The 71,280-nt window shown below is 33.0% G+C and overlaps 6 protein-coding genes across 8 annotated transcripts in view; 4 read left to right on the top strand and 2 right to left on the bottom strand.

Moving 5' to 3' along the window:
- LOC130656640 (SNW domain-containing protein 1-like) overlaps nucleotides 1–2,525 on the top strand; it is a 10,341-nt gene extending 7,816 nt beyond the window's left edge. The window contains exons 6-12 of the mRNA XM_057459544.1: nucleotides 1–7; nucleotides 383–629; nucleotides 727–826; nucleotides 1,172–1,289; nucleotides 1,408–1,565; nucleotides 1,655–1,807; nucleotides 1,995–2,525. The exon at nucleotides 1–7 is cut by the window's left edge and continues 234 nt beyond it. Of these exons, the coding sequence (XP_057315527.1) occupies nucleotides 1–7; nucleotides 383–629; nucleotides 727–826; nucleotides 1,172–1,289; nucleotides 1,408–1,565; nucleotides 1,655–1,807; nucleotides 1,995–2,031 (820 nt within the window). The 3' untranslated portion in view covers nucleotides 2,032–2,525. The remainder of the gene's footprint in view (nucleotides 8–382; nucleotides 630–726; nucleotides 827–1,171; nucleotides 1,290–1,407; nucleotides 1,566–1,654; nucleotides 1,808–1,994) is intronic.
- Nucleotides 2,526–2,670: 145 nt separating this feature from the next.
- Nucleotides 2,671–4,156, top strand: LOC130656641 (DNA-directed RNA polymerase II subunit RPB9-like). Its single transcript, XM_057459545.1, has 6 exons — nucleotides 2,671–2,931; nucleotides 3,108–3,162; nucleotides 3,248–3,321; nucleotides 3,545–3,619; nucleotides 3,877–3,928; nucleotides 4,014–4,156. The coding sequence occupies exons 1-6, from the start codon at nucleotides 2,831–2,833 to the stop codon at nucleotides 4,071–4,073; spliced, it is 417 nt and encodes a 138-aa protein (XP_057315528.1). The 5' UTR covers nucleotides 2,671–2,830; the 3' UTR covers nucleotides 4,074–4,156.
- A 14,525-nt stretch (nucleotides 4,157–18,681) lies between these two features.
- On the top strand, nucleotides 18,682–19,827 carry LOC130656222 (glutathione-specific gamma-glutamylcyclotransferase 1-like). Its single transcript, XM_057459051.1, has 2 exons — nucleotides 18,682–18,958; nucleotides 19,094–19,827. The coding sequence occupies exons 1-2, from the start codon at nucleotides 18,749–18,751 to the stop codon at nucleotides 19,610–19,612; spliced, it is 729 nt and encodes a 242-aa protein (XP_057315034.1). The 5' UTR covers nucleotides 18,682–18,748; the 3' UTR covers nucleotides 19,613–19,827.
- A 1,020-nt stretch (nucleotides 19,828–20,847) lies between these two features.
- On the bottom strand, nucleotides 20,848–40,157 carry LOC130656221 (actin-related protein 2). Its single transcript, XM_057459050.1, has 10 exons — nucleotides 39,983–40,157; nucleotides 36,723–36,833; nucleotides 36,397–36,555; nucleotides 36,207–36,263; nucleotides 34,477–34,549; nucleotides 34,110–34,246; nucleotides 33,244–33,329; nucleotides 33,055–33,118; nucleotides 21,812–22,090; nucleotides 20,848–21,485 (listed from the first exon to the last, which is right to left on the bottom strand). Exons 1-10 carry the CDS (start codon nucleotides 40,028–40,030, stop codon nucleotides 21,315–21,317), a joined length of 1,185 nt encoding a protein of 394 aa, XP_057315033.1. The 5' UTR covers nucleotides 40,031–40,157; the 3' UTR covers nucleotides 20,848–21,314.
- Nucleotides 40,158–41,318: 1,161 nt separating this feature from the next.
- LOC130656495 (arf-GAP with coiled-coil, ANK repeat and PH domain-containing protein 2-like) lies at nucleotides 41,319–63,366 on the bottom strand. Its single transcript, XM_057459358.1, has 22 exons — nucleotides 63,222–63,366; nucleotides 58,374–58,491; nucleotides 56,974–57,129; nucleotides 56,732–56,845; nucleotides 53,771–53,863; nucleotides 53,093–53,203; nucleotides 52,773–52,841; nucleotides 52,250–52,321; nucleotides 50,019–50,119; nucleotides 49,731–49,842; nucleotides 49,384–49,504; nucleotides 48,845–48,971; nucleotides 48,147–48,231; nucleotides 45,388–45,528; nucleotides 44,672–44,749; nucleotides 44,269–44,313; nucleotides 44,008–44,137; nucleotides 43,674–43,807; nucleotides 43,208–43,296; nucleotides 42,848–42,986; nucleotides 42,604–42,663; nucleotides 41,319–42,272 (listed from the first exon to the last, which is right to left on the bottom strand). The coding sequence occupies exons 2-22, from the start codon at nucleotides 58,473–58,475 to the stop codon at nucleotides 42,129–42,131; spliced, it is 2,223 nt and encodes a 740-aa protein (XP_057315341.1). The 5' UTR covers nucleotides 58,476–58,491; nucleotides 63,222–63,366; the 3' UTR covers nucleotides 41,319–42,128.
- A 122-nt stretch (nucleotides 63,367–63,488) lies between these two features.
- On the top strand, nucleotides 63,489–70,786 carry LOC130656501 (adipocyte plasma membrane-associated protein-like). 3 transcript variants are annotated; one of them, XM_057459366.1, is made up of 8 exons: nucleotides 63,489–63,785; nucleotides 65,920–66,039; nucleotides 66,938–67,036; nucleotides 67,878–67,999; nucleotides 68,206–68,307; nucleotides 68,585–69,011; nucleotides 69,570–69,759; nucleotides 70,008–70,786. In XM_057459366.1, the coding sequence occupies exons 1-8, from the start codon at nucleotides 63,745–63,747 to the stop codon at nucleotides 70,221–70,223; spliced, it is 1,317 nt and encodes a 438-aa protein (XP_057315349.1). In that variant the 5' UTR covers nucleotides 63,489–63,744; the 3' UTR covers nucleotides 70,224–70,786. The 3 variants fall into 3 exon arrangements, with proteins under 3 accessions (XP_057315349.1, XP_057315350.1, XP_057315351.1); XM_057459367.1 differs by lacking the exons at nucleotides 65,920–66,039; nucleotides 66,938–67,036 and having other exon boundaries at nucleotides 63,492–63,785; XM_057459368.1 differs by lacking the exons at nucleotides 63,489–63,785; nucleotides 65,920–66,039; nucleotides 66,938–67,036 and adding an exon at nucleotides 67,066–67,438.
- Nucleotides 70,787–71,280: the final 494 nt, after the last annotated feature.

The following is a 71,280-nucleotide window of genomic DNA, read 5'->3' as shown; positions in this document are numbered from 1 at the left end:
TCCAAAGGTAAGATTATTAACGCTAGCCTGCCCTTTATATTTTCGTTTCTATAATTATACTTTTACTAACTAGACTATTGACAATTTTTTTTCTCTTTCCAAATGTGGTAAAATAACGATGCATTTTAACTTGTCATTGTTTGCAGGTGTCATCCACCACTATAATATTTAATATAACTAGTGAGATTACAAGAATAAGCATTTGTTTTCAAATTGCAAAAGTTGTAGTGAAATGCATATCCATGGTATTACATCTGAAGTCTATTCTTTAATTTGATCTTAACGTAATTTTGCTAACGTGTGTAAGGGGTGTTATTTTGCAATATATGTGTTTGATTACACACTGTATTCTTTTTTCATTTTTTGTTTGTACTAAATTCAGGGTTACACAATACCTCTTGACAAAAGGCTTGCAGCTGATGGGCGTGGATTGCAAGATCCACATATCAACGACAAATTTGCTAAACTAGCAGAATCACTATATATTGCAGACAGAAAAGCTAGAGAGGCAGTTGAAACAAGGGCAACACTAGAAAAGAAATTGGCACAGAAAGAAAAAGAAAAGAAGGAGTCAAAACTGCGTGAATTAGCTGAGAAATCGAGACAAGAACGTAGTGGTTTGCATTCAGGTAATTAGGGCGAAGGCTTTTAAAAATCCTCTAGTTTTTTCTTCCGTTGTCATAAGGAGTATACTTTCTTCATTGCATTATTTCTTCTTTTTTATAGCCCCTAAAAGTAAAGCCGAAGCTGAGCGAGATCTTATCAGAAAAGACAGACACAGGGATCGCGACAGAGAAAAGAAACTGTCAAAGAATGCGGAAAAAAAGTATATACTTTATTTGTTCCTTTTCATGACAATGGACTCACTTTATCTCAAACCCTCATCTCGTACATCTCGCTTTTCCGCACACCTTTTCTCTATTTTGAACAAACTTCTGATATCTTGCGATAAAGAAAGCCAACTGCACCTGATATACTTCTGCTTACGCGACTTTTCTAACACCGGCTCAGTTAGCTGCCCCAAAAGAATTTTACAGATTTTACCAACTCCATTTAAAGCTTTCAATGCCGTTAATAATTATCACGGTGTGATATCATGGAAAAGTGCTAACTTAAAAACGTAAAAATAAGGTTATAAGCTTAAAGAGAGAGATGAAAAAATTTTTTATAGATCGAAGGCTAATCGAGACAAAGAACGTGATGTTAGTGAACAGATTGCTCTTGGTTTGCCAAACGCTGCGTCATCTCAAGAAGCTTTGTATGACCAGCGACTATTTAATAAATCAGAGGTGAATTTACTGTTAATCATTTCCTGGTATAGTTTTAAAATCAAAGTATCGCATAATGTGCCCAGTTTTGGTAATTAGCCGTCACGTAGTTCTGTATAATACCATACATTTAATTCAGGGATTTGATAGTGGGTTTGGAAATGACGATGCTTATAACGTTTACGATCAACCCTGGCGAAAGTCAGACACAGTTTCGGCTATCTATCGTCCGTCGAAGAATATGGACAAAGACTTATATGGGGATGATTTGGAAAATTTAATTAAGTCCACGAAAAGGTATGCGTAAAGTCTTTTTTAAATATCGTGTTTATCGTCAATGCTTTAGCCTTAAAAATTTGAAGCTAAAAACGTTCCTCTGATTTTAGGTTTGCACCGGACAAAGAATTCGCTGGCGCTGATCGTTCGCAAACTCGAGATGGTCCTGTTCAATTTGAAAAGGAGGAAGAAGATCCCTTTCAGCTCGATAAGTTTTTGCAGGAGGCTAAACGGGGTGGAAAACGAACCGACAAGTCCGATAAGTAAGCGTTTTATCTTATACCGCTGCAAGTGCTTCTTTTAATCATACCAAGCGAAGTCTGGAAAAGTTTTTTTTTTTTTTTGAATAAAACCTGTTTTTATGTGTAAGGCTTCTTTTTTAAAAAAGAAATTTGCCGTTACTTACGTGATTATTATGTGCAGTAAAACATATGAAATGTCTTTTTTTAGTGATTACGACAAAACTTCAAAAAGAAGCAAGCGATAACCACACTTACAGAATTATTTACTAATTATTAACTGATACGATGTTTTGTCGGCGAAATTAATGCTGGTACAAAGGACAGTTTTTTATCACTTCCCAGAAAACAATTTTTACCGCAACAAATATCTTTTTTATAGTGGAGAAATTACCAGGGTTGATCATTTGAGCATTTTATAAAATAGCGTCATCTCTACTTCTCTAAAACCACGAAAAGCGTTCAAATGTAAGTGAAAATCTATGTCAGAAATAAGCGGACGTGCTCATTTACAATTTTAATTTTAAATTCTTTTTATAAGCGCTGCGGGTTGTTCTTGGCGCTCATTTGTATATTAGGGTTGCAGAGTACATTTTTTAAACCACCTTTTAACCAACGTCAGCTTTTTCGTCTTTTTATTAGGATTTGTTCTGACAATGATTTGTTGTATCAGTTGTGACCACTTCAAAGCATTGCTAATAACAAACCGAACAAGATAAATAATTCTGATAGTTTTCCGCAATGTGAATGATTGTTTTCATACCCTTTAAATGGTTTAGTAACCTTTCAAGTCGATGTATAGGGGGTTTTAATTGCACAGGATACCCTAGGAAAACTCCGGAAAAGTTGCCAAAAAATAGAAAAAACTTTTGAAAACCTAGACAATTATGTGGGATTCGTTTATTCATACATTGTAGAGTGTCAGTTTGATATATCCTGTCCACAATAAGTCACTGTTAGAAAACTTTATAACTGTACACCAAATCGGTGCTTAATTTTGTAGATAATAAAAAAAATACACTTCCACATTAACCACAATTCATATGCATGATGATGCTTGAAGATGATGATGACGATGTCGAAGAAATTCAACCGGAAACAAGTCAGCGAGGACCTGGTTTTGTGGGAATAAAGTTTTGTCAAGAATGGTAATGTACTGTCTTGTGCTTGCGATTTGAGAACTTGAGAAGAAAAAGCTTTAGGTTTTTAACCTTTGAAAAACTTTAAAAAAATTAGATTTGAAAGACCTCTTTTTACAACACCAGGAGCACTAGGGGTACTTTATCATGGCATGAAATAGTATCAATATTTTTTGCATCTTTAGCAACAACATGTTGTATCCCAAAGAAGACAAAGAAAGAAAAATCTTAAAATATTCGGTAACTTCTCACTAATTGATTTGAGCACCACCCATGCCATGTTTTAATGTTATGCTTTGTTAAAATATTATACTCTGCTTTGTAGTGTCGTAACTGCGAATATCAAGAGCGATCGAAAAACTCGTGTATATATGTCAATATGATAGTTCATGATGTCAAGTAAGTTTGCAAATATTTTTAAAAAAATGTACGACACCTTTTTATGGTATGTAAAATTTTTTTTTTGATATATGGCTTGTGATTCATTAACGTTTGTTGGCCATTGATTGGAAAGGAGACCGTTTATTTTTTAAAAACATTAATAAACAAAAACAAGCAAAAAAGCTAGGGAAAAATGACCTGTTTGTTGGTTTTTGTTTTTCATTTTTTCACATCTTTTTAGTGAGATGACACAAATTGTTGCAGACGTGGTTGCTGATCCAACCTTACCAAGAACAAACGATCATCCATGTCCAAAGTAAACATCCCCATCAGTTTTTTATCCACTTGTTCTTCCGCTAAAAATTTTCGTGAGTTTTTAATTCTAGAAGGGGCAAAAAATCATTTTAGGTGTATTTTAATCTCACGTACCATCCTTACGCGATAACACTTTATTCTGACTAGGAAAGGATATCTTAGACAAATATAATAGAATTCATCAAGATCATAAATATTTTGTTGAAGCACTGCCTTTGCTCTTTTTTGTAATTTATTTTATTTTTTTATTTATGGCAGATGTAATCAAACCGAGGCTGTCTTTTTTCAATCGCAATCCAGAAAAGCAGATGTAAGTTTTGGCTTTTTAACTGCATTTTTGTTTCTTTGTTTTTCTTGCTGTCATTGTAATTTGTCACTTTTTGTTTTATTTATAGCACATGAGACTCTATTACGTATGCTGCGCACCTGAATGCAACCACAAATGGTCTGAATAAACAAGACCACCACGAATATACAGAAACCACTACCAACGATAATAATGGAATGTAGAATAACGAGCAAAAAATGTGATTTTAAATAGCGTGTGTTTTTTGATACTTGTAAGCAGATCCCGTGCAAAAAGTTTTTTAACCTTTCATATGAGCAATACATTACATATTCTCTGTACTGCGCTTAAGTTAACAATTCGGAATCCCACTTTTTCCAAAAATTTAGTTAACATTTCGGAAGTAGCACACGACGATACATAACAGGAGTTCAACTCTGACCTTCAACACTTTATCAACGATTAATTTGTGGAACTAGGGAATTGCTTTGACACATTGTTTGCATCTAAGCTTCGTATAAGAGAAACTGAGGTTTAATATCCTAAAAGAAAGCCTAGTTAACTAGGCTAGTGATAATTCTAATATAACCAATTACAGACCTATTTCTGTCCGTCCATGTTTTCGAAAGTTTTAGAAAGAATTATGTATAATAGACTATATCGATATTTTATTGGAAAATGTTATTCCCTATTCTTTTTACTGAGCATGCAGTTTTAGAATTAGTAAATAACGTATGCGCCGGCTTTAACAATAACCTGTACGCACTTGGAGTATTCATAAACCTATCGAAAGCCTTTGACACCGTAAACCATGATATATTACTTGCAAAACCTTTGTAAGTACGGAATACGGGAAAACAGCTTAAGCTGGTTAACAACAGCAATGTGTTTCGTTTGAAACAGGCGTAACTGGATTCATAACCTCCTCCTTTCCTTATTTACATAAATGACCTTCTTGTGTTCTAAAACTCTAAACTATCTTGTTTGCGGCACTTTTTTTTCATTATAATAAAGAACTCTTTTTCTAACAGTTAATAAATAGATTAAATTTGTAGCAGAATGGTGACGACATACCGCTTCCATTATTAAGATAATAGCATAGAAATCAAAAGGGAAACTACACTGAAATTTTTTAGGTGCTATTTTTAACGAAATATAATCATAAGAACAGCTAAAATTTTTGGATTCTTATAAAAAGAAGGGCTAAATTTAAATGCTTAAAAAGTCAATAATAAATATATGGTAAACAAAAACACGCCAGCAGAGTGATATAACACCCACCAAGTATCATTATTACAAGCTCGTGAGCTTGTATTAAAACGCAACTGTGTCCTACAAGAATGGAAATTTTTGCCTCTCTGAGCACCGACACGGGAGTCGTCGTGTGTTCGAATCTCATCTTGGTAACTATTTTTACTTTTTTTTTTTTTTCTTTTTTAAAAAGATAAGACAAGTGTTCAAAACACTTGTTTAACTAACTAGTAAATAAAGGTGTTTCCACCAAACTTTTTAAAAGTTAATGTAGGCAGAATTAACTGAATTAATGAATTTCGCAATTTTGGGGGTTTGTGGGTTTGTGGTCTTTCTTCTTTCTGTCAGTCGGTTCACCCAAGACGGACCCATCGAAAATTAAAAGTTCGAGGAATTTTCCGTTCAGGAAGGTCTCACAAATCAATTTTGAAAAATAAGTGTGTAACAAATATTATTGCGTATCTGAATAGTAAAATATTTCGTGTCTAACTTCGTAACAAAAATCCCAATTTGATGGACAGCTTTTTGTAAACTTTATTCGCGAGGTTGTTTGCGTATATCATACGTCTTGTTTATGTGTTAAACGAAACATGGCATGTCATTAACAAAATTTTTTAATCCATTCTCAGCTCAACAATTGAACACAAACACACAACAGGGTATTCACAAAACAATTTTATCACACCGCGAAAATATCTAAAAAAAATAGTGCCGCAAAGAAGATAAAGTTAAGAGTTTTAGAACACGTATGAAGGTCATTTATGTAAATAAGGAAAGGAAGAGGGTATAAGTCCAGTTACATATCTCGCATGGTTCAAGAACTACCTCTTCGAAAGAAAACAATATATTTCTTATGATGAAGGAAATACTAACTACAGGATTATAACATGTTGAGTACCTCAAGTGTCAATTTTAGGACCACTGTTGTTTCTTATTTATGTCAATGATATATTTAGAGCTTCTAGTCTCTTAAATTCAATTTTATTTGCTGGTAATTTATTCTTTACTTTACTTTCATAAAGATATAAACGTACTTTTTGAAACTACTAACATAGAGTTGGCTAAATTGGCTGATTGGTTTAAAGCGAATAAATTATCCCTTAACACTTAAAAAACTAGATTACCTTTTTTCGCAAACTTAGTAAAAAAGATGAAATACCTCTTAGGTTACCTGGATTAGTTATTGATCATGTAAACATAAGAAGAAAATATTCAATGAAATTTTGTGGAGTTCTCCTGGACGAAAATTTAACTTGGAGAGAACATATTAAATTAGTGGAAAACAGAGTTTCCAAAAGCTGAGGAATCTTATATAAAGCCAGTTTCGCTTTGAACCTGCACATTCAGCAAAAACATGCCAGTAGAACTATATTACGACAGAACAAATGTTCCCATTCTAGACCATTGCTAAAAGAACTGGGTATTCTTAATGTATGTCAGCTAAACATTTTTCAGGTCCTTACTTTCATGTATAAGATTAAAAATTTAATAGCACCAAATATATTCATTACATTATTTAAGAAAGTTCAACATAAATATCCAACTAGATTTTCAGGTAATAATTTCCTTTGGCCAAAAATCATATCTAATGTAACAAAATTTTCAATATCAAACCGAGGCCCAAAACTCTAAACGATGAGATAAAAAGCATTCCTTCTACAAAACAATTTAAGATTGCACTAAGAAATCAGCTGTTACGAAGTAATAACGAACAAGTCTTCCTGAAACAACACTACGTGTGATGATTAAACGCTTTCTTTTATTTAACATAACATCTCTATAATAATAACCGTCGTCTGTCTGTCTCTGCACGGACCCTCCGCTGAGTCAAAAATGAAGTTACGGAAACACGAATATCAAATGCGATATATTTTTATCCACTTTGTTGCGACGGGTAAATAAAACGGACGGGCGAACCCGTGGATTTTCCACGGGCTAACGACTAGTTTAATATTATATTAAGTTTGTAATTATCAATTTTTATTTGACGCTCTTTTTAATGACGGCTATGTAAGGTGTGAGATGATAAGACTGCATAGTCTTCTACTTACTCCTGCCATTTTATTCTACGTACGTGATGCATTTGATACTGTACGTTTTCAATTAGTCACAGAGGACCCCTTCTATGGAATGCTTTTTCAAGTGAAAGAACAAAAACTATAATTTCATTAATTATTTCAAAGTTGTAAGAAAATTGGAATATCGAGATGTCGCTATTGACAATGTGATATTTTTTAGTAACTAGTCAGTGAGCCGTGGAGAAATCCACAGGTTCGCCCGTCCTTGTTTTACCGTATTTCGTGTATCACTACTTGAGGTACCATTATACGCAGAGAAAAACACAACCTCGTCCCCAGGGTCTTGTGGCCCCTGAGCCGTTATTACAGAGTGGCTGACAATGACTTTGAAGCAGGCTAGTCACGTTCATACAAAAATGCCCAGATATACTGGGCATTTCTGAAATTCCAAAGATAGCGAGATGCCAATTTGAAGCTCGCCTTAAGCAAGTTTTGAGATGGCGGGCGAAAAAAGACACAAAATCAAAGAAACTTTTTCGGCTATTAAAGAAAAATTGTCAGAATATTACTGACTTTACTCTTTTGATCTGGCTTAGCTTGATTGTTTAATATTGGCAAAAGGCCTTTAATTTAGAAAATGTTTTGGAAGTGTGTTTTCAATAAAATTCATGGGCTGTAGGTAGCTGCGCTGTGTACTACATAAGTACCTACCTAAAGTGACATCCCTGACCAGTTTACTTAACCACATATTTATAAACAACATAATCAATGGCTATTATTATCCAGGTGGGTGATTTTGTTGAAAACATGTTAGAAATTGTAATGAGAGGAGCTTGCGGCAGTTTTACACCTGAAAAAGCTGCAGATTGCATACGCTTAGTCGGGGACTCCAAATTGAAACAATTGAACTTTTAATTTGAAAAATATATAGGAACTAATCGGCAGCCCGTGGATAAATTCACGGTTTTGCCCGTCCTATATATATCACATTTCATGTGTCCCTAGCACGATGTTTTTCTTGCGGACAGACAGAGGTTAAAATAACGCTGTTAAACATTGTATAAAAAGTAGAATCCTAGTATAAAGAAGTCATCTTTTGCAACGTAATATTATTTTGATCGGTAGTCTGACTACTGAACATCGTGTCACTTGAGTAGTGTTAGAATATTTCATCCATAACTACACGTTGTCGGTGAGCGTGTCATGGCAAGCCGCCATATTGAACTATTTATGTTACGTTTTATTAAGAAACCTCAAGTCTACTATACTTGAAATTATAAGCGGGAAAAACCTTCTCCGTAAATTAAGAGTTAATAATTCCCACAGAATTTTCTACAACGCATAGGTGGAAACAAATTCGAATATATTCTATTCTATACCGATTTGATAAAATGATAACCCATAAATACTACGGGTTATAATTTCGCCCCTTTTACCTCGTCATCAGACCTTTTTTCTCTTTTTGATTTGGTCTCGCCATCCCCTTGTCAAAAAAGAGACAAAAGAGCTCTGAATTCAAGGTTTTTATTCTCCAAAAGTTGACATAATTTCTTTTTTTACAATTGGTATTTTGTGAATTTTCTTAAGAAATTGACCTAGCTATATCTCCTTAATTCTGAAAATATTTAAAATTAAAAAGCTAGGCCAGCCATAATAAACCCCAAAATTTACCTAAATATTTTATAATTTTGATTTCCATTTTTTCCTTCACAAGAAGTTAGACCGAGGCAAACCAGTCCAATATTTCATCCAACACGCGTTTTCCATGTTGGATATAATGTTGGATGAAAAACTTCAAAAATTTTAAGTTTGAGCACTTCTTTCATTTAACATTTGAAGTTTGAAAGTTTGATCGTTTATTCGTTCTTTAAAAGCGAAATGACGGATGACAAGAGGTATGTCGTGCTTGTTGTGTTACTGAATGAGCTTCATTCAAGAGAGTGGATAAAGAGTAGAGGGCAATATAGATATTTTAATAATTTTCATAATATCATAAATCATCAGGGGCGGATTTAGCTATGGTTTACTGGTGTAAATACACCAGCAAAAATTCAGCTCAAAAATTTAGGTGTATCTCTGTGAGCCTTTTGCTCTTTGATTTTTACGCCCATTATTAAAATGAACTAGAATAACGGCCGCCCAACGTCCATTATAATTATAATTTTGAAACTTTTCTTCAGGGTCAATTTAATGGCTTGGTTAAATATCCACAACGAGATGAAAATAAATTTAGATGACATAATCGATATGCTGGCAAAAAATATCCAAAAAGACCAACCTCGTCCCCAGGCCCATTTTTCTCTTTCTGACAATCTCGGACGGCGAGAAGAAATGACCCTGGGCCACGCTGGTCAGTTCCGAGATCTGATTAGTTTCTCAAGTTTCCGTTAATTATGAAGGGTCATTTCTTCTCGCCGTCCGAGATTGTCAGAAAGAGAAAAATGGGCCTGGGGACGAGGTTGGTCTTTTTGGATATTTTTTGCCAGCATATCGATTATGTCATCTAAATTTATTTTCATAGATTAACAGATGTTAAAAAAGACTTAGACGAAAAACAATTACGATTAAACGACATATGCAGTGAGAAAGGTTGCTCCAACTGGTTGACAGTATTGCCATATGCTGAACACGGATTTGATCTCAACAAGCAGCAGTTTTGGGATGGAATAAAGCTCCGTTATAACTGGCCTGTTGAAGGATTACCGACGCATTGTGTTTGTGGGTCGACATTTGACATTCAACATTGTTTGAGTTGTAAGAAAGGTGGGTTTGTCACGCTTCGACACAACAACATACGTGACATAACGGCATCCATGTTAGGTGAGGTTTGTAAGGATGTGGCAATTGAGCCTTCGCTAATTGGGTTGACTGGCGAAACTTTTGATTTAGAATCTGTGAAAAAGGGGGATGATGTAAGAACGGATGTACGTGCTCGGGAATTTTGGACGAAGGGTCAACAAGCATTTTTCGACGTAAGGGTTTTGATCCCAACGCTTCGAGACACCTTCAGCATACTCTCCAACAATGCTATGCAAAGAATGAGGCGGAGAAGAAAAGGCAATACAACACTCGCATCAACAAAGTTGATAACGGGACATTCACGCCACTGGTATTTTCTCTTTACGGAGGAATAGGAAGAGAGTGTGCGACTTTTTACAAGCGTCTCTCAGAAATGATCGCCGAAAAACGTAAAATAAATATTTCTGTTGCATCATCTTGGGTCAGAACTAAGATTTGTTTTGCTTTAATTCATGCTTGTTTGCTTTGTTTGAGAGGTTCGAGAGGGATTTATAAAAGAATCGAAATGGGGGATGATATTGTTTTGAGTGAGTTGTCAAGTTGTATCAAGTAGTTCGGTTGTACCAAGTTAATGAACTGTTAAATCTATATCTAATTTATTTTGTTTATTATGTTTGTTAAACGCTTTTGTATTGAAGTAACAATTTTTAGATTGTATTTATTTATTTAAAAAAATATTATTTCGAGGAAAAAAAAAAAAAAAAAAAAAAATAATAACAGAAAAACAATAATGGCGGCTAAGTTTATGTGCGAAAGGGACGCTGGAATGTTTATGTTCTGCTGGACTAAATTTATTTTAGTGAAAAATAAAATATTTGGCCTTGTTAGTATAGCTTAACGTTCAAACAAAATTAAATAGCTTTTAGTTGTACCCAGAGGCTGTTAAAGTAAGCTTCTGTTTTTTTTTTGCAGTGCAGTTGAGGAGGCAGCTACTAGACTAGTAGAAAGCTAGCTATGCTAGCTAGCTAGCTTTTGTGCACAGTGTGTAGGAAAAAACACAATAAAGGTTTCTTTGAAGACATGTTTAGCAGCTATCTCAAATACAACACAAGATATATACAGATATACACAACTAATCCTATTTCTCCTGAACAGACCTTCTTTTACACTCTAGCTAATATTCTTTCGAGGCAGAATACATAAACAAATATAAAAAAAATTATATGCTGTTGATTTGGTTGAATAAGATTAAAAAACTGGTTTAAGAAGTTCATACCATTTAATTAACTAAATAGTTATACGCTTAATTAAATCGATTTTACAGATTAAATAGCAATTTTCTCTGACTGCATGAAATGCAACATCCTATGTTTTTAGACTTTTAATCTCTTAGTAAAGCACCAAAAGCAAAAAAAGTCAATTGGTTTGACCATAGTGGCCATTTAGTTGTAAATGAGTTTCCAGGGACTCGTTTCGTGAAAACCGAAAATGTTACTATGTTTGATTGAGCTGAGGCAGTCGAAGATTTATCATTTTTTGTTTCTTTTTTGTTCTAGTGGCCCCCAGTGGAAACAATCCACTAACTATAGGTTTTTGTGATTTTCTGGGCTAGCCACTAAATATTTATTATTATTATTATTACCGAAACTGTAATATGATAAAAAAGAAGGATGAAAAAGAAAGATAATATTAGCATAAAAAATGATTCTGTAATAGCAAGCAGGGCAATAAGATTTTTTTTAAAGACAATTATAAATTTTGACCTAACAATTGTAAAAATCTTTAGACAATACAATTTTATTTAGGTGTATATGCACGTTACGACGATAACAGACAAAAGGAGCCAGTCATTATATACGTCAAAACGTATATATCTGATCTGTATCTGACACATGGTTACGTTGATGACTCAGTACTAGTATAATATATAGCTACACCACGCCATAATGCCGGCGTAATAAAGCCTCAACTTAGGTTTATAGAGGTTCACGTCAGCAATGGGTCGCCCGCAAGACAAAAATGGAATTAGAAAGACTGCATGTGTCTAAAAAAATACGAAAAACTTAACTAGCTAGCGTGGTAGAGCGTTCGCTTGCAGTGCGGAAGGTTCAAACCCCAGCCGAGTCATGTCAGATATCCTTTTTGCTTAGCGTTCAGCATGAGAATAGGATTGATATCTTACGCGGGTGTCTAGTTGAGTGATTGCTGTGCTTGCAAGACTTTCGTAGCTCAAATGGCTTTAAATGCACTAGGACCCCCTTCGCAGGACCCTTGTTGATAGCAGTACCAACAGGAACTGAAGAGGCTATCCTGGGTAAATAATTTCAATAATAAAATAATAATAGGCATCTTCAGTAATTCTAATCACAAAACCCTCTGAGAATTCTGTGGCTTGGAAGCTAGCTAAAAGTACTTTCACTTTTAACTATAATATGAAATAAAGATAGCTAAAAATCATGATTAAAAAAGGGTATAGCTAGCTACCTTGGTTTGCACAACCTTTTTGTAGCTACAAAAGTACGTCTTGGACCTTTGCTAGTTAGCTAGCTATAGATGGCTGAAAACTTTAAAATAAATATATATTTAAAATTTGTGTGTAGCCAAAAAAAGCGAAGGCAACACTGCAATGATGTTTTCTCGAAGCAAAAACTCAAAACACTTTAACTAACTTGTTTCTGATTAAAAATAAAACTCTATCCAAGATTTTGATTCAAGATTGGTTTGCATAAATTATAGCAATACGGTGTTCTCGGCGGTCCGCATCCAATTCTTAACAAAATGACCAAATTTTGAATAAATTAAAAATCAGCACGAATCGTGCTGATTTTAACCAGCCTGGCCCAGGGTCATTTCTTCGCGCCGTCTCGGATATCAAAAAAGCGAAAAATTGTTCTGGGAACGAGGTTGCCAAAAAGACTTAAGATGTTAAATATCTTGAACGACGATTAAAAGTGTAGCAGTCTTGATAAAAAAGGAATAAATCTTGTATATTATTATCTGTTGCTTAAATGTCCCCCATATATAAATTCCCTAGAAGTAATAAGGCATGGCACCAAAATGCAAAAAAAAACATTATAATTACTCAAGTTGTACAAAAAACATTCAACAATATAATCTTCGTCAGCTAAAAAAACATTCAAAAATATAATCTTCGTCAGCTAAAAAAGTAAAACAAAACACGGTATACCTACTTATCAAAGATAAGTCTGAGAGATAATTTTAAGCTATTTTAGCCGTTTAAGGGCGTTGGCTTCCAGGGCGCTGGACCCGTTGGGGGCCTCACAACGCCCCCCAAGCCGCAGTTGTAAAATTACCGCCCTGGCGGGCGGTGAAGCTTCTTTGAGGCTTTTTTACACCTTATAAAAAAAATCCTAGATCCGCCCCTGATTACCGCTAGAAGACATTTTTGTTTAGCCCTGCTCTGCCCGTAATTGCAAATACAGTAGACTCCCGGTTATTCGCAGCTCCACGGGGGATAGGAATTTACTTCGAATAACCGAAATTTCGAATAACTGAAAATTTTCTTATTTTGGTCCAATTTTCACTCTGACGAGCTTTTTGGAGGGATTTGAATAAAAAAGTAGTCATATCAAGTTTCTACTCTACAGTTTTAAACGCAACGTGTGTTTCAAACGTTAAAATATACAAATATAATGTTTACTTAAAACAAATATCAACAATAACCATTCTCCATATCTATATTCTTATGAAGTGTTTGTGAAATAGTTTTCAATAAAAGTTTGCTTTTTGCCCTCAGTAAAGTGCTGGTTACATTTGTTGGTTATCGCGTGTAGTTTTTTCCTTATTTCATCACCATCTTTATCAAAAAGCGATCAGCGATCGATCAACTCCAGGGCGTCCTCTATCTCCGATAATGTTGGTTTTTGTGGAGGCACATCGTTTACTTCGATTTCTTCATCATTTTCGTCTTCCTCCTCTACGCTCTTGCCGTCAGTATAATTAACAATGGATTCAACTATTCTTCATCGGTCAAAATAGTTTTATTGTTTGTAGAAATCTCAAAATCTATGTCGATGAATTCATCAGCATCAAATCTATCGTCTACTAAACCACGCTTTTTCAGCTCATTGATGTTTTCTGCAAGTGATTTAAATGGGTCTTGCTCATCATTAATACCTGCAGTTTGTGTTTTTTTCGAGATACCTGCTTTCCTAAAGCAATTAATTACGGTATTTATGATACAGCTTCCCAAGATTTCACCAAAACTCGCATTGCTTGAATTTTCTGGAGATGGTGAAAGCATTCAACTTTTAAAAAAATTGCTTTGTACATAGTTTTATTTTTAGGAATAAAGACTATTTTTCTTTTATAAAAAGTGTTTGGAGTTGAAAATTCTCACTTTTACTCCAGCTATTGTCAAGAATTTTGAATAGCTGGGAGAATATTGAGCAAAGGGGGTTAGAAAACCACTTCGAATAAACGAATTTTCGAATAACTGAAGTTTGAATAATGAGAGAGATTTACTCTAAAACGAGTTAGAAAATTTAAGGGAATGAAAATCGCTTCGAATAACCGAGAATTTCGAATAACTTCAGGTTTGAATAACCGGGAGTCTACTGTAATAATGTTTTATATTGACGCACTGTAAACATTCCATTGACAAATTGAAATGCTTTAGAACGACATAACGTTCGGAATTTACAGAGTGTGTTGATGTTGGACATAACATACAACCAAACCAATCCAACATGAGAAATGACGCATTTCAATCAGAGAGTTTCTTTGATCCTGCCGAAATTGTTGGATGTAATGTTTGACAGCGATCAAACTTCATCCAACATCATCCAAGACAATTTCACGTGTTTTTTATATAAAAAACCTGGCGAAGGGCCTAGTTCTAAAAGTTTCTTATTTGTAGGCTGAAATTCCATGTTTTTAGTTCCAAAAGTTTCTTATTTAGTTTCTTAATTTTCCAAGTAAAATAAGGGTTTCTTATATCAAATAAGTAGCTAGTTCTAAAGGTTTCTTTAATCTTTGGACTAGTTGGTTTTAAAATAAAACAAGAAGCCCTGGGGGCTCCAAGAATTTCCGCTCGCTACCAAAATATTTGATGACAACCTGCTAATTCGTTGTGTTATCGTGCCAAACATTCGAAGAGGTTTGGTGCATGAAGCTCTGAAGATAAAGCACACATGTGACATTATATCTTACAACAAACGCAAACAAAACGAAACGTGTCATAATAAACTCACATTTTAAAAGAAATTGCTAACACAAAATACAGCCTTCATTCATGGTTGAAAGTCTTGCGATTGAAACGTTTATGGTCTTAAACGGCATTTAGTTGACAAAAAATCAAAATTTTGTGTGAGCATCATGTTCAGCATACTTTATTTTTTAACTGTGCTAAATTTTGTTGAAAATAAAGTAGTTTTAATTTTTGGATCAATTTTGGCCTAAAATGACATTTAGGTGACAAAAATCAAAAATATGATGTCACCATTGTGTTCAACATACTTTTTTTGTTAACTGTGCCAAATTTTGTCGAAAACAAATACCAATTTTGGCCTGAAACGTCATTTAGAGGACTTCCTAGTACTTAGGGAGCTTGGGTACGAAGTTTAAATCTGTGACGTTTCAATTGACTATTTGGACAGGGTTAGTTAGTTAGTCAGTTATACCAATACTATCCTCCTCTCAGAGGAACGTGAATTCCCAGGGTCGAGTTTTTCTCAAAAAATGCTCCGAAAGAAAAAAACGACGGTTTTAAAGAATTTCCTACGCCTCGGGCGCGGTAATTCTTTAAATTCAAAAATAAAGCATTTTTTGTTTCAAAGCCCCTCCCTAGTGATGATTGTAACATCTTGAATTAATTGTAAGAATTAGTTGGAAACAAGTTTTTTATTTCAGAAATAGACATAGAATGTAGTAGTAAAAGTTTCTTATTTTTGAAGATTCTACATTCTTATAAACATGTTTCTTATAAAAAAAACGTGTTTTTTCCTTTTTTCTTGAAATTTTCAAAATTTTTAAAATGCATCATTTTCATCCAAAATCACAAAAATTGAATGTTGGATGAAAGTTGGAATAGTTTGCCCGGCCTTTAGCTACAGTGGACTCTCTATCTCGACTACTCTCTATCTTGACTTTCTCTTTATCTCGAACAAGTCTCAGTCCCTTGAACATTTGTGTATGTTCTAAGCTATTTTCCTTTCTTTATCTCAAACTCACTATCTTGATTTTTTCTCTATCTCGAACAAAAATCCTGGTCCTTGAAACTTTTCCTCTCTACTTATCTCCACTTTTTTGTATCTAAGAACTCATCTACACAGCAAATGGAACAAAAAGGTTCGCAAAATGAAAATTCGCATGCACCCCAAAATTTGAAATTTAAAATTTCTAGTTCAAAAGTACGAAATAATTCGAAGAAATATGTGATCCTGTTGTAAAAAAGCTGTCAAAATCAGAACATGACGGGCAGATGAAAAGGCTTATTTTAGCTTGGAACAGCTAGCTAACTGTGTGAAAACGAGAGACGGAAATCTCTCAAGCAAAGAGATATTACAGAATTTTCTAAACATGTTTAACTCTATCTAATGTATAATACTCCATAAATATAAGAAAAAAGTCTGAAATACAACCTTAGGAGGCCTGTGCACGTAGTTGGCCGTATTTTAAGGGCCTGGCGTTAAGGAGAACGACTTGAGAAGTCGTATTTCGTTAACACTGGGAGGACTAGACAAATGGCCACGTGCCTGGGCGCGTAGAGCCATGTGATTGACGTGTAGGGCCCTTATTAGTCTGCAAAAAACACATCACGGTCTTCGGAGTTCTGTGAACATAATTGGCCGTGCTCTAAAGCCCAGGCGCAAAGTTTTTATTTTTTATGAGATTTTTTTCTGTATTGAACTTTCTCCATCTTGAACAAATGTGAGTTCGAGATAAAGAGAGTCACTAGATGATCTTTGTGCATAGCAAATGCGTTTTTGTAATTTATTATCTCAAAAGGGCAAAAATTATGTTACCTTATTGGTATAAATTTGGCGCGTATAAATTTTAGGGTTTTTTCGCGCAAAATTCTAAAAATGCGGCTAAATTTATACCATTACTACACCCAAATGGTATGTGCGCCAAAATTATTAAACGCGAAATCGCGATGAAAGTAGGGTGCGCCAAAATTAGTACGCGCCAAATTTTATACCAATAAGATATGTCCTTTCTACCTTAGCGATTCGACAATCAAAACTGACGCGATAAAACGCGGCGATAATTTATATAAATCGAATCAGCAGAGTTAACTTGCGGCGAAAAAATTTGTAAGATTTTAAGAAAACCTTGACGGAGAAGTATTTCGTATTAATCTCAAAAGCACAAGCGAAAATTTTGTTTGAGATTCTACCTTTGTAGTACACATCAACATCGTCATCGTTAAGCATCACCTTTTGACAGGTATTAAAAATTAGCAGTGTCATTTCCTTCCCACGAGTTCTTCTGCACAGGTAATTATTCACAATAACGAGTGAGTGAGTGAGTGAGTGAGTTTTTTGCTAAGTAATAATTTTATATTTTCTGCCAATAAGTCTCTTTATCACTGCATGAAAATCGATGTTATCCACTGCAGGCTATCTCACTAAATAATGCGATTTTTTATGCAGTGACGCATACCAATGTAACCAGTGCGTAACAAGCAGGGCCAAAATAGCAGTTTTACGTGTTTTAGAACTCCAAAAATGCGTTTGCTTCCAGAGGTTTCGCCCCCGGACTCCACCAGGGGTCTTACAGCGCCCCCTGGATCCCTGCTGTTTCAGCAACTCGCTTCGCTCGTTGATTGTCACTAAAATCTCAAAATCTCTCATCATGCCTAAGCCCCCTCACTTTGGAAATTGTGACGCCGCCCCTGATGATAGAGACATTCAACGGTTTTACACAACTTGTAGTTTAAAGCAAAAGCAAGAAATGAAAAACAAAATACACCCAAAACCAAAAAAAGACTGACAATAACGAACTTTTAAAAGCTGGACATATCCTGGATGCATTTCAGAAGTAATTCAACAACTAATGGTCGACTAGAAAGTGTTAAAAGTACCTCCCACAATTAACGGAAAACATCGCGCTGCGCGAAACATGGGTCCCTGGTGGTCCCTGTATTTATTACCAATATGGTGCCGAGATCTGCAAAAAGACAGTTCGAGAAAAAATTAAAGAGTTTTGTGAGAATAAAATCAGCATAGGTTTTTATGTAATAGTTTTTTTTATTTTTATTATTATTATGAATTGGATGAAGTATTTTAATATAAAAATAATGCTATTACAATACGTTTTAATAAAATAGAAATATTACATATTTACATGCAAGGATGCAAGTATGGTGTTTATATTTTTAGAAGAAAAATCATGAGAAAAAGAGTAATTTTTTCCTGAACATCCAAAATATTAGATCTTTGCTTTTTTCATTTACCTGTTTACTAGCAAAAATTAAACAAGACATTTCCTTTTCGGCAAAAACAACAACAAAAAGAAATTGTTTCCCACGCTTTTGTAAATTACTTTTTTAATCATTGTTATGTAATAAACATACTATTCCATAAAAACGTATTGTTTCATCAGAATATACATCTTGAAGAAAAAAAATACGTGAATTACATCAGATATATGTATGGTACAGATTACTTAACCAATCAAAATAGTTGTTATTATTATGTTAGCCAATCAGCGAACAGATGCTAAGATTTAACGCACCAATGATTTTTGAGTTCATAACTTTTTCACTTGTTACATCAGAACATATGTTATAGGGCCGCTGTTTTTTCGAACGACATTTAGCCGGCCAATTAGTGATAGAGACGGTCGTTTAACAGCCGTAGAGAAAAGCAAAATGGTTAATATAGAAGATTTGTTAAAAACACAAGGACGTATCCACGTCTTTGGTTATGGTTCCCTTACATGGAAACCAGACTTTGAATACGACAATTTATTTCTTGGATATATAAAAGGCTATGAAAGAAGATTTTGGCAGGGTAGCACTCATCATCGCGGAACAGTTGAAAAACCTGGACGCGTTTTAACTCTAACGAAGGTAGATGAGGTAAATGATTGTTTACATTATTAGGTACCCTAGAATTGGTATAAGCCAAAAGCAGCTATTAAAAATTATCCTGGGAGGATAGGAATTCTCCTACCTAGCTAAAAACTTGCATCAAAGTCAGGTTTTATCTTTTAGGGCCGTTGTTGGGGAATTGTTTTTGAAATAATCGGTAGGGATAAAATCCGAAAGGCGATCGATTATTTACAACTTCGAGAACAGAGTCTTGGATGCTATGATATCAGCATAATGCCGGTATATCCACAGAAAAATGGCGATAAAAAAGAACCCGTCTACTCAATTGTTTACTATGCTACGCCGAAAAACGTACTTTACCTTGGCCAAAACTCACTGGATGTGCTAGCTGATGATATAGCCACATCATGTGGCGTCGTTGGACATAACATCGAATATTTATTTCGCCTTTCTGATTTTATGAGGGAATGTCTCCCCGATGAGAAAGATGATCATCTTTTTACTCTTGACAAGTTGGTCCGCGCAAGGATCGGACTTTGTACAAGCAATACGTTACCTTGGAAGACATTAATGGAATGCAAGAACTTCCGAGAACTGATTCTGAACAACAAAACTAAGGAATTCGAACTCGAAGTAAACGAAGGACAGACTTCCTCAACTGCACTGACTGCTTTAGTGTAGTTTGCACACGTATTATAATTTTCTTTACTTGGGGACATCTATACAGCAAATCCGAATACCCACGAAAGGAAAAACTCTTTTATATTTAAATAGTTATCGTTGTAGATGGAATGTATAGTTTTGTATGTGAATTATTTATTAACTTATTTTTTGCAAGCGGAAGAGATTCCCATGACATTAATTATGCTATTGTTTAACATTTTTTGTTCGTTATAGTCATTGTTGGTAATTAATTACCCGACCATTTGGTGTTTTATTTATTTGCAATAAACTCCTTTTAGCATTCTCGTTATATCCAAGATCAAACGCCTTTACTGTTTGAGTTCTCGCAAACGGAAAGAAAAAACGTAAAAAAAATCCACCCCCAGCAATTAAATACTAGACGAAAAATTATGGATATGGCTTTGTTCACAATTACATAAGTGTCAAAAAATTCGAGCGTAGCGGACGAAATGTAAAAAATCAATTGTAGTGAAAAATGTCCCGAGAAAAATGCTCCAGGTGTTCAATTAATATGAATATCCTCAGCTTTCAACATTCCTCTTATTTTTGGATTTAAATTCCTGACATTTTTTTCATATAAGAATTTTTTTCACTGTACAGATTATCCTAAAATAATCGTACAGGCAGATTGATAGAGTAAAATGAAAAGTTAAAATTAACTAATTAAGCCCAAACTTCATCACATTCTGGACTTCCTTCTGGCAATTTGAGGGCCTTATCCCATGCGCCCGGTTAGCCGGGCTGGAACTAGCTCGCTCACGTTAAAAAATAGTTACATGAAAAGTTGTAATTTTCAATAAGTATTGTATATATATTTATTGCTCTTAATAAACTATTATTTTCATCAAAAGATTTGCATAAAAAATTTGTCGGAATCTCGTAAAGTAAGTAAGTAAACCAACAAGCCCGTTTTTCTTTTATGATAGCCCCCTAAGAACTATCTGACTTTCCTGACACCGTTAAATCGCGGTAAATTCATCGACGGATCAACATGAGCCGGCCACGAATAAAAAAAATAACAATGATAAAATACTTTTTTTTTGTATATCCCTGTGTATAAAAAACTGATTAATACAAGGATGAAATTAGCAAAATACATCTTTACACGTTCTATTGTTCAATTTTCTTATACAAAAAAAATTCATCCTTCGAATTTTGATGCAATCGAGTTGTCAAATTTGTTTAACTTTTCTTCGCGCAACTAAAGCTGATTTTTTTTTTTGATTTTTACATTAAACAAGAAACAGTAAAAAATGTGAAGTACATTTGAGTAATACAAACACATCACGTGATGTCCCTCTTGATTGATTGGCAGAAGAACAATACCACAGTTATATAATTACAACAACAAAAAATAACACTATAAAAATTATCTCATCAAAAAACTGCAACGATGTAAAACCTGTTAAATTTTTCATTTTCCAATTAGCTTTTTTTTCTCGTTTCTCCTCAAATAAGACGCATTTCGGAATTTTCAGGGAGGGAAAATATTTTGCTCTAGTTATGTCGCGGAATTAAATTCAATGGATAGCAAAAAAAACAACCGAAGAAAACAAAAAAACGAAGAAAGGAAAAATTATACTTCAACATGTTGAGGTGAATTTCTTTTATTTAAATTAATCACTGGTCTCCGATACCAGAAAATGTATTTTATTTTGATTCGATTTTAAGTTGTGCATGAATATTGAACAAATTTCTTCTACTTTGGTGCGACACCTAATTTCTGCAACACTTGAATCCCCTTCTCTTCGTATTCTTTTCTCGTCATCCAAAAGTCATCCTTGTTCTTCATAATATCAGCTAACACGGCTCCGCCCAAGTACACCATGTGCTTACGTCGTGGAGGATCTTCGATACGAATCTTAAATTTCTGTCAGAAAAAAGAGCTGTGATGAACAAACCACCGGGTGATAGTGAAAATATTGCTCACTAAAATCTTTATTATTAAAAAGGTTTCTTATAAGAAAAGAAAAATGGTGCGAAAGGTGCACAACAGGGATTGGAAGGGGTTCAAGTTGGGTGGTAAGGAACTTAAAACAAGGTAAAAATTATTTTATTTGTCCTAATTTTTGCGCAGGGAAAAAACTATTTCACGCGTCAACTATTTGCGCGTGAAATTATCTACTAAATTTTACGCACTAACAAACTTTCTTGTGCAAAATGATTAAAATTAGTTCGAATAAGGTATTCACTCACAGAAAGTTTGGAAGTATCTCCTTTCAAAACTCTTTCCAAGTATAACTGCTTAATTTCACGCTCGAGTCGGCTTGGTAATCCAGGATACATAGTGGAACCTCCAGATAGGACGATGTGTTTGTAAAATTCCGACCTTGTGTCGATGTCAGCCGCTTGGATAGTGTTGAACAACAGCTCGGCTACACCGACACCTTCCACGTTAATGAGATGAGGTTGGAAAAGGGCTTCTGGTGCTTCGAAACGTTCACCACTCATGCGAACGGTTCGGCCATCAGGCAGCTAAGAACAGATAAAACGTTTTTAGATTTGCTACTACAATTAATTTTATGATACAGCACTCGCGAATATTCTAATTTATTACACTCGTCCGTTTACAAAGGAGTGTGTTGGTTTAGTTGTTTTCCGTTTCCGTTTCCGTCGTGGAACAAAAAAAAAATTTTTTTCGTCTACTGTGTAGTCTTCCGTATAATATTTTTCTTAATGTGGTGCCTTCGTGCTTAGCAATGTCTGTTTTATTTGGCGTTTAAATTTACGCTAATACAACCACGCACAGCAATATCGCAGTGTATCCTCGAACACCCTCTAAAACAGGTTCCCACAACATTTTGAAAGTCACAATCAAGGAGATTCAAGGAGAAATTTAGTAAAATTCCGAGGACAATTTCGAAAATAAGCGAGGAGTATCGAGGAGATTATTTTTACTTTTTCAAACAAATTTTTAAATTTCGTTTTTTATAACACAACAGTATGTTCATATACAGTATAAGATAAATTTTATACAAACAAACAAAAAACGCTCATCCATAGTTCTTATAACAGTGCTCAATATTTAAACCGCAGGGAAGTTAATCATTTAAAAAGGCAAACACAATATCTAGAATATCTACATAATATTAAACTTATGATGGGAATTGGAAAAATCTTTGAATTTTTATTATAAACAGAAGAGACAGAGAGGAAAAAGCGTGTTTGCTTTACTGTCGTGTAAGCATATAATTTTAAAGTATTTTAAAGTATAGTATTCCTGGCACTACGTTGCTAGATATACCTAGTCGGCTTAGTCTACTCAACTCTAGTAGGTTGAGTAGACTAAGCAGTCTAACTAGCCTTATGCAGCCATATTCGTGTTCAGCTAAGAAATACTTGTTAAAGCCCTTTAAAGCACTGCAATCAACCTTAATGGAACTACTGTTCATACAGATTTAGGAATACCTGTAGGCCATTTTGGTAAGAATATTTGCCGCTTAAATGACAAAATGAGATCCAGATTACATAACAAGTTAAAAATATATTTACAACTTGATATTACAATGCTGTAAGTAATGCCACGAGTAAAGATAAATTTGCCAAGACTAAACGTTGGGTTTCCGTTGAACGTGTCAGGCAGATATTAGACCTAAAATTACCAAAGAAGCATCACCTGTAAATCGTTGTACTTAGATTCCTTTTTTGTTATCTTGGGCATGTACTGTTCACCAAAGTTCAAGGTTTAACCCTTGATCAGGTTGTCATTAACTTTAATTTCATCAAGCAATGCTCAATTTAAAAAGGCCAACCGTATACCGCTCTACGCAGTGTTGAAAGGTATGTTTTTGAGCGATAACTAAAAAAAAGTGCTACTAGGTGCAACTTCCGTACAGAGTACGAACAACTTCGAAAGGGAAGCAGTTTTCAACCACTACAAGATATTTGTATTTTATCTGATGAGACATTGACTATTGCAGTGTTAAACACAAGGTCGTTACCCCTTCATACTATACATATTGCTTCAGGTAACACACTAAATCAAAATGATGCGTTTACACAATTACTTCAAAGTCAAGATACTGAGGATATACACTCTAGTTACAAACTTTAATATCTTGCATAACTGTGATTAAGACAAGCTTCAAAGCATTTCACTTTGTTACTTAGATCAGGGGCGGATCTAGGGTTAGGCAGCCTTGGCAATTGCCTAAGCCTAATTTTGTGGCCTGGAAAAAAAATTCTATAGATTTAGATAGAATAATCTATAAAAAAAAAGAATTATTTTTGTAAATTGGTTTTGGCATCCGCCGATTTCGACTTCATGACGATGCGGGGTTTTATCGAATTTTTCATCATTGATATTTTACTTAAATGCAAAGCCGGAGCGATCTTAGGCAAAAATTTCGATTCGCCTAAAACGACCGCGGGTTTCAAAGTTCCGAATGAATGAAAATCACAGGTGGAAGAAAAAACACGTAAAACGTTCACGGGTTTTCAAGTTTCAATGAATGAAATTCTGAAATGGGAAGAAAAAACCCATAAACGTCCGTGGGTTTTTAAGTTAAACGCCTAAAACGTCCATGGGTTTTTAAGTTTATACGCCTAAAACGACCACAGGTATGGTTACATGGATGACAAGTGGATGCTTCTTTTTCAACATAGTTTAGCTGGGTCAGGTCCAATTGCAGAAAGCACCTCAAGTGGCTAGAATAAATCAAATCAATTGTATGCTAGCTAAGTTAAATGAAGAAGTTTTGAATTTGGAATCCCTTTCAGATAATAAAAGGATTGGAGGGATGTCTCAAACCAAACCTTCATCCTGCCTCTGCAAGAGACAATAAATTCATTGCTTTAAAGTAAGTAATACTTCATATATTTTAGTTTTTACTGCTGCTGAATTTAAGACACTTTTGTTTCAAGAACTATATTTTAAAGTGGTAATCCATCAAATGTTCTTACAAAACGTGTGATTTAAATCTCTTTCTTATCAAAACAAAAGGTTTTAACTTGACCTCGATTGTTTGTTTATTAAAACCCAATGCTAAACGAGACAACTGAGGCAATTTAAGTAAACACTGTCTTTGCGATCAAAAAATGTTTGAAGGTGTATGTTAAGTTTGGTATAGAGTATTGCTAAGTTGCATGTATTAGTTGGAATTTTGTTAGTTTTTTTGTTTATTGTCTTAAGGTCACAGGCTTCGTGTAGCCGTTTATGCAACTGTGTATCTTTGTGTCTGTGGAAAAGGAATAATTCTTGTAAGGGACAGATCTTTCATAAACGCAATGTGCAAGCTAAATGTAAATTTGTCTGTAGATACCCTTTCCCTTGGGATCTACAGATATGTAATATTCGAATGTTGTCAGTCCCTGAAATCATACGCAGCCGGATATATACTCCTGTTAAGCAGGTAGACGACAAGTTCAAAATACTTTCTCCAAGAAATCGATGTTTACCGTATATATGAGATATACTTAAAGGCAAAGGATTCCACCTCCTCCCAACGTCAAATTTGCGTTTCGATTGTGAATGCCCCTAAGAACTTTGATTTTGTTGGAACTTTTAAACAGTAGATTTTATATACTACATTCCACTGCTCATTTTAAAAATTTAAGAACACAAGGAGACCCTTAACTTTCCCATGCTGCTTTTAATTGTGATAAAATTGCTAAAAACAAAAGAATGAAACAATACCCAATCTAAGAATAGTCCAAGTTTGTTGTATAATATTCCTTCTTTTTTTGTTGAGCAATACAACATATATAATTTTGTTTTAGGATAAGATATATTTATGTCAGCCATGATGAATATTTTTCTGACAATTAAAATCACCATCAATTAAAGAACACAGGAGATTCGTTATGAATCCTTATAATATTGGAAAACTGTAAACAATGGATATATAACTATATATATATCAAATGGATGGATATACAACAAAATAACTTGTACTGATAGAAATGATTTTCACGTATAATGATACAGATCGCAACAAGAATTGGATGTTAAAGAACGTTCTGTTACAGACTGCACGCCAATAAAAAATGTCATGTTAACTTATGCATATGAAACAATACCCAATCTAAGAATAGTCCAAGTTTGTTGTATAATATTCCTTCTTTTTTTGTTGAGCAATACAACATATATAATTTTGTTTTAGGATAAGATATATTTATGTCAGCCATGATGAATATTTTTCTGACAATTAAAATCACCATCAATTAAAGAACACAGGAGATTTGTTATGAATCCTTATAATATTGGAAAACTGTAAACAATGGATATATAACTATATATATATATCAAATGGATGGATATACAACAAAATAACTTGTACAGTAGAAATGATTTTCACGTAAAATGATACAGATCGAAACAAGAATTGGATGTTAAAGAACGTTCTGTTACAGACTGCACGCCAATAAAAAATGTCATGTTAACTTATGCATATGAGTAGAATTTGTATATATATATATGTTGCTTTTTATATGAGAATCTTCAGAATTGACCTAGTTACTAAAACTTTCTTAAAGATTTTAAAGTATTAAACTACTTTTTAAACATAGTTGACAAGGGCAAGTGAGGGTAAATAATATGCAGACATGTTAAATGTTTCGATGTTATTTTTCTGATTTCTAACTCTTTTCTGGCTTAATAAACTGCGTAACTTTTGTGGGAATATCTTAACATTAAAATGAATTCTTAATAGAAATGGGTGCAAAACTACACCAGTGACCTTAATATTAAACTGTATTAACTTCATAAAGGGATAATTTCTATAAACCTTTTGTAGACGTTTCTTATGCGTTGCTATCTTACACTGTAAGTCTACTGGAAAGCTTTCATACTTTTATATGCTGCTTTTCTTTTTACATTTGGAGGTTCTTAATACAGGCTGTAATTTTCGAAACAATAATTCTACGTTGCACTACTGTTGACTATCTATACACAAAATTGACTTGTAATGTAATTATTTGTTGTATTATTAGCTATTAGACTTATTGCATATTTTGAAATAAAGTAACTCCCCAACTTGTAACTCAGCGATTACTTGTACTCGTATTAAATGCGTAAAACGTAAAAAAGATGCTTAGATGATACCAGTGTGGTATGTCATTCAAAGGAACTATGGCAACACTAACCCGGTTTCGAGTCAAATTTACTAAACAAACGCGTTTTCCATCCGCATGTTCTAGCGAGGATACAAGTGTTAAACTACAGAGGATGCTTTTATTTATTGGGCTATAAAGACACTTTCGTTTCTAATCTACGAAGGATTTTTAATAACTAAAAACCTCACTTTTGGGAAGATTTTAGCTCCTTTTATAATAAAAATACAAAACGTACAACACCATAACCCTTGATAATATACTTTGCCAAAAAATCTATCAAATTTTGCCTAACTAGAAAAAAATCCTAGATCCGCCCCTGAAGATCAAGTACATGTTAAGAGCCATCATTTTAGACCTGGAATTTGTTTGCTATCATTCACACAGGAATTTTTAATGCACTCATGTAGATCGTGTAACAGCCTGTTTTAAAATTTTTATCATATGCTTTCCACACAAATTGAAGCTGCTCACATACACTTAATACTTAGAGATTTTAATAGCAATGCTCAGATTGAACAAGAACTAACCCAACTTTTGCAACATCATACACAGATTGTAACCGAATCTACTTTTGTAGCTGGTGCAACTTTAGATCAAGTGAACGCACAAAATGACATATTGACAGTTTATGATGTGACACGCTGTTTTGGTATTTCACTGATGCTATGAAGTTCAAATTATCAAAGAAATCTTGCATTTAATAGAAAGTATGAAATGCAAATTTGTTTAAATTGTTAATAATTCCAAGCTATTGCGAACACACCATCCAGCTATTATGAAGACATAGTCTAGCCAATATAAACAATTTTATCCATAGCTAAACCTGTTACATTTAGATATCTACCAAATCACAAGAACTGTGTATAGTACATACGATATTTCTTGGGCCTTATTAAGCTAATTTTGCCTTTTTTTGTGGGGGGTTCGTTCTAAATAAAATTTGATTTAAAACAGGAAAAATGGTATGCACATAACTTATGTAAATTATAATTTATTTGTTATTTATTTCTTTGTATAATATAATTGTATTTTGTAATTCTTTAATTTACACTTTCTGACCAATTGTAATTATAATTTGTAAATAGCAGATTTCGTTTGTTTGAATACAGATATAGATGTAATATAATTTATAATTTGTAAATTAGTTTCTAAAAATGTATTTATCAAGTAACTTCATAAACCACCTCACCTCAATATTAACACAACTAGCCTGGAGAAGTGAGAGTATACAAATACCTAGTCTAATACGATTGTTTTCTGATGGAATTTAGATTACAGTATGTTACAAATATTTGTGATGTAAAATCTAAGTAAAAGTTTTAATTCTGTGAAAATATTTGCTTTGGAGATATTTTTCCCCATGTTTTTTGTTGTATTTTTCAGGAAAAAAATAAAAGATCAGTAAAATTCCAGCCTTGTCATTATCCTTATTCTTAAGGATTCTCAGCCTCATTGTTCTTATAAAATTGTTCTAATAAACTTTTTTTTGCGAAGATTCATTTTTGCGAATTTTAACCATATTTGCGAAAATTTATCTGCACAAAAATATCAGCTGTAATTAACCTTCACAAATTTTTTAATTAGTTTTCTCTCGTTTTTTCTCTGTAAATTTTATTCACCAGATTCAATTTTCTTACCGTTTACAAGTGTGTTTTGCTACAAAAAATAAACGTACTTCACTGGTATGTTGTCAATTTTATTTTGTTGCTGGTTCTCACAAGATAGTATTGAATAAAATTTTAATTAAGGGGAAGCTAAATGTCTGCTCAATGTAGAAGCATATGAATGGCACAATTGTTTTGCTGAATGTTGTCATTGTCTCAAGAACTAAATTGACTGTGTTAAAACTATGATGCTGTTTTAAGAGTGCATTTTCAAAGATTTGTTATTAATGTTTCAGATGCCAAAAAGTACGATGGATAGTAAAGAACTCATCATCATTCTTGGCTTAACATCCATTTTCCATGCTCGCATGGGTTGGACAGGGTATATTAATGACCCTCTTCCAATCTGATCTAGACTGTGTTAGATCTAAACTCAACTTCATCTATATCAAGTCTGTCCTTATAACCTCCTGCCAAGTCTTTCTCGGTCTGCCTCTATTCGTTGCCCCAGGAACTATCAAGTCTCTACACTTTCTTACCCAATTATCCTCCTCCATTCTTTCCAAGTGCCCCAGCCAATTCAATATTCTTATCTGGATAACATCTTTAATTCTACAGATACTTAGTCTGCTTCTCAGCTCATCAGAACTCTCTCTGTCTCTCAGACCGGCGTTACCCTAACCATTCTCATATCATTCCTTTCTAAACAGTCAAGATCTTCCTGCTTCACTGCCCATGTCCCACTACCGTACAGCATAACACTTCTTACACATGCCTCATACATACTACCTTTTACCTCAATTGACAAGACTCTGCTAGTCAACAAAGAAAGTAACTCTCTGAACTTTTTCCAAGCAGAACCTATTCTGCAAGTAACACTTCTTCCAACACCCCCTCCACTGTTGTACATCATTAAAGCTGGAAATACTTCATTCTCTATAATCTCACCTTTGCAAGGCTCGCATACAAACTGTCAGCTCTTAACCTTCCACCAATACTACTGCACTTCTTATGTACCCAATGCTTGCAAGTCTGACAAAAAATTGAGTTACTACCAACCCCAATCCTGCAAACTCCACAAGGCCACTTTCTAACTACAAGGTCACACTTGGCTGCAATGCTACTAATCACGACTTTAGACTTTGCTGTGTTCACCCTTAGCCCTTTCTCTTCTAGTCCTTTCTTCCACTTCTTAAACTTTTCAACTAATTCTTCCATCGACTCTGCTATGAGAACCAAATCATCTGCATACAATAACTCCCATGGACAACCTGTTCTGAACTCCATCGACAGCGCTTCTAAGACTAGAACAAACAACAAAGGACTAAGTACAGATGTACACCAACATTTACACTAAATTCATCACTAAGTGAATCGGTAATCCTGACACGACTTCTAGCATTGCTGTACATAGACTGTACCATCGTAACTAGCCACTCATCCACACCTAATTTTCTCATAGCCCACCAAATAACTTTACGTGGCACCCTATCAAAAGCTTTCTCTAAATCTACAAAGGCAAAATAGAGATATTTTCTCTTTCCTAAATACTTTTCCTGAATCTGTCTGAGTAAAAATATTGCATCTGTAGTACCATGCCCTGGAACAAAACCAAATTGCATCTTATCTATATCAATTCTTTCTCTAAGTAACTTATCAATCACTCTTTCAATAACTTTCATTACTTTATCAACCAACTTCAAACCTCTATAGTTTCCTCTTTCTAATGCATCACCCTTGCCCCTGAAACAATTCACTATTACACTTGACTGCCACTCACTTGGAATAGCACCATCCTTTATAATCTGATTAGCAAGACTTGTAATAAGCTCAACTCCAATATATCCAGATGGTTTTACCATCTCTGCAACAATACCTGATACTCCTGCAGCCAAACTCAGTGTTAAGCAACCTCTGATAATAATTCTTCCAAGCTACCCTTTTCTCCTCCTCTGTGTTAGCCAAAACACCTTCATCGTTACGTATAAACTTCTCACCTACAACATCTTGATTAGACTTCTTCATTTGCTTTTCTATCTTGAACACCTCATTGCACTGGTCTTCCCTTCTTAACACATCTGCAAATCTGTGTCTCTCTGCTTTTAATTTTATACACTGGTCAACCTCATTATTCTACCACCAGGTCTATCTATGTCTAGCTGGTCTTTTCGTCCACCCACAAGTATCATCAGAAGCTTCTAGATGACAATTCTTCAAAGTAGTCTAAGTACTTTCCACATTGTCACAATCACATTGACCATTGTGGGCTAACTGCTGAACTTTTGCACTAAATTGTCTTGCTACAATCTCTTCCTTCAGCGTCTAGACTTTACGACGACGCCTGTACTTTCCCTTGGCTTCTTAACACTCTCCAAAGATAATATCACAAACCAGCAACCTATGTTGGGAAACACACTCTTCCATGTCCTTCACCACTTTCTTGTCTGACTTTCTAGCCAGGAAGTAATCTATCTGTGTCTTACAACCACCTGACTCATATGTTATCAGCCTACTCTGTCTCTAACTGAATGATGTGTTGCAAACCAACATGTCTATTGCCATTCCAAACTTAAGCAATCTCTTTCCTTCCTTCTTTCTGCTCCCAAATCCATAGCCTCCATGCACACCTCTATAACCTTCAGATGACTTCCCAACATGACCATTAAAGTCGCCGCCCACCATGACAAGTTCAGTGTCTCCAAACTTTGATGTGACTGCTATTAACTCATCATAAAACTTATCTTTATCTTCCTCACTGAGTCCACACTGTGGAGCCTAAACTGACAGAAAAGTGACAATCCTATTACCTATCAAAAACTTTATCACTATAATACGACAATTAACACGCAAAACATCTATTACTTTTTCTACCCACTTCTCTGCAACGAATATGCCAACTCCTCCATATCCATACTATTACCAATCCAAAAAAGCTTACACCTTGCCCTCCTACCTACCATAAATCTCACTGAAGCTCCTCTCCATCTGACTTCCTGAACACAACACATATCAACAGACCTACGTTCTAACATTTCAACTACTTCACCTGCTCTACCTCTCAGAGTACCAACATTTACACTAGCCATCCTCAACCTAGTGTTATCTACCTTGTGATGTGATAGCTGGGTAACGGTATGAAGCTCACACCTGACATCTGTCCTACCGTGCGCGACACCTTCACTCCTTCCAGCCCTGTTTACGCAGTTTGTCTGATCAACTGTTCTTACAGCCATTAATGAAGACTCTGTCCAAATATAAAAAAGTCCAACAAAATAATATACCTGGGTGATACAGAGGTAGACAAAGTAATGTTTTAAAGTTGCAATGTCAACTTTTATGTTTCGTATTGTTATACTTCCACGTTTAATGTTTTTGTTCTGTTTGATGTTTATGCTTTGTAATATATTTTTTAAAAATTGAAAAAAATATATGTTGAAAATATACTTGAGCTATACCTTCCTGTTCATACAAGATCAGAAGAAATTGTAAAATATTTAAATGTCTAACATATATTTGGGTCATAAAGGTATCTCTATAATAAACAGAAAGACAGTTTGCCATAAAAGAATTTCATGTTCTTTGAAACTTTTTCGTCTTTTAATCTTCGTATTAATCCAGCATAGCCAAATTAGCATGCATGTAAATTTTTAACTCATTGGATATAACAATTAAATAAACTGTTGTAGCAGGTTATTTATTTGCATTTATGATTTTCAAAATTTCAGAGTATAAAATTTTTGTAAGGTTTTCAATTTTTAAAAAAGCTGCGGCACATCAAAGAATATAAATGTGGGTGTCTGTTTCTAATTACTTGCATGGAGTTTGTAAATTTACCTCCCCAAATCTTGTATTTTTTGATACAGGTTTTTGTAATTTTTTGTTAAAGAAGAACTTGATAATAAGTTGTGATTAAAATTTTTATTATAGTGTGAATATAAACTTTGTGAGCTTTAGCTTTCAAGATATTTAGGTTCAAAGTAGTCCCACGGTCGGCACCATAACAGTATCGATTAAGACTTACTGTTCAATAAAATACTAACTTGTCTGACGTGAGTACGCAAAGATGTAAACGGATGGACGAAGCAAGGAATGCTAAACTGTGGCTCCTGTGATTGTCTAAGAGTAATTTTATTTATCATGTTTTGAAATAAATATTTTTATTAGATCAAAATATCATTTCACTGTTATAAATGTAGTTTTAGAGTTTTAACATGTATTTAAAATTATTATAAAAATTTTTCTTTTGCGTGACTTTTTTAACAAAACATTTTGAAAGACAACAGGTGTTTCATTTAATTTGCTAGACTTTAAAACATTTCTTCAAATGATTATGTGCAATAAAGTAAGTGTACTGGAAGTGAATTTACAGTAGCAAAACAAAAACAGTCTTAAGGTTGTTAAATCCTTGAAAATAATTTTTTCTACGATAGTCTTATTCGCCACTCAAACATTTGATAAATTATAATCTTTCTTGGAAGACTAAGAAGTGAGTGCATCCTTACAAGTTCTGCTGAGCTATGTACGCTATCAGGCGTCACAAAAAAACAAAACATGGACGAACCAAGTTGCTTTTGTTCGATAATAGTGGCGACCGTTGATGCTATTATCATTTCTTGGGGAATGTTATTTTTGGGATATGTAACAATGTTTTAAATACAAATATACATGTTAGTTCTCCTTTTAACATGGTCTGCCCTGACTGTGTATTGAAGGAATCCCCCTAACTAATAAAGCCATTTGTCAATATTTTTCAAAAGTACACAATCCAAAAAAAATACTTACAGTATACTGTTCAACGAGAAATGTTGTTTCTAACGCTAATTTTTGTTCTTGCTCAATGTCATAGCTAAAAATATATCATTTATATTTCAGTCACGGGTAAAAATATTATGTTATGGTGACAAGCTTGTATTGAGTATATAAAAACAGTTATTAAAAAAGGAAAGGACAGAAGAAATAGATAAATCATACCCAACATAACACAACTTTTCTTTCATCATCCTCACGGTTTCAAAATCAGCTGTATGGTTGAAGGCATACCCACGTAGCAACAATAGCTAAAAATCAAAAACACAATAACAAATAATATACACAAGATTGGATCCCATTCTTCATAAGAATGCAATAATAAACACATTCTCTTGAGTGATAATTACTATAAGAACCATAACATGCAGTTACTGAAAATTAATTCTCTGGTTTCTACCATGAAAAATTTTTCCTTTTGTATGAAATAAAAATTAATACACATATAAATTATAAAATATTATAATTAACTATCCCTTGTAGTGAGGTGGGGCTTAAGGGTACTGTAAGGTCTTTAAGTATAATTGTTGTAATCCTGAAATTCCCTAAGAAGTCTTTATTTCCATGAAAGTTAAAATACCCATTTAAAAGTCAAATAAATTTAGTTTGTTATGGTTTTAACACAATAAAGAAACAACCCTAAGAAACAAAGCAAGTTTCAGTCCCAAAAGTACCCTGTACTTAATTATCAAATTAATGTCCTCTTGTTCGGCACAGTTGTGCCTAAAATATCTAAATTTTGTGTTCCAGGCAATAACTTATAAAAAAAACAATAATAAAAAATGAGGCGTTTTCAGCCTCAGGCATCAGCAACACAATGCTGTAACATTCTTTCTCAGAGCTTTATTACTTTTTGAAAAGGAACTTGATATGTATATTGAATTCTGAGACATTTACATGGGAGGCTATTCAAGGGGGGGCATTATTTAAATATGTTGGTATAAGTAATTGCAAGGTCTTGTGTAAGCGAGACAGCCCACTAAAACTTATGCACCCTTTTTAGAACAAAAACAAAAGAGAACACAACTCACTTTTATTAAATATTTTGTGATGTCTCGACCAGCAATATCAAGTCGACGTGTCAGATGAGGTAGTGCAAAACCCTCATAAACAGGACAAATATGTGTGACGCCGTCACCACTGTCAATTACAACACCCGTCAGTAAACCTAAATGCATCAATCAAAAAAGAAAATATTTGATATTATCAAGGGTGGCATTTGATCTAATTTCAATTTTCTGAAAGTTTGAGTCAAAGAACTTGACTTGTTCATAGATATAAATATATCCTGCTTGACTTACGTTAGGTTTCTATATATGATGTAGCGTTTTTAACTGTTACCATACACTTACTACTTATAAAGCATATTATTGACAAGCAAATGCATTACTTTCATACCTTGCGCATAGAGTGTGAGAACAGCCTGGATAGCAATATATACCCCATCGAAACCATATTTCTCGAACATCACCTATACATAAAACAAATATAGGCTGGTTTTAACATAAAATTTGTTCACATTTACTTCATCTCCAAAACTTTTAAATACAAAGTTTTAGTTTTAAAGGGATTCTTACAAGTTGGACTTACCAAAAGATTTGCATGAAAAATTCCCAGTGGAATATCCACTTTTTGTTAAAACTTTTGCGTGCATCCAGATATAGCTCTTTAAACATTTGTTTTTCTTGCTGCCTGCTATTACAAACTTCTTTGTCAATAAAATTTTCCAACTAGCATAAGTCTTTTTTTGTGGCTCATGATGCTGTTACGTATTATGTCAGGCCCGCTTCAATTATTATGGACTCTTATACCCAAACAGCTGCCTTCTTACCCCAAAGTGAAACAAAAGTTCTCATAAACAAATATTTTTTTACACAAAATAAAATTAATTCTGCATCAATGTTCTGACAGTTAGGCAATCAAAAAAAAATTAAATAGATGTGCATAATATTTATTTAAGACACAGGTTGCAAAATTTACTGATCATTAAACATGCTGCTCATTTGTGTATGATTTGTATTTCAAAAGAATTTATATTAGAAGGCAAATAAAGGTTAGCAGAAGTAACAAAATATAAGTTATGACTATAAGCCCATAAAAAGTTAGGGAAAAAAGTTAAACGGGGGGACTGAAATTTTCTTATTGTGTATTATTTTATAGTTTTTATTTATTATAAATATAACACTTTTATCCAGTAAAAAAATTGTTTTAATTTAGGCGTAAGCTAAAACATAAAAACTCGCATTTTATGCACAAAAGAAGCATTATGCTAAATTAAAAGACTACATCAAGAACAAGGAGTTATGTAAAAAGAAACGCTACAAATATGTTGCTAAAGCCTAAATCGCTGACAAAAGTAGAAGTTTGTTAAATATTGAATTACAAGGGCTGTGATTGACAGTGCCGCGTGACCTTGTGGTTATGAAATTCGCTTTATAATCACGATGTCCGTGGTTCGGTTTACAGTGGGGCATGTTTAGCAAGTGTCTTTACTACAGCTTCGGGTCAACCCATGCCATGTGATGGAAATTGGGTAGGTAATGCCGGTGTATACTTTGTATACACAGGACCCACATTAATAACAGTGTTTCAAACACTGAAGTGGCTATATTCTGTATAAATATTTGGAATAATAATAATAATAATAATAATAATAATAATAATAATAATAATAATAATAATAATAATAATAATAATAATAATAATAATAATAATAATAATAAAAATAAAGGTTAAAGCGGTGGTCAAGCGACAAGAAAAATAAATATTTAAAAAGCAATATCTGGAATTAGGTGACGTGAACTTATTGGAAATGTTATTGTGAATTTCTCATGCTAATCTTTCAGGTAAGTTCAACTCATAAAAATACCTTGGGATCCCTTTGCCTTATTTTAGGTTAAAAACTTGCAGTGTGAACCAAACAAAGATGGGCTTTTAAGAGAGTGACCTTATGGATATGGACATGCTGCCAGATAAAAAAATCCAACAAAATCACTTTATTATGATCACCTATCTATAGCCGAATTTAATAAAATTGAAATAATTTGTTTACCAAGAAAAAATAACAAAAAAAAGGTTAGGTTAAAACAAATGCGAGTGGAATTTTTTAAATTTAGGAAAACACTAACCTCCACCATCTTTTCTCTGTTTTTACTTGGGTTGAGAGGTGGTTCAGTAAGTAATACCTGCAAATTAAACACGTTGATGAACGTATGTACACTTAAAATCATGAGCCGAGAATAACAACAATTGACAAAACAGACAAAATTTGGTTTTTAAAATTCTTATTACAAAGCTTTGCCATGTTTTTTCAGTTACCTTGCATTCTTTAGGATTAACGTTTAACTTCGTTTCACCAAACGTATAATCCCACACGTGCATCATGTCTTCCCAGTTTCGAACAATACCGTTATCCATTGGGTAACTGCACTCTAACATAGATCGAAGTTGACTAGCTTCATCGCCAACCATTAAATCCTAAAAAACACACAAGAAAATGCTTCATTGTTTTATGTTGATCCAGTTGATTTCTTTTTGCATTCTTTTATCCAACTACAGGAATTAACTTCTAATTTTACAAATTTTCAAAAGTAGTCTTATTGCAAAAATGACATCTAAGGTGAAATGAAAGTAAATGAGCATACCTTTATTTCTATGTCACCAACTTTTGCTGATGAACGTAACATTGGTCGGCCAACCATAGATGGAAATATATGTTCTGGGAAATTTGTTCCTGCATACCCGCATTTGACAAACTAAATAAAATAAGAATTTAAATTTTTTGCAGGTAGTATAAATATTTCTGAGAAAGCTATTAACAATGTTAACAATATACATTATATATTTTCCATTTTTATCATTTGCACTGCACATTTTTCGCATTGGTTATTTGTCAGGAAAAAGATAATTCTTATAATAAACCTTGAATTGACCAACATTATCATCAGCACTAGTAAATAACACATCTTCTGTTTAGGACAATTTTAACTGTTTTAAAAAATAGAGAAGCAAACTTGGAATTGGGAGAATTTATGGTACTGGTAAAAAATTAATTAAAAGTTCAAATGGATTATTTTTAATTTGTGGATAAAATTTATGCATGCAGGTTTTGAGGCAAATAAATCAATATTTATTAAAAACAAAGTTAATATTTTAATTTTTGTAAAAGTTAAATACTTGAGAAAAAGCAGTGTTTAGTATCTAAGAAAGATAAATGCAAGGCAAAGTTAGGTGTTTCTCCTAAATTTGCAAATCCAAATATGCTTTCTTTAACTAAAGAACTTTTTTTGAAATATTCTGGTTGTAAAGATCTGCACGAAATACCCGGTTTTTGAGCATGCAAGATCTTTCAAGTTTTAAATTATTGGCTTATATGGGTATACCCAGTCCTGGTCTTTTTAGGTGCGCGTTCGCGCCCCCGCACCTCTGTACGCTCCTGCAACACTGGAGCAGTATTTTCAATCACGCTCCAAAAACAGTTTAGTCACTTCAATAATGCGTACCTAAAATGTCTTTCGTATAAAGTAATTATTTACTATAGTAATAATCAAAGAATCATTGCGTAATAACGCCTGTTGTTTCGAATGTTTCTGGCTTTTTATGTTGTGAGATGAATTCATTAGGTTAGGGCATCATTAGGTTGTATATCGCAGAAGTAGCCGGTGACATGCTTCGAAAATGCTTGGCACTGGCACAGCTTAACATGAAGCAAAACTGTATAGGAGACTCAATTGTTAGAGTGTTCGCAGAACATTTCTTCTCACAAAACCGAGGGCAGGGGTGACTTATTGCCTGCTGTGTCATGTGGGAGACAGAACTTCTGGACTTACAATTTTTTCGATTATTATTACTAAACATATTTGATTTCTCTTTCCCCTTTTAAAAAGAAACTTTATTCAACATGTTTTTACTTTGGTATTACATCACAAGATCATTCGTACGAAAGCTGTATCAAAGTACAGGACACCTAACCTCTCCCATGTTCTGGTAATATTTAACTTGCATGGGTGCGCACTCTTCTCGCAGTATATTCTCTGTGAAGATGAAGGCCGGACTGACTTGTGGGATGGTTCCAATTGGTCTTCCACCTTTCGTTTGAGTGTCAGTGTAATGCACCAGAGTGTCAGCATGAAGATAAGGGGCTGACTTTAATGTGCTATATACCTTACGTTCTTCATAATAACACCGACCGTTTTTGATCACAGCATTCATTCAAATTTCACAACAAAATTATGTTGGCAATTTTAAGGACTGTGACATTGATACAAAGTTTTGATACAAATTATACAAATTACGTACGGAAATTTTGAGACTGTCCTTTAATAAAGATGCAAATACATTCAATTACTCAGTAGGACTACCAGACGACCACACTTTTCATATGTGTTATCACGCACCTGCTTAAATTCATATGGCCAGAACTGTATACCTGAGCTTTAAGTCACTCGCAAAAATCATGATAAAAAATTCATTCTCCAAATCTAAGCTAGAAGTACTGTGCAACCCACAAAGCCAAAACTATTTTAAGGGGTATAGGACATTTAGAAAGCAAGCTACAGAGTGGAAAAAAAGGTCCTACATAATACTATACTTTTGTTAAATTTACGCTATTCTTGTATATATGAAAAATGTTATAAAAAGTTTAATTTTGAGTAGCAAAATTATTCAAACTGAGCAAACAAATGCATAAATTTGGTTTTCCTGATGTGTATTTCTTCTCATAGAAACTTTGAGGTTTTCAACTATTATTGCGGTTAGATTGATTTATTTAAATTCATTTACCAATTCGGCGATTCGATTCAGCTTTATTGTCGTAGTGATGATTGACATTTGGCTTAATTGACGAATCGAATTTGTGCTACAACCGCCATTTTTAAAATTCCGCTGGGTGAAAACAAACCTAGTTCTTAGGGAAAAGAATGCTAAAAAATGTGGATATGGAAGAATAATTAGCTAACGAAAGGTAATCACAATAAAAATATCTAGACTTTGCTCCAAAAAATTATGTTAGCTTAAACTTTTTAACATTGTTCTAAAACTAGCGCTGCACTCTCTTCACCTAAAATACAGAAACTTTTCACCTCCAAGAAATTTATTATGACGTCAAACCGAATCGCAAAATACCTCCTGTGATGAAATTGAAGATAACCTCATTTCACCTATTAACCCTGCCTTTTTTCGTGCCATGTGGATGCCAGAGCCAAGAGCTTACCACTTAAAATGTAAACAAAGGGATCTATCTTGCTATATCATAAAGTCATATAACTTCCAACCATTTTGGAAAACTTACCTAAAACGTCATACGTTTATACTATGGTGTCGGTTTTCACCAAAGATAGTTAAATTGCAACATGACTCTGACTTGGATTACGCCACCTAATCCACCCCTGCCTATTGCAGGTTATATGTAAGCTCTCATTGTGTTCAAATTAAATAAATATGATTAAAATAAATGGAAATTAGTAATCAGTTAAATTAATTAAAAGCAGAAATCAACACGGAACAACGAAAATAAAATGCCAAGAATCAAAATCTGATCTGGCAAACTTACAACTGTTGCACAATGTTTGGTTGTTGCCAGACAAGTATACAACACTTTGTTGTCATATTTGGAGACATCCCTGTTTTCTCTGTTTTCAGAAATATTTGCACTTTTACACTGACCTTTTAGCTATATAGATAGCTAGCTAGCTTAATTTTTTTTTCTTAACTGACTGGTGCTGCAGCTTTTAGCTGAAAAGTTGGTCTCAACATCTCTTTTATTTACAATTTATTTGATAGCTGTACAGTTAATTATAAACTGCAGCACAGTGTTAAGCTGAAATAATAATTTAAACAGAGAAAAAAGCACAACACACACCCACAACCTTCTTTGCCACAATACACTTGAATAAAATTTACTTACGCCAGTTCCATTATCGCAGACTAGTACTCTCCTTCCTTTATCATCCATTTTATATCAAACTCTACCTAAATTATTATTGTTTTTAACTGTAAAATTTAAAGTAAAAGTAATGTTTTGTGAACCAGCTATGTTTCAAATAGGGAGTTTTTTTAAGATGGCTTCCTGCCCTCAAACTTTCATAAACCACTCCATCGTAGGGGCTAACGCGTATTTGGCGAACCAGGGCGCTATTAAGGCGTATATATATCATGGAAGAAAATAAATAAAATGACCCCTGAAAAAAAAGGTTCAAAAATTTCATCCAACACTGCAAAAACGTGAACTTTTCATGTTGCACTGGCTTAGAGGGATGTTTTTATTTCAGGAACAATCATCCACGAAAATAATTTCAGTAGAAGTTTTATTCACAAATAATTTGCACCTTAATGCAATTGTTGGTAATGCGGCTCTGTCGAGGTTGTGTTGGTTGACAAAAAAGAAACCATATCAAGAAAAAGAACAATTACCGACAGTCTGAAGAGAAAACGGTGACAAAATTTACATCGTGGATTGTTCGTATTTTTTGACACAATCCGAGAGTCATTTCTTTCGAAATTGTTTTCAAAAAAGTCTGTGGTCTACTGAGATTTCTCATAGTTATTAACAATATGGAAAAATGAGAATGTAACTTTTTCCTTATCCTTCTTTTTTTAACTGACAATTAAGTACTGGACCGGGACAGGCCCAAACAACACAGTTTTCAAAGGTGGTGACTTATTCCTTGCTTTTTTAATCATTTCAAAACGTATTATATATTACTTAGTAAAAAAAAAGAGAAATGGCGCCGTGTAGGGCTGATGTAAAGTTCCAAATCTAGTTCCGCAGTTGTTTTTTTTTTAATTTTTTGTGTTAGAAAAAAATTAAAAACAAACAAATATTGCCGTAATACCGTAAACGTTAAATTTAGCGTTGCATTTATAATTCCACGAAACCTATTTGTGGTAAACCTGTTTATGTACTTATCCTGTTTACGCATTAAATTCTGTGATTTTAAAAAACTTAATTTTTTATAAAAGCTGAATTTCTTGCGTTAAAAATACCTATTCCTCCCTCACTAGTAAATCCAACCTTATTTCTAAAGTTGTAGCTTGAATGCTGTGGCTAATAGCGAGAAAATGGTATTTCAAACCAGAATTTTATAAGCCACAACCCTTGACGTAATATTTGTGAATATGCCTGTTTTTTATTTTCTCGAAATGGTCGAACACCAGCATTTAGCAAGTAGGCGTTTGGCAGAGCCTATATTGACAGAGTGTGGGTCAGAAGCAGTGATGAAAAATCAGAAAATATTCACGCATTTCTTTTGACTATTTGTTATATCATAAAAAATAATTGTGATTTTTTTACATACAAATTTCCATACAGAAAATTATTGACGATTTTTTTTACTTGGGGCTCTTCTATGTATTACAAACAGAAAATAATTTTAATAAATATATATTTAAAAAAATCAAATTTTATTCTTATCGGGTCAGGATAAGGTTATCTTCCTCACTACAATTCCGGACGATATATATTGCAAGATGGCAGAATTTCGAAGTTTGTCCGACAAGCAGTTAAAAGCGCAGTTGCTATAAAAGAAATGCACACTTCGAAATGGTAATGCAAATTGACTTTTGACATAGGACCTTAGGCTATTTAGTTAGTTTCAAAATCTTACTAATGCTGCGCTTTCCTTATTGTTCAGACCTTACCAGACCTTCGCGTGGACTTTTCAGTAATGGCATGGCAGAAACTGCCAGTAGCGCATTTTCGACGCCCTTTAATTGGCCTACATATTTGCAGAACCAAAGCTTCCTCAGCCTAGCGACTGCGGAGATTCGGCAAGGTGATTATGTTTGGCCATGTGGAAAAAATCTAAAAATTCGCCTTTTTCAATATTATGTCCAGGATTGTAGATTTAAAAAAAATAATAAAGTTTACAAAAAAATCCCTCTCATAGTCAAAACAATGACCACAATTCCAATTTTTTACGGACAGCGACACAGCGGACAGGCACACTGATTGTAAATTTATAGGTTTATACGAGCTGATGAGCCGTGATACGATAAAACAACATTTCCTGGGATGTGTATAATTTCCTATGTAAAAATGTGTTTATTCCATATCACAAAGTACTTTCAGACGATTTTCGTTGCGCGTTCTCACTCTCCTCGCTAAAGTGATCTGAAGCGACAACCAATCCAGATGCTTCCGATTTTGAACCATCTAATTTATTTGGGACATTACCATGGCGACCAGCTTTACACTCCTGTTTTTCCAAAAAAAATATGTCATAATAATAGCAAGTCGATTCACATTGAGACAACAGTTGATACGATAAATAGCCGACACACGTCGCGATATAAATGAAGTAATCGCAAGCAAGTTGTTATGGAAAAGATTTTTTAAATTTTGTCAAAGTAACATGATTTCTAGAAGTTGCACAAATTTGTTTAAAACATGATTTCTTTAAAACCATATGACTATAGTTTGAGCAATGGCCCTGGCCGGTTGTCGATTTTGTTAGATTTCTTGTTTTATTTTGACTTGGCTGACCAAGTGTGCAGAAAATGTTATAAGAAAAAAAAGTCAATACAGACCTCACAATTTTTGACAAGACACATGATTGACAAATTAACTTGATTATCTTCTTCGTCATGCTGTCAAGGTGGTAAAGAAGATGAAAAAATTACAATTAAAAATACAAGCAGAGAGAGATTTTTGTGTGTATGAATTTTTCATTAGTAAAAGCTAGCAAACCACTAGCGGCCATACAAATACGAAAAAGCTATCTCACTGGTAATGTATCCGTCATTTATAAAAACAGCAGTGTACAGTATATACCTCATTGTCTAGTGTTGGTTCATTCTCACTTTCAACTTCATCTTCATCTAATTCTTCTTCTTCCTCCTCTTCATTAGCTTCTGCAACATAAAAAGCTTTATCGACATATTTTGACTTGATATATCCCAGCCGTTCCACCCTGAAATAAAACACGAGAAACTTTACATATCGTATACGATACAAAAAACTGCTAGGCGCGCTTCATGAATTCTTCTAAGTGTTTTGAAACAAGGTCAAAGCCAGGCTTTTTCCAGGTATATGTTTTCGGGGTTTTTTCTTAATAAAAGAAAATTACGTCAACAAGCCTTAGAAATTAAAAACAGAGGGCAGTAGCACGATACAAGTAACAGCAATACTAACTTGGATGAATCGCGACTTATCTTCTTTACGGAACCCATATTGGCTTCATAAACTTTATTTACTTTAGTGTTACCATGACTCTCCATAAACTACAAAATAAGAAGCAGCACGCATGGAGCAAGCATGACAAAATTAACGTATTAGAAACCGCATCATCTCCTTCACCGCCACCATGCGGAATTGCGTTTGGAAATCAGTTCATGAGGTGTTTTGCAACAAAAGGCATAAAGGGTTCAGCATTATATTTCAAAAAAGTAATGGCGATACAGAATGAATGCCGTTGAGACTAAAGAATTTTAATTCCAAAGCAAATTTTAAAGCAGAAAAATAGGTAACAAGATTTAAGCATTCCCATTGTTTTACGAATGCTGGCACTATAGCAGCAAATGTGAATGTTTACCTCTCTTTACAACAAAATGAAACAAATATCTTGCTGTAGTAAATTAACTCACAACAGCCAACCTACCTCCAGTAAGGATTTCTCCCATTTATCCAACGATAACGACTTTACTTTCGATATGTGCACACCCAATCCACGGTGAACACCCGAACACTCAATACATATGACAACTCCTAAATTTGAACTCGCCCAACCAGGTCCTGCACAAAATAAACGATGAGAAACGATAAAAAATAAACGAATCTTGGAATACGTGGAGGAGAGCAAGTTACGCGAAATTCACAACACACCAATTTTGCTGCACGTTTCATTCATTTCATGCAAAATCCAAATGATTAAAAACATAAAAAATCAAATACAGCTCTTTCCATGCCAAAAATACATCGGAAACTACACTCACTGGGACAGGAACAATCGGCGCATTTGTCGTTTCCATCTATAGCTTTTAGTCGTTCAACAGCATCGTGGGCGGTCGTGCTCATTTTTCTTTCCTGTTGGAAATCTTTCAAACTGCGTCCACGTGCGTGTAACTGCAAATTAAAAGAAACTCACCATAAACTGCGTTTTTTGAAGTCTACAACAATATTACGCTTTTCCCTCAATAACCACATCAGCTTATATATTATTGTTCATGCTCACGTGAATAGTAAATTTAACTCACCCTCTGTCTTTCTTGGTTGCCATCCAATGCGGTAGCTATTCCGTCCTAACATTCATATAAACATATATAAACATATATATGCCCAAACGTATATACTTGTGTAACAGAGAATGCAAAACGATGGTCACAAATTGCAGAACAATCGTTATAAATTGCAGAACAATCGTTATAAATTGCAGAACAATCGTTATAAATTGCAGAATAATCATAAACTGGCGTTTACAAATTATAGTTGCGGTTTTTGAACAAAATTCAAAGCATTTACGTTGAATGATTTTCACTATAAATACACAAATGAAGCTGGCACTGCTGTCAAAATCAAAAGTCTGCATTTCAGAAATTCGGTTTTGCTGTCAACTTCATAATAGTTTTTTGTTATCAGCAACAACAAAATGACATTAACCTGTATAGCTTTCATCCAATCAGACAACTCTTCACTGTTACGAGCTTGTAACGTATGCTCGGCGTCACTTGTAACCAGCTTAACATATAAACAAAAATTTTATCCAAAAGTCAATTTAGATTTGTGATATATATATATATATATATATATATATATATATATATATATATATATATATATATATATATATATATATATATATATATATATATATATATATATATATATATATATATATATATATATATATATATATATATATATATATATATATATATATATATATATATATATATATATATATATATATATATATATATATATATATATATATATATATATATATATATATATATATATATATATATATATATATATATATATATATATATATATATATATATATATATATATATGTGTGTGAACACGTATTACAATTCTTACAAACCCATCCAGTTCAAAGAACACACGAAAAATGGAAAGCACTGCATGCAAATAAAAAAAATAACATCAACAGAACCGTAACTCAATCTTTGGCTTGATAATATACAGGTTCAAGAAAATGTCGCAAACACATCAGGTATAACACTAAACACAGTTTCCTCTTTTTTCTATCCATTTTTCCGCCTTCAAAGCAAAACAAACACGTTATATTTTATAAAAAACAGCCAGAGTACTGTAACGAAGATACATGAAACAAATTATTTTCAACTAACCTGAAAGCAATAGTTTCTATCAGTTTCGTTGGAGTCGCATAATTTCACTGCTGATAACATCAGCTTGGCAAAAGTTTTCGGTTGCTTCTGATCTTGTCCTTGAGATAGTAATTCACCATATTTTTTGTCCAGAATGAAATACTAGAAAAAAACACAACTAGACTAACCAACTAGAATGCTTGATTAACTCTATAATACTGAAAATAGAACAGACCCCCCTCAGAAATCATTTCTTACAATTAACCACGACTGGTTTTCAGAGTTCTGGCTTCTCCTAAAAAAAATACCCTTCTCTACCCTTCACAGATAACAAGTTTACTCAGCACAGACCTGTCACAGCAAATATTTATGGCCATGGTTCAGGAATATGCAACGCATTTTCATTGGTTATTGTTAAAATATATTACTATATATTATTAGTTTGTCTTGAGAACGCATGTGTTGTGAACAGATTTTTTTGTTTCGTGGCCACGATTACATCTGAAAAAAGGATAAATTGCTCGTGGGATATACTCAACATCACTGCGCATAGCACAAATTGCAATTTTTGGCTTAGCTAGTCGAGGGCTTTTGACATATAACCTTTAGTTCTGGTAAGCAAAATACACGAAATTTCCTTGAACAAGGTTGGTGTAACGAGACGTGGTTGTCGAGATAATTGTGAAATGAGATTACGAATTTTCTAAACAGGCCATGAAGATTCTCCTCTAGTTGACAACTCCTATAGAGTTTCTGCTCCTTTAACATATTATTTGACAGGTCGGCTCGTTTTACACGGTATGGCGTAACACGGGATGGCGTAGATCTATTTTGCGCACTGAAGCACGTGCAATAGAAAAGAAAAAAATGCGTGTTGGCAAGAAAATTTATAATACAGTAACTAACAGAATTGTCTTTGCTTAAAGGGGCTACGAAACGATTCAATAAGCTCAATCCCCGCACATTTCGAAGAATGGCATGTAATAAACGGACCACTTTTAAGGTCAAGGTGCATAAAATTATACACACTTTAGAACCAGATAGACGTCTAGACAACCTGTTTATGAATATTCTTTTTGGCGGTAAAATAAGCTACGTAAAATATATTAAATATCAGTAAATCGAAAGTTTGTTTTGACGAGAGAACAGAGACAAAATGAGGAGCTATATTTCTTAAAAAATGCTATGTTACTAGTTTTAAGAAGGTATATTCATTGTTGTTGCTTCGGCTAGCTTTATGTGCAATAAACTTGTATGTTTCTATGCAAAATTTCGAAGGATGTCATTTTTAGTTATATATTGATGCCCAATACGATATTTAAGATATGATATTTAAGTTGTGGTTTTTGTCCCCAGTCATCATAAACCTTTCCACCGCCATTAGCTCGACTTTTGTGTAAGTCACAAGTCGAAAACCAACAACTCTTGCGTAGCCCCTTTAAAAGAATAGCTACCTTTTTAAAGTCAATTTCTCTAGGCTCATCTCATATTTGCGTGCCGCGTAATGTTTATACCTTAAATCTGTTATTAATTTAAAAAAGATAAATATGTTTTACCAGAAAATCTCCTGTGTCACGAGTTTTGATGCCAATGAGTATATTTGCCATACATGTCACAAAAAAATTGAAAGGTCAAACACCATGACAAGCAGTTGGTAATAAGTTAAATGTTTTCAAATTTGTAAGATGTAAGAAGATTGAAGATCGAAAAAACGTAAAACGTAAAACTTTAAAGAGAATTAGGTTATCATATTCTGTTTTAAGTTGTACATTACAATAAAGTTATTTATTGTAATACCTTAAAGAGTACAATCCCTTATTACAAGACAATTAACTTACACAAATTCAACCTACTCACTCATCTTTACAAAATGAAGGATCTGAGAATGATGACGACGGCCCGCAGCGTTCATCATTAGAGGTTATAGATAACCCTTTGAATGAAATGCAAACCACAGAAACAGCGTTTTATTACACTGTTCCAGATGGGGTGAACGAGAACAATTGCTTGTGGAGAAGGTAAAAGGTAATTGTCTTTATGATATGATGATCATTGTGATGATCATTGTGAAGAGCTTGCCCACCCTTCTTCCAACAAGTTTGATTACAAAGTTCAGAGAGACATTCATCTCATCCCTGAAATACTTTAGTCAGCGTTTGCTTACAAGCAACTTTTGCTTCCTATCCAGATCTTTAGAAGTAACATAAATATTGCCATGAAATCGTTAGGAGGATATCAGTTAAAAGCAGGTGTACTAAGTCGGAATTTTGAGAAAAAGTAAAAAAAAAATTAAAATGAAATTCCATTGAGAAAGCCATTGTAATGAAATGACTAAAATTTAAAAAGTTATATTTCCTGATTCTTTAAACAGCCTGGTATCGTTAAGTAATGTTATGCGAAAAACATGGTTCCTTCGAAATTTATAAGTCCCCTTTTAACTGAAAAAATTACAAAAATACTAGAGAAACTTTAGGTTACCCTAAATAACAATGGGTAGATACCATGTAGCAGTCAATAAGTAAAAACGACCATCATCTACTTGTTTTAATTCTAGTTGTCAGTGAGAAAACACTTCGACAAAGAAGTAAATAAAAATTCATGTTCACCAACATTTAAAATATACTGAATATACTGAAAATGTTTTTGAAACTACAATCCCATACTTTAAAATTCAAATTTCTTTTTAGAAGAGCTTGTCCTTTGCCTCCAGAAAATAAGAAACCATATTTACAATAAATGACATAATAAAGCATTTAACAAAATAAAATCAAACCACTTACTAGCAAGGGATATTTACTTTTCGGGAAAGCTTTCTGCTTGATGCGTAAATATCCCTTCTTACTGAGCTCATCCTCGTGGCTCATTCTATAACATCAAATAACAAACATTTTAACATGCTCATTTAATGGAAGGCCTCACCATTCATTCAAATTACATCCTTTTCTCTTGCTCGTATAAAGCCCATATAAAAAGAAGTAGTCGAGATAGTGCATTTTAAACCTTGGTATTGTTAAATAGCACATTACAGGAATGTGCACACTGGGTCTTTTTTGTAAAATTGTTTAAAAAGTGTGAATATATAAAAAATCATGTTCTGTTCAGATCCACTAGGTCTTTATACAGCCGATTGGAAAGCCCACACCAACAAGATATAAAATTAGAAAATAAAAATTAGAAGGATATAGCAAAACAAAGTGTTTATAATTACTAAAATAAAAACAATCAACAGTTAAGAAATGATTCAAAAAATGTTAAGACAACGAAAACCTGATTCTTCTGTTTTATTGGGCAAGTATAGTAAGAATTGATGTCAAAGCTTATCGGTTTGAAATGCAAAGACAGTGGGATTGAGTAACATATAATAATTATTTGAAGCTTGATAAAACTGAATGCTGAAAGAAGAGTCTGAAGAGTCACCAGCGAAAATACTCATCCACAGGTAAACATGATATATAAGAATAGCGAAAGTTAATCTTACTTTGTTTCATCAACTGCAGCTACTTTGTTATTTTTAAGCATTCCATCAGGTTCATTTTCTTTATTTTCTTCATTTTTATCAATTTCCTCATCTTTCACTAAATCGGCATTGGGATTCGAGTTTGTATCTAGTAGTAGAAATGGCTGATTTAATTTCTGGTGGAGTAAAAGTCTGTGAGATATACCAAAGAGAGTAGAGACTGATTTTTATTACTATAAAGGGTCAAATTTCAAATAGAAAAATATTAGCATAGCGAAACAAACTAAGATACTTTAAACCACTCTTAGTTTCTTCAGTTAAAAGAAATATACTTGCTTTTATATGTCGAATAATAAAATCTTATGCTGTTTGATTCTATGGTCAACAAAAAACAGAAAGCGCTTTTTATACTACGGTGCCTTTTGTTGTCCTCAAATAAGGCTTAACTGAATTAATTAAGAGTACTACACTTGAAAATTACTGCGGGTTAAGCAATAACAATGACAACAACGACAACAACAACAATGACAAAAAAACAACAACAATGAAGTAATGCCTACCATCGTTCAAAGGTAAATAAAAATGTGAAGCAGTGGACATAGATGCAGTACGTGGAGACGGTTCGTCAGTGAACTCCTCACCCTCCTTCTTTGGTTCATCTATAACCTCCCAATCTTGTTCCTGTTGGATAAAAAGAGTTTGCCGAATTATTTTTTGTCCAGGTACTAGTGCTACCTGTTTATCAATCATAAAAAAAGACACAAACCATTTCGTTTTTAACTTAATTTCTTTTTTTTCATAGCTATTTTTATCAAGCAGTTACACAATTCTGCTATTTTAAAACTTGTTGTTGCAAATATTTTTTGAGAAAATTTGCTCAACAAACCGTGGAATCTGATCAAAGTACCTCTGCTTTATTGCCATCTTCTTTATAACTTTTCTTTAAATCTTTAACACCAGACGAGATAAATCCGCCTACTTTATTGAAAAATCTACCAGTGCTTTGAGCAGGATTTGACCTAAAATGTAAGCACTGCTTAACTTTTGAGAACTTGTTGGGTCTTTATATTTGGATTAGACTTAACAAATAAAATTACGTCAAAGCTTAAATCACAAGTGAAACCTTAAAGTTGGAGTATAAGTTGGCAATTAACAACAAAGTTAAACAATTAAACCGTACACAAAACCAACATACCATTGTTCACCAGAAGGAAACATGCTTCTTTCTTTAATAGCTAGGTTGTCAATCTCTGTCTCAATTTTTCTGCGAGCTATCTCGTCTGCTGCACTCATTTGCTGTCGAAAAAATTAAGGAACGTTTATATATGAAAAGTAAAATTCAAAATATTTGTTTTAGCTGACTGTCATCATTTTCATTTGACTGAGCAGCCAACGGCTGCATATGGGTAAGATATTGAAAGCCTGAACAAAGCAAACAAAATTCAAACTAATGTAAATTTAAACTTATGAAAAACACACATTTAAGATCTTATCGATATAAAAGTTTTTGAAGTACCTTAACTAGAAAAAAATTTGCATGGATTAAATTTTGCGATTTTTGCAGTTTTAAATTAATTATAACAAGAAACCATGATCGGTTTGAAATCACACATAACAAAAAAAACATTTCAGTTCCTGCGTTGCGTTCCTGCAAAGAATATGTCGATATAATACTGATCCATATATTAATAAATAAATAATAAGTTGCGTTTCCATCCAGTTACACTTGCATGTTCATAAATTTGGTATATTTGAGGAGGGCAGGATAAAATTCAAACCAAATTGTTGATAAAACTAAATAGAATGTGGTGTGTCAAAAGAGGAAAAAAAACTAGCCAAAAAGAATAAACCCAGCCTTTAACGTGTTAAGATTAAGTTTTTTAAAATACCCTGCATAGGAGGTCGTCAAACTTTCTGCATGCTTTAAAATCCTGATCACTCTGGACAAAAGCTTCTTTTCAAAAATGGTTTATCCTCTGCGTGTGAGGACTTATTTCAAAAGAATAAGCAGAAAGAAAACAAAACCGAATGCGAGTTTTGATTTTGTGAGAGCGCTCGTAAAAAAATAAAATAAAAAACATAAACTTTATATTTTTACACATGTTAATACAACATTATCGACAATAAAATATACGACACACAATTTCTTAACTATGATTCTATAAAACATGGCGAAATACATATAATGAAAATTGGTTTGTTTGTTTGCTTGTTCATTTTGTTTCGCTGAAAAGAAAAAAGAAAAATTTCCCTGCATAAAGTCTCTAAATTCTGGCTATATATGAGGAACTCTATAAAAAGAAAGAAATATTATGTATTATCATCCTAAAATTGGTGGTTTTAAAATTATTTGCTTACTTCACTTCATTTTTGCTTGAGAAATTTCAGCAACAACAGCTTCTTTCTTCATCTTATCTAATGGCCATGCTTCAATAAAAACAACATAAAGTTTGTTTATACGAAAGAAAATAGTAGATAATTTTTTTATCCAGTGAAATGAGTAATAACAATGACTCGAAATCCAGTGTGATAAGACTTTCCTGAAGACCGCCACCGCCGCCACCGCAACGAAAGGGTAAACCAACATATCAAACTACTCCGTATGTGTGATTTAATAATTAAATGACGCGAAATCATTACAAATTTGGGCGTCCACGAAATTAAATCCACAAGAAATTTAATTTTAAAAAACTTATTTTTTTGGGCAGAGTTAAATAGACATAATTTTCAATCATTTTTTTAGGATATTTTTTCTCTGTTTACATGATAACCGCGATAAAAATTAAAAAACAATTTTTAATCAATTTCTACTATATTATCTTGTTGATTAAATGTACTTTTTACATTTCTTGAATGCGTGAAAATTTTCTAATATCTTTACAACGTGGCCCTTACGATTGTATGGTGCTGATTTTTTACTTCATTATGGTGATACTTCCTGCAGATGTTAATGAAAGAAACAATGATTCGAACGAACGAAAATGACAAAGGCAGTGAAAAAAATGAGGATGAGGAAGGAACTAATAAAGTTGAAAGCTAGGGATTTTATCATGAGTAAATGTTTTATATATTGCATAAATAGCTGTTACCAAATTACCTTGTTTTGCTTGTCTGCGAAATTTAATCCATGCAAAATTTTCCAGAAAGGGCTTAACCACAAAATTAAATAAAAAATGGTGGTTGACCGAGAAATTAAATTTACGCAAAATTTTATCTACTTCAGGTATATCTTTATTTCATTTTTCTAAATCTCAAGGAAAGTTATTTCAAAAATTTTTTTAAAAAAACGAATGACTTGTATTTAAAATGAACATTTTCTATAATCGTTGCATTCCAGACTTTTTCCAGAGTCCTTTGAAACTAATGCAATGATTAAGCTTAATAAAGAACACTAGAAATATGTTGTAAAGTAATTACGAAGGATACCTCGTCCTCAGCCAGTTTAATCTGGAGATCTTCAAATAGAGTATTCATATAAGGCTCCAAATCTTTTAATATCTAAAAAGGCATAGTATTTTTTAAGCAATGTAATAAATTAAGTATCTTTTACTGGTTAAAAGAAGGGAGAATCTTTAAAGTTAAGGTAGCTCATATCAATACGCCACATGAAATACACTAAAAATAGTATTTTCCAAAACTAGATACAAAAGTTCAATTTTAGGTCTATTTGTAATGACCAAAGTGGTTGGATATGTTCATTTTCCTTTAAAGTTACCAAAACAGTATGCCTTATTTGTTGGCTTAAAAAGACACTTTCCCGTATCCCATTGATTATAAAATTTACCTAAACAAAACAGATTTTTTTTTCATTTTTGCAATTCTCCCAGAGTTTTCTCCTGGTGTTTTTGCAGAAGCGTATGCAATTTCTACTAGTTCCAAAAGGTTTTCAGGATAAGTGACCCTGTACTATACTTCTAATAGTTTATGGATCAATAATGTCGACACATACCTGCTGACAATAGTTGAAAAAAGAAAACTGTGCAAGCATATGCTCAAGAATCCGCTGTGTCAACAAAACCTAAATAAAAAAAAATTAAATAAAGAGACTTGCACTGAGTTTTCTGCAGATAAAATTGCAACATTCAATTGTACTTTTAATGCTATTAACAAGCAAAACTGGGTTGTTGTTAGGTCTGCATTTTTTTATTTTGTCTTTCATTCTGTGTTGGTTTCTAACTTTCTTGATTTTATTAATTAGGAGGTAATTTTTTTTATAGAGTGAAAGTTAATTCAGTCCATTAATACTGCTTCTACGAACTCAAAAACTACCTTCTTTTGAGTGTTAGTCTTCCGAACATTTTCAGTGTAATCTGCCAAGTAAAGTTGGTATTTTTGGCGTGCCGTTATCATGCTATGAGCATTTTTATCCAGCAGTTGAGGCTAAATATAGTAAAACATTATGTCATAGAGAGGACAGTAAAAAGATAAACTATGTATATAGCAAAAGTTAAAAAAGAATTAATGTATTGTGTATCCATTTAAATATCTTTTCAATTTTTTTTATTTATTCTCATTTTTTGATATCAGATTACCAGAGTCAAAAAATTTATTAAAGGGGCTGTTTATTTTTTACTAGATCAGATTGGAAGAGGGTCATTAATATACCCCGTCCAACCCATGCTAGCATGGAAAACGGACGTTAAGCCGAGAATGATGATGATGATGATGACTTAAGCGAAAGGCAAGCTTATGGTGGGGAGAAATTTTTAACAGCAATGAGGACCAAAACAATATCTTAAATCATATTGGATATCATATTAACACCCAAATATAACTAAAAAAGACAGAAAAGTACCTTAAAATTATTTAATATCCATAATTTGTTCTACACAACTTTTTATGAACTTTTTGACCTAGCTAGCTTGCTATTTTTTTCTATATTCTGCACAGAAACATACCAAATTCCATATAAAGCCATGACTTTAAACATGTCAAAATCATACTTACCTCTGGCAAATGTGATAAGTGCGGAAGGTTTGCAAATTTTGCCCATGAAACATGCAATGATTCACTTGTTTTGTTCAATTTTCCTCTGCAGCGCTAAAACCAAAGAGCACATGCATTCACTATAAACTGTTTTTTATTTATGCTTTAACTTTCTCTGTACATTATATGTTGCAAGTAAACAGCCACAGCAATGGTGACTTGGAAATCTTAAGATATTAATTACAAAATGGTTAGCCCATGAAATGGGAATTCACCTTCATATATTTTTAAACATTAGCATCCTTTTTACAACTGTTTTACACAGAGAAAGGGACATTAGTATTAATATAGACCATAGTCATAAATTTTAGAATGCGGCTCATGAAATATTCCTTACCTGAATTACCTGATATTTAACAAATAAGCAGCCATATTTGCTTAATATCCAGCGATTCTTCAACGAAATATATGCTCACTAAGGACACGATCACTGTTGGCTTTTACACAAGGGTTTGTTTTTATCCTAATACAGTAGCTGCCACTAACTCGAACCTCCAGAGGGATATAAAAAGGTTGAGTTAAAAAATTTGCTTATTATAAGATTTCTCTGTCCAACACAAATCACAAATTCTTGTAGCTAAACTCACAAAGTCATTATATTAACACTTTAAAGAATGATCTAAATGGTTAATGTACTTTGTACTTTTTAGTCATTTTACCAGCAAAATTTTTGTAGCGTTAAAGTTATCCAACATAAAAACACTCTACGGCACAAATCACAGTTAAAAAAGGTTAAGTTAAACAATATTCAATTTATTTGGCATATTTATGAAGAGTTTGTTAGGAAAAAACTCTTGGGGTATTAAAAAAAAACGTTTGAGTTATCCTGTATTTGAGTTAAACAGCCCTTACTGTAAAAAATTTTGCAATGGAGTTTAATTTCTTAAATTTGATGACTTCATTTCTTCTGCTATAACCTTAAGGGAAAAACTTTTGCAAAAAGTTGTTCTTTGCTTAGTCAAAATTCAATTAAATGCTATTTTTATTTATTTATGATGACGAAAGATACCAATGGAAAAGAGCTTTTTAATTGTTTCTTAGTTGTTAATTGTTAAAATTGCAAAAAAAAATTTTTGGTTTTATAATAAAATAGTGATCTAAAAAATCTTTACAAGAAAGGTGAACTTTGTAAGAAAGATATTTTATTGTTTCTTAATAAATTAACTGAGCTAAATGAATATTTAGCTCATGTTAATTGTGGTGACTTCAGTAAACCTTCTAGCTGGCCTGTAGAATTATAGGTAACACTCTGGCTCTGGCCTTGCAATGTACCTCAAAAAAGGTCTGAGAATAAGGCACTTTGATCCAGTAAACAGGTAGCCATGTTGGATTGTATCTGCTTAGAGTATTGTCTCAGTTGTCCCATATCAACATGCCTTGCTTTGCCTCGCTTAATGAAACAAGTCAATAAATACAGACACATGAGTCAGTCTAATTTTAGCCATAAAGAACTGAGGTTGTTTGGAGACTAAAGCTCCTCAGATTATAAGCTATTGATCAACAGTTATCTTGACAGCAAAACCATGGCACCTAAAAAGTGTGTGTGAGGCTTGTGTATCTTATTATTACTTGATATTATTATCACTTATTATCATTACGGTGAGGCACACCCTTTTATGAATCCTGATATTATTATTATGTGGTAACACACGCTGAGCCAATACTGGACCAACTTGAGCATGCTACCTTTAGCTCATGATTATTTTATAGCACATGTTTATTGAGTGCAGAAAGGCACCATGTGTGATTATCTGTTTATAGTGAAGTGGTAGTGTACCTTCATGATTGAAGAAGAAGAGAAATAAATATCCTTCATGCATGACAATAAATTAACAAAGCAAATAATTAACAAAGTAAATAATTAATGAAGTTAACAATTAGTAGTAATAGATAAATGAATGTATTAGTAGTGTAATGTACCTTGTGAATGGAGGAAATGAGAATGTGATTTATGCATGAAGAGATTTGGGTCATGCCTTGGAAACCATTCACAATATATGATCAATGAGGACATAATATTGTGAAGGGCAACCATAACATGCATTTTGGTGTGATTACCTTATGATTATTGGCAGCATACGTTATCTCTCCTGCCTATTTTGATTATTTATCAACCAGCATCCCGATCCATTCCCCAAATTTACAAATTGTGCTCCATGCGAATGATGCTGTATGCAAATAATTGTGTCATAATACAATATTCTCTTTTAATGAGTGTGTTTTTACTGAGTTACCAAGACAATTAATAGCGATTGTTAAGATTGCTTTTAAAAGTTTTATATATGACAAAATATGGCTTAATTTTCTTTGCAATGTAAACAAATTAAAATACATTGTAGAAAAATTAAACTAAAGCATAAAATTTTTTGGGGACTTGTACAATTTTTTTTATACTCTATATAAAAAATCTCTATGGCATAGAGAGGAATGTTTATTAAGGCATAAAACATCTGCTTTAAGCTTCCAATTTTCAGTTTATCCCAAATAGCAAAACAATGCATAAACAGTCTTCTGATAAGTAAGAAAATCATTGACAGTTAACACTTTTAAAAACTTAAAAAGCTATTTCACTTACTTGTTTTTTTTTTAATTTACGGTTTAGCTAAAAGTCTTATTTTAGAAACAAGTCTAAACATTTTGCTACAATTAGAAGACTACATTGAGAATAAGGCTATATATAAAGTGAGAATGCTATAAGTGTGTTGCTATAAAATGTGTGAAAGCATAAATTGCTAACGTAACAGTTAGCTTGTTAAAGTGACCTGTTAAATTCAGCAAACGTTTGCACACAATAAAAAACTGCCACAATATTCTAATGAGTGTGGAAATTAGAACAGCAATCATTTGCTGAAGCCTAGAATTCTAAACTACAAAGGCTGAAGATGCACGTAAAAAAATACAAAATGGCAATAATAATAATACCTTCATTTTCTCTGTTTCCTTTACCATTTGTAACATCGGTTCCACTCCAAGCATTTGTGTTTGTGTTAATAGCATATCACGATAACATTCAATACGATTCAAAGCATCAGAAAACTTAATTAGAAACAGAATGTAACATTACAAAAACAAAACAAAGATTGAATTTTTTAGTACTACTGGGAAATTTCAAGTTATACGAAACATTGTATAGTAGTAACTACAAACTGTAAAAGAATTGTTACCTTAATTAGAGGTTCTTCTAACATTTTATCTGATTTGAAGGCTTTCGCAGCAGCATTCATTACCTCACTCAAATTACTTCCAGCTCTATGGTGTTTAGTACCAGTATCATGATAATGATGAAGACCAGACGCTACTTTCCGAATAGTATCACCAACCTAAAACACATCAAATTAGCCCAAGTGATTAGTGAAGTGTTAAAAGTAAATTATTTTCCGATAAATTTTTATGCCTTGATCTGTATTAGACGTAAAATCTAAGAAAAATGGGGAAAGATGATAACGGGTGATGACTTTTAGTTTGCCACTTTATTTGCATTCATCAATAAAAAATCAATATATAAGTAAAAAAACATTTTCAGCTGTTACAATGTCATGTTAACTAAGAATTTGGATGTATGATTCTTCTCATTTAAGGATATTGTAATGGTATAATTATAATTTTTTTACAAAAAAAGATTTTGTTTTTAAAAATATATGGAGTTTGATATTCTCTACCAACTTCTGAATTTTAGGATAAAAAAGGATTTACTTTTTTTGGTCGGAAAACTTCAAAGAAATATATGTGTGAATCTCACTTTGAACATTCTATAAGTTCCAACGATCACGGTGTGCATATTATTATCTTAACAAGCTAAATTATTCAGCATAGTTTTCAAACTTTCTTGAGATTGGTAAAAATAATTTGGAAAGTTTGTTTGTTTTTTTATACCAACTGACATTCAGCAGAACAGATTTTTCTTTTACAGGGTATAAATATTTAATGAGTTGTGGGTAGTTAGGGTTAACACCTTCTGCACATCTTTGAATAGGCTATGGTTGTAAAGGTCAGGTTGCAAAAAACTTTACAAGGAATTTTAGATGTTCGTTTTTCATGATGTATTCATGACTTAAAATTTCTGCAACCCCCTCCACGATAGAGAAACTCAAAAAAACTTTGCACATGTGCCCATTGATACCTGCTGCAAATGACTTTGTCACATTCTATACATATATAAAATTCATTGTTTTACAAATTTTTAATTAAAAAACGCATGACACACATTTTCGAAAAATTGTGACAAAGTATTGTTGCTATATGGTAATGCAAGTGATTGATAAATATGACACAGAAAAAAATAAAACAGAGGGGAGTTTCGGACATTTTAGTGAAAAACAAAGATGTGGATTTTTGGCTACCTGGAAAAAAATTATTTATATTATCCTATAGACAATTTAATTTGCTTTTATATTCAATAAATAATTTTGAAGAAAAAAAGATAATTTTTGAGAAATAATGAATATACTATAATATGTGTCTATACCCTAACAGCATCCTTAAGAATTTAAATGTATGATTCATCAGAGAACATTTATATTTTCAGCCATTATTTGCACTTTACACATAAAAGAAATAAACTTGCCTCAGCAGCTTTGGATCCCCAATACTTTAGAGATTGGTGACAAGTTGGACTATCATCAATAACAGAATCGAATTTTGGTAAATCAGGAATGTATGATACCATTTTGTCACAAATAAATCTGTAATATACATTTTATTGGAGATTATTATAACTGCAAAAAATCTAGATTAAATAGAACAATACCATCCATGTTGTTTAAATTATTCCAACACCGCAGCAGTTACTTTGTTATTTTGTTTACTATCCATGTGACATTTTGTAGTTACCGTATTTTCCGGCATATAACCCGCACATCGTATAACCCGCAGCTCAGCTTTTTTAGGGACTTATGAACTAGATGCTATCAGATAGCCCGCACCTTCGTATAACCCGCATAAAATTTCAATCAATGTGTTTTACTAACCCGCACCTTTGCATAACCTGCATCATGTTAAGAAAAAAATTCAGCGTATTTTTTCTTACCCTAATCATTTTATAATCATGTGTGTGTGTTCTGTTTTTTCATGCTGGAGACAAGTGGGGGACGTTTAAACTCGTGAACCCCAAACACGAGAACCAAGTGTCTGAACTAGCGACTCTCTTAGTCTTAACTTCCTGTGGGTACTATTTTCTTCATTGAATGTATAAACTTTAAATTTCACAATAAATGACCGAAAATATAAAACTTATCACATAACCCGCACCACAATATAACCCGCACCAACGATGGAAGCCGTAAAAATCAACTTCTAACCAGCAGGTTATATACCGGAAAATACGGTATTTCTACTCACAATCATAAAGAAAAAACCCTTCAAAAGCTTTTCCATAATAAAATGAATTTTAAAATTAGAGTTTATATTTAAAACACAACAACCAGGTAATTTAGAAGAAAATAGAACAAATGAAAAAACTACATAATATGTTTTTTGTAATAAGAACCCTGCATACCATAAAAACAAATAAAAAAGGCCATAAAATCTAATGTATTCTTAATGTTTAAATTCGATCCCAAAAAGAAAAAATTACATTAATGATGGCCACCACTATCGAACAAAGCCAACTTGGTTCATACATATTTTGTTGATTTGTGTCATTACACTGCATACATAATTCAACAAGATTGGTTAGACAATGGATGAGTTTCACTCACATCGTCGTCTTCCCTGAGTGATTAAAAGTTGAGTCACAATACAATAAAGAAAACAGTTCACAGCTCTTCTTTTTCTCTACTTAAGGTGGCAGTAACCCTTTTAAAAATCAGATTTTTTTTTTTACATAATTAGTTACGAAAGATTATTTTCAGACTATACATATGTATATCCATATTTTTTCTGTTAATAACACACTCGTCACAATGTTATGGCTAAAATACTATTATCTTTCACCAAAAATATTCAGTCTCAACATTTCTTCTTTAAAAAAAATTCATGAATAATTAATTAGCTCTGTCAAATATAGTTTAAGTCTACGCGCTTGCGAAATTGTACAGAAAGAAATGACGTAATTATTAAAGAGAAACGTTAATAACAACAAAAATGGCGCAATATGTAGAAATTTAAGACAATCTTCATTATGCTACACTGCACAAGCTTTAACTTTCGATAGCATTTTCATTTTACTTTAAAATTTTAGACATGCTTGGTGAACCATGCAGCCATGATACAGTGTGCGGAAATCTTTTTGTTCAGAATATTTTTCTTTTAACAGCGTTCGATGCAGCAGAAAAATGCTAACAAAGAATCTTTTGAAAAAAACAAAAGACTATTGTTAAAAAAATAAGAATGAACAAAAAAAATCCGCACATCGTTTTAACAGGGTTAACTCAAGGTTCATTTAAAAACAGAAGCTGAAGAAAAATAACAAGATTGTAAAAAGTTGGAGCTCGTAGAAGCAGATTTTTTTTGTTTATGATACACTTTAAAATAGAAATTTCTGCTGACTCACCAATTTTTAGTGTAGGTTAAAATTATTTTATTTTGTATTAAGGCCTATATTTTTAGGAAATAGCAAAAAACATGGTATAAATAAAACACTGAGTAAATAATTCAGCTATTTGGACAGCTAAAAAAGGATTACTGCCACCTTAAATCTTTTTTTCTCCTCTTTTTACCATTTTTTTTATCCTTTTTTTTTCTTTTTTCATTTTTTGATTTCATCCTTTTTACTATAGATTTCCTTTTTCTTGTAAATATATATCCTTTTTTGCATTTTTGCATTGTGGCGCCGTAGATTAGTGGTTATAGCTCTCGTACTCTGTGCGGGAGACCGGGGTTCGATTCCTCTTGACGGCGATTCAACATGGGCGAGTGAATGTTACCATAGCCCCGGGTTAACCCAAGCCATGTGAGGGAAATTGGGAAGATGGCACACTGTGTGGGCCGTTGGATGTTGCCAGGAGTTGTCTAGTAGAGCGTGGGCTCTAATTGGGTCTGCGTAGCTCAAAATGAGCATTAAATACTCTAGGACTCTCCATCTACGCCATGGCCCCTCCTGGAAATAATAGACAGGGTATATCCCTCGATATTTGTGAGGCTAGCCATGTAAAATATGCACATCTATCTATCTCTATCTTGCATCTCTAGGTCTTCTTCTTCATTGCTTTCTATTATAGCTGAACTGTCAATTTACTCTTCATCCTAACTTTCTTACACATCCCAATATGTACCACAACCTCTTCCTTGCATTGTTTAAACTTCCTTCCCTTCCCTTGGTTGTTTCCAATGTCATTCATTGTTAGCCTCATTTATATAATTTTTGTAGTTGCACCTTTTTTTCTTTTAAATATTTTCTGTCTTTCAAACCTCTCCTTTTTTGGTGCCTTATTTTTTTTCTCTTCACTTGTTCATTTTTTCTTTTCACATATTTTCTTTTTAATAATTTTTTTTTGTATACCATTTATCTTTCCTCTTATTTTTCGATCTTATAGTCTACTTTGTTTGAAGTACTCAATTTTTTGGTACCATATTTGCATTTTATTGGCCATACCAGTTTCCTTGAAAGTCCCCCATATGGCATTCCATTGGGCATTTTCAATGCAACAGTTCTTCTAGGTCAGTCCTTTCTTCATATTAAATTAAACTATCAGTAAAAACCGCAAAACCTTAAAATAAAAAAAAACATATTTTTCATCCTGGTGTTTTTGTTTTGTGATTATACATTTGTTAGTTTAGCTTTTATATATTTTACTAAACATCCAAAATACATAACCACAACACGTTTGTTACAATTGTGAAAAAATGATTGGTTTAAAAGAAAATAAAAATATTTTAATCACCACAATTATTTTGTCTACCTGAGACAAGGAACTTAATATTAGTTTTGCACATATTTATACAGGATATTTACAATTTCAGTATAATTAAATATTGCTATCAATTTGAGTTATGTTGTTCTAAAATATATATTAATTACAATTATGTGAAAAAGATAAATAAATTATAAATAAATTGAGATAAAAACATTAGTATAAAATAAAAGTAAGAATTGTATGTAAAAGTTCATCAGCTCAAAAATAAAAATAAATTGACAGGGTCCTAGTTCAGACACTTGGCTCCGTAGATTAGTGGTTATAGCTCTCGTACTCTGTGCGGGAGACCGGGGTTCGATTCCTCTTGACGGCGATTCAGTGAATGTTACTATAGCCCCGGGTTAACCCAAGCCATGTGAGGGAAATTGGGAAGATGGCACACTGTGTGGGCCGTTGGATGTTGCCGGGAGTTGTCTAGTAGAGCGCGGGCTCTAATTGGGTCTGCGCAGCTCAAAATGGGTCTGCGTAGCTCAAAATGAGCATTAAATACTCTAGGACTCTCCATCTATGCCATGGCCCCTCCTGGAAATAATAGACAGGGTATATCCCTCGATATTTGTGAGGCTAGCCATGTAAAATATGCACATCTCTTGGTTCTCTAGCTTGGAGTTCATAAGTAAAAGTCCCACACTCTTCTCCAGCATAAAAAATGACAAAAGCCTTTGGTAAGCAAGGTGTACATACTTGCCATCTATTTTTTTTTTTAAACATTTTTGACGCTACGCAGTCATAAACTGGCGTACGTAATTCCTCACATAATATGCACAAATGTCTGGGGGAATGATGCCCACATTACACAAAAAAGTATTTTATCGAGTTATCTATTTCAATGACGTAGTTTGTGAAAAATATAACAGCGCTTAAAATAACTGACCGCTGATTTTTTTTGAGTCGAAAAATCGACAAGATCATACTACAAGATGTCAGACTGACCGGCGATTGATTCCTTGTTTCATAAAAAAATTTTTTTATCTTTCATAAAGAATAGATAATAATCTAAATATATAGCTTCACATTTATTTCTCATTGACTCATACATATTTCTTTCGATTTTTCACCTTTTGTTTTAATGTAGCTAGCTGAAATGCTTCTATTTGACCACAAGGCTTTGCCTTGGCCATTTGCTTATTTATTTTTAAAAAAAGAGAAAAGTATGAACCTCATCTCCAGGGGGTTTGTTGTGGCGAAACTAAAATTTGCGATGGGCTAATTTTGTAACCACAAAAATAGTTACGTGGTTAAACAAAAGTTAAAAATTTTTAAATAGAATAGTTTTGCTGTTTTGCTAGCTATAACACAAGTGAAAAACAAGACAGATTATTATTGTTGTGACACCCTCTTTCGTTATCATAGGATTAGCCTTAGAATATATATGTATATACTATGTCTACTACAATTTCCAAGAGAATTCTGTTTTACAGTCAGATAGTACAGTTCTATTATCATATCCTCCAAAATAATCTCTTTTTCTCACACGCCCATTCATTGTGATATTTAACTAAATAGGCAACCGCTATGTTAAAGTAAGTATGAAATAAATTATAAAAAATAGTATGCACCTGGCTTGTAGAGTCTGTAACTATTAACCTTAAAGGTCCTTAAAGTGTGATGTATGATCTTTTCGTTCCGTGTTTTGATTTTTCCTTTTTCAAAACCGCTTCCCCGTCTGCAATCTTGATTTGGATACGATACGGAAATACAGGCTATGACCAAAATTTAAAAAAGGTAAACAAAAACACGTTTTTTCCTCGTGAGAAACGTGACATGCAGGGATAAAATAAATAGAGACACAGCAGGATATTTACGTTTAATTTACACAGAAGAGAGACATTTTGACACGTTGTATCTATTAAGTGCAACCTTTTTACTTTAGACATGGGTGTTTATACCCTATTATCTTTTTTCTCAGTAAATGTCGCTAGCTAAATGTAATCTGGCGTAGTAGTAGTTCTTGGCTTGTCTGGCTGGGTGAAGCACTGTTCCTGTTTGAGATTGGATTGGGTTTGTGTTTATCCAGATTTGTTTAAAGCTCACTTCCTGAAAATCAGCACCTAACCTGTCCACCTTATTCGTTTGTGGAATATGGGTCTTATAACCTTCTTTGTAGAGGTTAATTCTGTTTGGTTTGTATTGTTTTTTTTTTCTTTTAATAAAAAACCCCTTGCATTCCTGGTTTGAATTAATCTGTCAATTTTAAACTATATAATTTCTACAATTTGTTTTCTGAAGATAGAAGGATGAGCAAAAGAAAGGGCTTTCAAACCCTACACATCCAACCTACAAAGTCGAATTTCGTTATAAAATTATTAAAAATTTTTTGTTTAAAGCTTAAATCATGTTGTAAGTCGTTACAATCTGCAAATCTTGTGTTTTGTAGGTAAATGTAATCTGGGGAAAAAATAGAAGTGGCATGCAAATCTTCATTCACAACCTGATCATTTGAATCCTGAAGTATCTGTTTGCTTTTTTGTGCAACTCTTTGCATGATGTTTAAATTTTTACCTAAATTACCACAACATACTACTTACCAATTTGTATAAGCTAATAAAACTTAATTATAACTTTTTTTATTAATGTATAAAGTTTAATTAGTTAATACAAATTGGTAAGTAGTATAGAATTTTTATTGAATTAAACTTTTAATGGAGCTAAGTGAACATTAATTGTGGTGAGTGTAGTAACCAAAGATCTGTCAATACAAAAAAGAAACTTTTTTACTCATTGCCTCTACAGTTGGGTTGACTCATCTTTAGGGAATTGGTTCACTAGTAGTTACCTGTGCAGAAGATAACTATTTCCACTGTTTGTCAGGCCTTAAATAATAATTGCGCTGCAATGTCTTTATAAATTTGATTAAACATTAATGCCAATCTAATTATATAATAATTATATATAATATTGCGATTGAGCAATAAAGATATTTCTTGTTTAATTTTATTTTTTTAAGGCAGAAAAGTGCAATTGGCCACTACAAACACACAGACTCAGCATATAAAGAGAGTGTTAGGTCTTTGAGTATGATTGTTGTAAATACAAAATTCCGTAAAAGTCTTTGTTTTTATAAAAGTTAAATAAACAATTGTTATATTATAACTTTTTTGTGTTTTTTATGTTTTAACACAAAAAAGAAACACTAAAACTAATAGTCAAAGCATGTCCCAATGACAAAAGTACTAAGTTATTAAGTTAAAAGTCCTCTTGTATCTTTATGTCAAAAGATATTTTTATATTTTAGCTCCAGGGAGGCAGGAGCACAATGATATAACACTATTTTCAGAACTTTTTTACCTTTCAAAAGGACTTTGATATATCATTCTCCTGAAAATTCAAGCTAGAAAATGAGTTGTGTAAAATTTTTTAGCAACGTTGTTACTATGTGTTGTATGTATACATATTTTCGTTACTATTTCTTGAATACATACAAGAATAAATTTGACTTATTTTCTAAATTTTATCGAGTAACACCCTTTGTTGCATAAAATGCTGTTGAAAGGAAAATGTCAAGAACGAAAATATTTCCGCAAACCTACATGTTTTAAGATTTCAAAGAAAAAGGAAAGTGAAATTGGAAGTTGAAGCTTGTGTATTACAGTACTATAAAAATTGTTGCAAAATTCTATGTTAGGCGCCATTTTTAATAATTACATCATTTCTTTCTGCATAATGTTACCAACGCGTAACACTGTAAATATATTCAGCAAAATCAATTATTCACAACATTTTAGTTTAGAGAGGAATTGTTGCAAATGAATATATTGTGAAACATAATAGTATTAAAGCTATAAAATTGTTGGACAGGATTGTCAACTCTTAGTAACTAATTATGTCAAAAATGTTTTTTTAGATTTTAAAATGGTTTGACATGTCTAGGCTGTGAGATATACGTTATTTATAATTTTTCTTAAGGTTGTAGAGTACCACTAGGATTGGTTTGCATGCTGTGTACATACCTAATCGTTTTGAGTGTGTCATACCATTCCTGTGCATATGCAGGGGTTATTACTTTATCTGGGCAAGCATTTATGTGTCCTTGTTTAATCTTATTGCCTGGAATCCTGAGCCTTCCCCAAATATGCAATTTCATTTTAAGGCAAAAAAGGTTGTATAAACTTATTTCATAGTACAATGTTCTCTAATAATATGATGTGTTATTACTGAGGAATCTAGACATTTAATAACAGCTGATTAGCAGCAAAGAATGCTTTAGCATTATTTATCTGGCTTATTGTAAATCTATCTAGCTTTTCCAAACTTTAGTAACATCAAAATGTCTGAGCAGAATAGCAAAACAAGACAAAGAAAAGCAAAAAACGACGGAAAGGGTGACTTAGAAAATCCATCAAGTGATGGAAAAGATAAAAAGGTAGTAGCACCTAGGTATGAAATTAGATTTTATTAGATTTTCTATTTTTATTTTTTTATTAGATTCTCTTATAAATTTATTTACCTGCATAGTTTTTTCCAAAAATGTTTTATAAGGAAATATAGTCATGTTAATAAGACCTGTCAACTTAGAAGATATCCTGTTTGACTTGCAGTATCACCAATTTAACAAAGATTAATCCATGAACTAAAATTATTTTTAATTCTTCCAAACCAATCCTTAATGCTAAAATCATTTTAAACAGAACAGTTTATGAAAAGTCTTTTGCCTATATATGTTTAAATGTACAATGAAAAGAAAGGAATCGATGCTAGATGATGGAATTGTTTATTGCAGCAAAGTTAAAAAACACCAAGCAAAAGGGAATAAAACCAAGCGAAATCTTTACCAATTCAATTTTTTTATTCTGAATAATGTTTTAAGGAATCATAGTGTGCATGGAAACGTTCTGTATACCTTAAAATCTTTGTGACTATTCTTACACACCAGAAATATGTGTGCTGTTACCCCATGGAAATCCATGGTAATCAATTGCTATTTTGGTCCGAAAAATTGGAAATTCTTAATTCAAAATTTATTAATATAGAGAAAAAATCACATGAATTTGTTTCCAAGCTTCTCATGCTCTGCCCGGATACATGGGCTAGTTATATTAGTTAACTAATTTTCTCAGGAAGTTAAAGTTTCTTAACAGCTATTATTATTGTAAAATCGTGCACAATCCTCTAATATTTTTTTATTTGGGGGGTGACTCATAAATGAAAAAAGTGTATATAGGCACCTAACTTAATTTAATTTAATTTAAGCATTATTTTTTAAATTAAAGTATATTTTTATCAATAGTATAGCCTAGATGGCATGTTTTCACAATCCACTGCAATGTTTGTTTAGATCTGCAACAATTATAATCTTACAAGTTCTCGCAGTTATTCTGGTTGTCTTCACAATTTATGTTATCATTGTACCAAGTCCAATTGATCCAGTCATTGTGTATGCAACGTTATTATTATTTTCTTGTTGTTATATTTTGGTTTTCTGTAAGCTCTTTTGTTAGCACACCGATCTGACAATTGCACCACATTTTAAATTTAATGCGCATTCAAAGGTCTTTTTTTCAGTATGCTGTGAGGTAGAAGAAGCCATTTTTGTTAAAAACAAGTGGTGTTGGTGCGGTTGTTTTTTTCTGTTGTTGGTTGCATCCAGTATGGGTACATTACAATGTGCTGGTGTACTTGGAATTGAACAACAATAAAACATCATCAATAGAACAACTTCTTTGCATCTATCTGATAAAATCAACTTTTGGTTGCGACACTTTTGTATGCACATTGCTATGAGACAAGAATTAAAATTGGGTTGCACTGCCTTTTAGGTGTTGAAACTAATGCCCTGGTCTGTTTTCCACATTTATTAAAAATCACAACTAAAAAATAAATTTTTAACTTTATCTGATTTCCCTCTGTTTGATATAGAGGCTATTCGTAACTTTTTTCTGTACATGATAGATTTATAAGCCCTAACCTGATAGCTGTCTCATTACAAAATAACATATATTAGCCATACATAAAGAATGGGTTGAAACAATCTTTGTTTTGCTCTTCCTGGCATACACCCAAAGTTCATGTGGTGCATTATTATGTATTTTCTAAGATAATATGCTGATGATAAATCAATGCGGTGATAACTAACATCTTTAAATCATCATCTATTAAAGTAATTTATGTACACTTACTTCCCCCAAGCCTTTTTCCCCACATGGTCCCGGGAGATATCGGATTGGTGTATTAAGAGAAGAAAGCCTGTTTTTTATTTTTGTTTACATTTCTTGCAGGAAAAATGACCCACTTCCATATTTTGATGGCGTTATGACTCCAAACACCAAGCTACAAGAAATAACAAAGATTGGACGTGCAAAATTAAATGGTCCAGAATCTATCCAAGTTGATCGTGATGGTATAATGTTGCTATGATTCTTCTATTTATTTTTTAATCTGGTATCTCTTGATCTTTATGCTACAGCAATGCTGCCTGATGCAACCTGCGTTGGCAAATTATTGACTTGGTTAAGGGACTGTTTTTCTATTGATAATATTGATATTTCTATTTGACAGCATCAGGTATTAGGTAGTTAAAAATGATCATTTTGTTTCACTTTTAAGGTAATATATACACAGGTCTCCATGATGGCAGAATAGTTAAAATTGCTAAGTCTGGTGAAATTATTGAATTAGCAAGAACTGGTGAACGCTTGCCAAATTGTGGTATGTTTATATTACTTAACAATATTTTTGTTGTTGTTGTCTCGTTGAATTGATGCGGTCGTACTTTAAATGTTTTTTGTTCGTTTTAAATTGACCTTAATAGTTAAAACCAAGGTTATTTGAGTTGACTGTGTCGCTGAAAAGGTTAGTAATACTGAGACGTTTTTAACTCAAATGTCGGAAACAAGAAATAAAAAAATAAAGATATATTGTAAAGGTTTGGTGATGTTTCGTCTATTAAAAGCACCTAAATTTTGTCTTCGTATTTGATTATTAGGTGAAACCGAAGTGGAGCATAGGTGCGGTCGCCCTCTTGGATTGCAGTTTGATCAGAACCAAGAAAACCTGATAATTTGCGACGGGTATCTTGGCTTGATGAAATTAAATATAGAAACATCTCAACTAACTACCTTAATCCCAGCATCTGTTGGCGTGCATGACACCCCATTTAAATTTTTAAATCATTTAGCGGTGGCAAGCGATGGGAAAGTATATTTTACAGACTCCAGTTGGAGATGGGGTCGTAGAGATTTTCCTTATTTGATCCTGGAAGGTGGTGGACAGGGGCGTTTACTTTCGTATGATTTAAACACTGACGAATCTGAAGTGCTGTTAAGTGGGTTGTTCTTTTCGAACGGTGTTGCTTTGTCTCCCGATGAAGATTTTGTTTTGATTTCAGAAACTACTGCAAGCCGTATTATGAGGTAAAATGTTTGATCACCTTCAAAAGGAAGTGAGATGAGAATCAAACCGCAGCAAGATGTGCCATTATTGCATGCCTCCACCGATACCCTTGTTTTTACAAAAGTCATTATAGTTTTGGACCGAATTTAATAAATAATATTTTATGAATTTATAAGTACTATTTCCTACATTCAATTTTGGAAAACAAATTGCCTTGGAAAAAAAAATTTGCAAAATATGCAAATTTTCGATACTTTTTACTAATTTTTCATTTAAAATTTAGTTCCCCAAAAGTTGGCTAATTTTATTTATTTTTCTTAAAGTCTCTTTTCAAAAAATCATGGAATTGTAAAAATAAATTCCGCATTAAAAATATTTTTTACAATTTTTTTTATAAATGAGAACTCTTTTTAAATTTCTAAACCATTAGATAATCAATTTACTTTATATTGCGGATAAGTTTAATATTGGATCAGAGTATTTTTTACCTAAATTCTCAAGGTGTCTTATTGTGTGTCCAAATCGTCCGGTCTTATACAGTTAATATATTTACAAATATTACGATTTTTATTGTTTAGATATTTTATTAAAGGTTCAAGAAAAGGTATTTATGATGTTTTCTCTGACAATCTGCCTGGTTTGCCCGACAACATACGCCCGTGCAATGAAGGGGGCTATTGGGTTGCTTTGCCTTCTATTCGAAAATGGCCGTTCTCTTTTCTGGACATCGTTGGACCATATCCAAGGCTGAAGTCCGTTATCTCTAAGGTAATTTTATATTCGTTGTGTGGTACTTTAACAAAAAATAAACGAGCAAATCAGAGTACGCAATGAATCAAATTAGAACACTGGCGTTCCAAAAGATCGTTGACAAAAAATAAGCAAAATAGTTCTTATACAAATTTTACGTATCTAGAAGGGGTATATGGAAAATTCGTTGCCTTAGCTTCTTAACGGCCATTTATCATTTGGACAAGATTGTGCGCCTCTGTGTTGTCTTTCATTTGTTTTTGTAGATAATGCCAAAAAGCAGTTTCGCTGGTTTGATCAAATCATACGGTTTAATATTAAAGCTTGATTACTATGGAGATATAATTGCGAGTTATCACGACCCGGATGGAAGTGTGATTTCACGAATTAGTGAGGTTTATGAAGATTCGAAAGAACGTGTTCTCTATCTTGGATCCTTTCAAAACGATTTTCTTGGGAAATTGAGACTAGAACGCGAATAGGTGTGGAAATAATGTTCAGCAACTCATTGTTATGTTGTTAGTTTATTTATTTGTTTGTTTGTTTGTTGGTTTGTTTTGTCCACTTAGATTTTATTATATTTCTTTAACTAACTTTTTAAAAGTTTATATTTTCTATGAAAGAAGAAAAAAAGGTAACCTGTAAACTTGACCTGGATTTTTAAACTATAAGAAATGTCTAGTTTTGTAAACGATTAAAATAACCAGCAATTGATGTTTTTTTCTTTGCAATTGATACAAAACTTTCGTGAACAAATTATACTCCTTTTGTTCTTTTTTCGTGTCAAATTTTTAGAATTAAATTTTCATATTTTTACTAGGAAATATAACACAGTGCATGCTGCCATTCACTGTTTAGTGCAAATTGCCCATCGTTGTCGAGCACATATTTTTATGCTTTTTAAATTTCAATTACAGACGTGTAAACTAGAGAGGAGTATTTCGAGCAGAAAAATATAATATATGACAACTGTTTGGCGTGTATTTTTACGATATTGTTTGTGTAGATTTTAGATTTTTAACCTTAAAAACATCTTTTATTATGATCAATTACTTTTTTCCCGAATAGTTTATCCCTAATAAATTGTGAGTATTCTGCGGTGCTGTAAAACTAAAGAAATTTCAGCTAAGGACTTTTTGACTTCGCGACCTGTGTTTACGATTATACCCTATAGACGAATAAATATCGTTAAACCTTCTTGTACCGTATAGCACAGGCCCGGCGGAGCAATTTTGAAAGTGAAGGGGCTATGTTATTCAGTATCGAAGGAGACCCGACCATGGTTGGGGCCGACGAGCTAAGAAAATTTTTTAACTTTCGGCCCCCTAGATTGGCTAAAACATACTTCAAATTCCAAAATATTCCGCTCGAAAGCCTTCACAAAATGCAGGAGATTACATATAGAAATATGGAAATGCCATATTTTATGTAAGATATATTTTCAAAAGAAGCAATAGTAATATCGAAGCAAATTAACGATAATGCAGAGAAAGGTTATAGTATATGACAACTACCAGCCCCCTCTGCAAATTTTCCGAA

Source organism: Hydractinia symbiolongicarpus, chromosome 9 (assembly GCF_029227915.1).
Source record: "Hydractinia symbiolongicarpus strain clone_291-10 chromosome 9, HSymV2.1, whole genome shotgun sequence".
Classification (NCBI taxonomy): Eukaryota; Metazoa; Cnidaria; class Hydrozoa; order Anthoathecata; family Hydractiniidae; genus Hydractinia; species Hydractinia symbiolongicarpus.
Note: the sequence above shows the minus strand (reverse complement) of the source record. Positions and strands in the feature narration are given on the sequence as shown.

Bases quoted from the DNA above. Each gene is read 5' to 3' on its own strand.
- LOC130656641 (XM_057459545.1), top strand. From the start codon at position 2,831: ATGATGATGCTTGAAGATGATGATGACGATGTCGAAGAAATTCAACCG. The intron at 3,163-3,247 runs GTAACTTCTCAC...TCTGCTTTGTAG, and splicing joins GAAAAATCTTAAAATATTCG to TGTCGTAACTGCGAATATCA. The intron at 3,322-3,544 runs GTAAGTTTGCAA...ACATCTTTTTAG, and splicing joins ATGATAGTTCATGATGTCAA to TGAGATGACACAAATTGTTG.
- LOC130656222 (XM_057459051.1), top strand. From the start codon at position 18,749: ATGGTTAATATAGAAGATTTGTTAAAAACACAAGGACGTATCCACGTC. The intron at 18,959-19,093 runs GTAAATGATTGT...TTTATCTTTTAG, and splicing joins CTCTAACGAAGGTAGATGAG to GGCCGTTGTTGGGGAATTGT.
- LOC130656221 (XM_057459050.1), bottom strand. From the start codon at position 40,030: ATGGATGATAAAGGAAGGAGAGTACTAGTCTGCGATAATGGAACTGGC. The intron at 22,091-33,054 runs GTAAGTATTTTT...ATCTGTTCTTAG, and splicing joins TTCTCGTTGAACAGTATACT to CTGCCTGATGGCCGAACCGT. The intron at 21,486-21,811 runs GTGAGTGAATAC...TTTTTCTGACAG, and splicing joins GAGATACTTCCAAACTTTCT to AAATTTAAGATTCGTATCGA.
- LOC130656495 (XM_057459358.1), bottom strand. From the start codon at position 58,475: ATGGTATCATACATTCCTGATTTACCAAAATTCGATTCTGTTATTGAT. The intron at 43,808-44,007 runs GTGAGTGTAGTT...TATTTTGTGCAG, and splicing joins CGCCGATTGTTCCTGTCCCA to GACCTGGTTGGGCGAGTTCA. The intron at 42,664-42,847 runs GTATATACTGTA...CCACCTTGACAG, and splicing joins AACCAACACTAGACAATGAG to CATGACGAAGAAGATAATCA.
- LOC130656501 (XM_057459366.1), top strand. From the start codon at position 63,745: ATGGGTCTTATAACCTTCTTTGTAGAGGTTAATTCTGTTTG. The intron at 68,000-68,205 runs GTATAATGTTGC...TTCACTTTTAAG, and splicing joins TATCCAAGTTGATCGTGATG to GTAATATATACACAGGTCTC. The intron at 69,012-69,569 runs GTAAAATGTTTG...TTTATTGTTTAG, and splicing joins ACTGCAAGCCGTATTATGAG to ATATTTTATTAAAGGTTCAA.